The following is a 72,089-nucleotide window of genomic DNA, read 5'->3' on the forward strand; positions in this document are numbered from 1 at the left end:
CAGCACATTTAAAGCAAATGGGAAATCAGCAACGAATGTATTAATCCCCACCCTCTTCTATATACTCTAGACGTCATATGCGCCAAACATTTAGGTTTGTTCTGGACATTGGTTGATATGCGCTCAAATAAGACCTTTTTAAAGTCCGCTGCTAGAATTTTTGCACCTCGTATTCGATGAGGTATATAATAATCTACATTTCATGTGAGTTTCAGCACATTTAAAGCAAATGGGAAATCAGCAACGAATGAATTAACCCCCATCCCCTTTAAGTACTCTAGACGTTATATGCGCCAAACGTTTAGGTTTGCTCTGGACATTGGTTGATATGCGCTCAAATAAGACCTTTTTATTGTCAGCTGCTAGTATTTTTATACCCCGTATTGAGTGAGGTATATAATAATCGACATTTCATGTGAGTTTCAGCACATTTAAAGCAAATGGGAAATCAGCAACGAATGTATTAACCCCCATCCCCTTTATGTACTCTAGACGTTATATGCGCCAAACATTTAGGTTTGCTCTGGACATTGGTTGATATGCGCTCAAATAAGACCTTTTTATTGTCAGCTGCTAGTATTTTTATACCCCGTATTGGGTGAGGTATATAATAATCTACATTTCATGTGATTTTCAGCAAATTTAAGGCAAAAGGGAAATAGCGGCGACTGTATTAAAGCCCGAAACCCCCTTCACCGATATACTCTTCTTGTTATGCGCTATACGTTTAGGTTTGTTCTGCCACATTGGTTGATATGCGCTCAAATAAGACCTTCTTCATGTCGGTTGCTAGAATTTTTGCACCGCGTATTCGATGAGGTATATAATAATCTACATTTCATGTGATTTTCAGCAAATTTAAGGCAAAAGGGAAATCAGCAACGAATGTATTAATCCCCACCCTCTTCAATATATTCTAGACGTCATATGCGCCAAATATTTAAGTTTGTTCTGGACATTGGTTGATATGCGCTCAAATAAGACCTTTTTAATGTCGGTTGCTAGATTTTTTGCACCGCGTATTCGATGAGGTATATAATAATCTACATTTCATGTGATTTTCAGCAAATTTAAGGCAAAAGGGAAATCAGCAACGAATGTATTAATCCCCACCCTCTTCTATATATTCTAGACGTCATATGCGCCAAACATTTAAGTTTGTTCTGGACATTGGTTGATAAGCGCTCAAATTAGACCTTTTTTTAACAGCTGCTAGAATGTTTGCACCCCGTTTTGGATGAGGTATGTAATAATCTACATTTCATGTGATTTTCAGCAAATTTAAGGCAAATGGGAAATAGCGGCGACTGTATTAAAGCCCGAAACCCCCGTCACCGATATACTCTACATGTTATGCGCTATACATTAAGATTGTTCTGGACATATGGTTGATATGCGCTCAAATAAGACCTTTTTAATGTCCGCTGCTAGAAATTTTGCACCCTGTTTTCGATGAGGTTTATAATCATCTACAGTTCATGTGAGTTTCAGCACATTTAAAGCAAATGGGAAATCAGCAATGAATGTATTAACCCCCATCCCCTTTTATATACTCTGGATGTTATATGCGCCAAACGTTGAGGTTTGTTCTGGACATTGGTTGATATGCGCTCAAATAAAACCTTTTTATTGTCAGCTGCAAGAATTTTTGCACCCCGTATTGGGTGAGGTATATAATAATCTACATTTCAAGTGATTTCAGCAAAATTAAGGCAAATGGGAAATAGCGGCGACTGTATTAAAGCCCGAAATCCCCTTCACCGATATACTCTACATGTTATGCGCTTTACATTAAGGTTTGTTCTGCCACATTGGTTGATATGCGCTCAAATAAGACTTTTTTAATGTCGGCTGATATAATTTTCGCACCCCGTATTCGAGTGAGGTAAATAATCATCTACAGTTCATGTGAGTTTCAGCACATTTAAAGCAAATGGGAAATCAGCAACGAATGTATTAACCCCCATTCCCTTTTATGTACTCTAGACGTTATATGCGCCAAACGTTTAGGTTTGCACTGGACATTGGTTGATATGCGCTCAAATAAGACCTTTTTATTGACAGCTGCTAGTATTTTTGCACCCCGTATTGGGTGAGGTATATAATAATCTACATTTCATGTGATTTTCAGCAAATTTAAGGCAAAAGGGAAATAGCGGCGACTGTATTAAAGCCCTAAACCCCCTTCATCGATAAACACTTCTTGTTATGCGCTATACGTTTAGGTTTGTTCTGCCACATTGGTTGATATGCGCTCAAAAAAGACCTTTTTAAAGTCGGCTGCTAGAATTTTTGCACCCCGTATTCGATGAGGTATATAATAATCGACATTTCATGTGAGTTTCAGCACATTTAAAGCAAATGGGAAATCAGCAACGAATGTATTAACCCCCATCCCCTTTATGTACTCTAGACGTTATATGCGCCAAACGTTTAGGTTTGTTCTGGACATTGGTTGATATGCTCTCAAATAAAACCTTTTTAATGTCGGCTTCTAGAATTTTTGCACCTTGTATTGGGTGAGGTATATAATAATCTACATTTCATGTGATTTTCGGCAACATTAAGGCAAATGGGAAATAGCGGCGACTGTATTAAAGCCCGAAACCCCCTTCACCGATATACTCTTCTTGTTATGCGCTATACGTTTAGGTTTGTTCTGCCACATTGGTTGACATGCGCTCAAATAAGACCTTTTTAATGTCGGTTGCTAGAATTTTTGCACCCCGTATTCGATGAGGTATATAATAATCGATATTTCATGTGAGTTTCAGCACATTTAAAGCAAATGGGAAATCAGCAACGAATGTATTAATCCCCACCCTCTTCTATATACTCTAGACGTCATATGCGCCAAACATTTAGGTTTGTTCTGGACATTGGTTGATATGCGCTCAAATAAGACCTTTTTAAAGTCCGCTGCTAGAATTTTTGCACCTCGTATTCGATGAGGTATATAATAATCTACATTTCATGTGAGTTTCAGCACATTTAAAGCAAATGGGAAATCAGCAACGAATGAATTAACCCCCATCCCCTTTAAGTACTCTAGACGTTATATGCGCCAAACGTTTAGGTTTGCTCTGGACATTGGTTGATATGCGCTCAAATAAGACCTTTTTATTGTCAGCTGCTAGTATTTTTATACCCCGTATTGAGTGAGGTATATAATAATCGACATTTCATGTGAGTTTCAGCACATTTAAAGCAAATGGGAAATCAGCAACGAATGTATTAACCCCCATCCCCTTTATGTACTCTAGACGTTATATGCGCCAAACATTTAGGTTTGCTCTGGACATTGGTTGATATGCGCTCAAATAAGACCTTTTTATTGTCAGCTGCTAGTATTTTTATACCCCGTATTGGGTGAGGTATATAATAATCTACATTTCATGTGATTTTCAGCAAATTTAAGGCAAAAGGGAAATAGCGGCGACTGTATTAAAGCCCGAAACCCCCTTCACCGATATACTCTACATGTTATGCGCTATACATTAAGATTGTTCTGGACATATGGTTGATATGCGCTCAAATAAGACCTTTTTAATGTCCGCTGCTAGAAATTTTGCACCCTGTTTTCGATGAGGTTTATAATCATCTACAGTTCATGTGAGTTTCAGCACATTTAAAGCAAATGGGAAATCAGCAATGAATGTATTAACCCCCATCCCCTTTTATATACTCTGGATGTTATATGCGCCAAACGTTGAGGTTTGTTCTGGACATTGGTTGATATGCGCTCAAATAAAACCTTTTTATTGTCAGCTGCAAGAATTTTTGCACCCCGTATTGGGTGAGGTATATAATAATCTACATTTCAAGTGATTTCAGCAAAATTAAGGCAAATGGGAAATAGCGGCGACTGTATTAAAGCCCGAAATCCCCTTCACCGATATACTCTACATGTTATGCGCTTTACATTAAGGTTTGTTCTGCCACATTGGTTGATATGCGCTCAAATAAGACTTTTTTAATGTCGGCTGATATAATTTTCGCACCCCGTATTCGAGTGAGGTAAATAATCATCTACAGTTCATGTGAGTTTCAGCACATTTAAAGCAAATGGGAAATCAGCAACGAATGTATTAACCCCCATTCCCTTTTATGTACTCTAGACGTTATATGCGCCAAACGTTTAGGTTTGCACTGGACATTGGTTGATATGCGCTCAAATAAGACCTTTTTATTGACAGCTGCTAGTATTTTTGCACCCCGTATTGGGTGAGGTATATAATAATCTACATTTCATGTGATTTTCAGCAAATTTAAGGCAAAAGGGAAATAGCGGCGACTGTATTAAAGCCCTAAACCCCCTTCACCGATATACACTTCTTGTTATGCGCTATACGTTTAGGTTTGTTCTGCCACATTGGTTGATATGCGCTCAAAAAAGACCTTTTTAAAGTCGGCTGCTAGAATTTTTGCACCCCGTATTCGATGAGGTATATAATAATCTACATTTTATGTGAGTTTAAGCACATTTAAAGCAAATAGGAAATTAGCAACGAATGTATTAACCCCCACCCCCTTCTATATACTCTGGACGTTATATGTACCAAAAGTTTAAGTTTGTTCTGGACATTGGTTGATATGCTCTCAAATAAAACCTTTTTAATGTCGGTTTCTAGAATTTTTGCACCTTGTATTGGGTGAGGTATATAATAATCTACATTTCATGTGATTTTCAGCAACATTAAGGTAAATGGGAAATAGCGGCGACTGTATTAAAGCCCGAAACCCCCTTCACCGATATACTCTTCTTGTTATGCTCTAATGTTTAGGTTTGTTCTGCCACATTGGTTGACATGCGCTCAAATAAGACCTTTTTAATGTCGGTTGCTAGAATTTTTGCACGCCGTATTCGATGAGGTATACAATAATCTACATTTCATGTGAGTTTCAGCACATTTAAAGCAAATGGGAAATCAGCAACGAATGTATTAACCCCCATCCCCTTTTATGTACTCTAGACGTTATATGCGCCAAACGTTTAGGTTTGTTCTGGACATTGGTTGATATGCTCTCAAATAAAACCTTTTTAATGTCGGCTTCTAGAATTTTTGCACCTTGTATTGGGTGAGGTATATAATAATCTACATTTCATGTGATTTTCAGCAACCTTAAGGCAAATGGGAAATAGCGGCGACTGTATTAAAGCCCGAAACCCCCTTCACCGATATACTCTTCTTGTTATGCTCTAACGTTTAGGTTTGTTCTGCCACATTGGTTGACATGCGCTCAAATAAGACCTTTTTAATGTCGGTTGCTAGAATTTTTGCACCCCGTATTCGATGAGGTATACAATAATCTACATTTCATGTGAGTTTCAGCACATTTAAAGCAAATGGGAAATCAGCAACGAATGTATTAACCCCCATCCCCTTTTATGTACTCTAGACGTTATATGCGCCAAACGTTTAGGTTTGTTCTGGACATTGGTTGATATGCTCTCAAATAAAACCTTTTTAATGTCGGCTTCTAGAATTTTTGCACCTTGTATTGGGTGAGGTATATAATAATCTACATTTCATGTGATTTTCAGCAACATTAAGGCAAATGGGAAATAGCGGCGACTGTATTAAAGCCCGAAACCCCCTTCACCGATATACTCTTCTTGTTATGCGCTATACGTTTAGGTTTGTTCTGCCACATTGGTTGATATGCACTCAAATAAGACCTTTTTAAAGTCGGCTGCTAGAATTTTTGCACCCCGTATTCGATGAGGTATATAATAATCTACATTTAATGTGAGTTTCAGCACATTTAAAGCAAATGGGAAATCAGCAACAAATGTATTAATCCCCACCCTCTTCTATATACTCAAGACGTCATATGCGCCAAACATTTAGGTTTGTTCTGGACATTGGTTGATATGCGCTCAAAAAAGACCTTTTTAAAGTCGGCTGCTAGAATTTTTGCACCCCGTATTCGATGAGGTATATAATAATCTACATGTTATGTGAGTTTAAGCACATTTAAAGCAAATAGGAAATTAGCAACGAATGTATTTACCCCCACCCCCTTCTATATACTCTGGACGTTATATGTACCAAAAGTTTAAGTTTGTTCTGGACATTGGTTGATATACGCTCAAATAAGACCTTTTTAATGTCCGTGCTAGAATTTTTGCACCCCGTATTCGATGACGTATACAATAATCTACATTTCATGGGAGTTTCAGCACATTTAAAGCAAATGGGAAATCAGCAACGAATGTATTAACCCCCATCCCCTTTTATGTACTCTAGACGTTATATGCGCCAAACGTTTAGGTTTGTTCTGGACATTGGTTGATATGCGCTCAAATAAGACCTTTTTATTGACACTTGCTAGTATTTTTGCACCCCGTATTGGGTGAGGTATATAATAATCTACATTTCATGTGATTTCAGCAAATTTAAGGCAAAAGGGAAATAGCGGCGACTGTATTAAAGCCCTAAACCCCCTTCACCGATAAACACTTCTTGTTATGCGCTATACGTTTAGGTTTGTTCTGCCACATTGGTTGATATGCGCTCAAAAAAGACCTTTTTAAAGTCGGCTGCTAGAATTTTTGCACCCCGTATTCGATGAGGTATATAATAATCTACATGTTATGTGAGTTTAAGCACATTTAAAGCAAATAGGAAATTAGCAACGAATGTATTTACCCCCACCCCCTTCTATATACTCTGGACGTTATATGTACCAAAAGTTTAAGTTTGTTCTGGACATTGGTTGATATGCTCTCAAATAAAACCTTTTTAATGTCGGCTTCTAGAATTTTTGCACCTTGTATTGGGTGAGGTATATAATAATCTACATTTCATGTGATTTTCGGCAACATTAAGGCAAATGGGAAATAGCGGCGACTGTATTAAAGCCCGAAACCCCCTTCACCGATATACTCTTCTTGTTATGTGCTATACGTTTAGGTTTGTTCTGCCACATTGGTTGATATGCACTCAAATAAGACCTTTTTAAAGTCGGCTGCTAGAATTTTTGCACCCCGTATTCGATGAGGTATATAATAATCTACATTTAATGTGAGTTTCAGCACATTTAAAGCAAATGGGAAATCAGCAACAAATGTATTAATCCCCACCCTCTTCTATATACTCAAGACGTCATATGCGCCAAACATTTAGGTTTGTTCTGGACATTGGTTGATATGCGCTCAAAAAAGACCTTTTTAAAGTCGGCTGCTAGAATTTTCGCACCCCGTATTCGATGAGGTATATAATAATCTATATGTTATGTGAGTTTAAGCACATTTAAAGCAAATAGGAAATTAGCAACGAATGTATTTACCCCCACCCCCTTCTATATACTCTGGACGTTATATGTACCAAAAGCTTAAGTTTGTTCTGGACATTGGTTGATATACGCTCAAATAAGACCTTTTTAATGTCCGTGCTAGAATTTTTGCACCCCGTATTCGATGACGTATACAATAATCTACATTTCATGTGAGTTTCAGCACATTTAAAGCAAATGGGAAATCAGCAACGAATGTATTAACCCCCATCCCCTTTTATGTACTCTAGACGTTATATGCGCCAAACGTTTAGGTTTGTTCTGTACATTGGTTGATATGCGCTCAAATAAGACCTTTTTATTGACAGTTGCTAGTATTTTTGCACCCCGTATTGGGTGAGGTATATAATAATCTACATTTCATGTGATTTTCAGCAAATTTAAGGCAAAAGGGAAATAGCGGCGACTGTATTAAAGCCCTAAACCCCCTTCACCGATAAACACTTCTTGTTATGCGCTATACGTTTAGGTTTGTTCTGCCACATTGGTTGATATGCGCTCAAAAAAGACCTTTTTAAAGTCGGCTGCAAGAATTTTTGCACCCCGTATTCGATGAGGTATATAATAATCTACATGTTATGTGAGTTTAAGCACATTTAAAGCAAATAGGAAATTAGCAACGAATGTATTTACCCCCACCCCCTTCTATATACTCTGGACGTTATATGTACCAAAAGTTTAAGTTTGTTCTGGACATTGGTTGATATGCTCTCAAATAAAACCTTTTTAATGTCGGCTTCTAGAATTTTTGCACCTTGTATTGGGTGAGGTATATAATAATCTACATTTCATGTGATTTTCGGCAACATTAAGGCAAATGGGAAATAGCGGCGACTGTATTAAAGCCCGAAACCCCCTTCACCGATATACTCTTCTTGTTATGCGCTATACGTTTAGGTTTGTTCTGCCACATTGGTTGACATGCGCTCAAATAAGACCTTTTTAATGTCGGTTGCTAGAATTTTTGCACCCCGTATTCGATGAGGTATATAATAATCGACATTTCATGTGAGTTTCAGCACATTTAAAGCAAATGGGAAATCAGCAACGAATGTATTAATCCCCACCCTCTTCTATATACTCTAGACGTCATATGCGCCAAACATTTAGGTTTGTTCTGGACATTGGTTGATATGCGCTCAAATAAGACCTTTTTAAAGTCCGCTGCTAGAATTTTTGCACCCCGTATTCGATGAGGTATATAATAATCTACATTTCATGTGAGTTTCAGCACATTTAAAGCAAATGGGAAATCAGCAACGAATGAATTAACCCCCATCCCCTTTATGTACTCTAGACGTTATATGCGCCAAACGTTTAGGTTTGCTCTGCACATTGGTTGATATGCGCTCAAATAAGACCTTTTTATTGTCACCTGCTAGTATTTTTATACCCCGTATTGGGTGAGGTATAATTATAATAATCTACATTTCATGTGATTTTCAGCAAATTTAAGGCAAATGGGAAATAGCGGCGACTGTATTAAAGCCCGAAACCCCCTTCACCGATATACTCTTCTTGTTATGCTCTAACGCTTAGGTTTGTTCTGCCACATTGGTTGATATGCGCTCAAATAAGACCTTTTTAATGTCCGCTGCTAGAATTTTTGCACCCCGTATTCGATGACGTATACAATAATCTACATTTCATGTGAGTTTCAGCACATTTAAAGCAAAAGGGAAATCAGCAACGAATGTATTAACCCCCATCCACTTTTATGTACTCTAGACGTTATATGCGCCAAACGTTTAGGTTTGTTCTGCACATTGGTTGATATGCGCTCAAATAAGACCTTTTTATTGACAGTTGCTAGTATTTTTGCACCCCGTATTGGGTGAGGTATATAATAATCTACATTTCATGTGATTTTCAGCAAATTTAAGGCAAAAGGGAAATAGCGGCGACTGTATTAAAGCCCTAAACCCCCTTCATCGATAAACACTTCTTGTTATGCGCTATACGTTTAGGTTTGTTCTGCCACATTGGTTGATATGCGCTCAAAAAAGACCTTTTTAAAGTCGGCTGCTAGAATTTTTGCACCCCGTATTCGATGAGGTATATAATAATCTACATGTTATGTGAGTTTAAGCACATTTAAAGCAAATAGGAAATTAGCAACGAATGTATTTACCCCCACCCCCTTCTATATACTCTGGACGTTATATGTACCAAAAGTTTAAGTTTGTTCTGGACATTGGTTGATATGCTCTCAAATAAAACCTTTTTAATGTCGGCTTCTAGAATTTTTGCACCTTGTATTGGGTGAGGTATATAATAATCTACATTTCATGTGATTTTCGGCAACATTAAGGCAAATGGGAAATAGCGGCGACTGTATTAAAGCCCGAAACCCCCTTCACCGATATACTCTTCTTGTTATGCGCTATACGTTTAGGTTTGTTCTGCCACATTGGTTGACATGCGCTCAAATAAGACCTTTTTAATGTCGGTTGCTAGAATTTTTGCACCCCGTATTCGATGAGGTATATAATAATCGACATTTCATGTGAGTTTCAGCACATTTAAAGCAAATGGGAAATCAGCAACGAATGTATTAATCCCCACCCTCTTCTATATACTCTAGACGTCATAATGCGCCAAACATTTAGGTTTGTTCTGGACATTGGTTGATATGCGCTCAAATAAGACCTTTTTAAAGTCCGCTGCTAGAATTTTTGCACCCCGTATTCGATGAGGTATATAATAATCTACATTTCATGTGAGTTTCAGCACATTTAAAGCAAATGGGAAATCAGCAACGAATGAATTAACCCCCATCCCCTTTATGTACTCTAGACGTTATATGCGCCAAACGTTTAGGTTTGCTCTGGACATTGGTTGATATGCGCTCAAATAAGACCTTTTTATTGTCAGCTGCTAGTATTTTTATACCCCGTATTGGGTGAGGTATATCATAATCTACATTTCATGTGAGTTTCAGCACATTTAAAGCAAATGGGAAATCAGCAACGAATGTATTAACCCCCATCCCCTTTATGTACTCTAGACGTTATATGCGCCAAACATTTAGGTTTGCTCTGGACATTGGTTGATATGCGCTCAAATAAGACCTTTTTATTGTCACCTGCTAGTATTTTTATACCCCGTATTGGGTGAGGTATAATTATAATAATCTACATTTCATGTGATTTTCAGCAAATTTAAGGCAAATGGGAAATAGCGGCGACTGTATTAAAGCCCGAAACCCCCTTCACCGATATACTCTTCTTGTTATGCTCTAACGCTTAGGTTTGTTCTGCCACATTGGTTGATATGCGCTCAAATAAGACCTTTTTAATGTCCGCTGCTAGAATTTTTGCACCCCGTATTCGATGAGGTATACAATAATCTACATTTCATGTGAGTTTCAGCACATTTAAAGCAAAAGGGAAATCAGCAACGAATGTATTAACCCCCATCCCCTTTTATGTACTCTAGACGTTATATGCGCCAAACGTTTAGGTTTGTTCTGGACATTGGTTGATATGCTTTCAAATAAAACCTTTTTAATGTCGGCTTCGAGAATTTTTGCACCTTGTATTGGGTGAGGTATATAATAATCTACATTTCATATGATTTTCAGCAACATTAAGGCAAATGGGAAATAGCGGCGACTGTATTAAAGCCCGAAACCCCCTTCACCGATATACTCTTCTTGTTATGCGCTATACGTTTAGGTTTGTTCTGCCACATTGGTTGATATGCACTCAAATAAGACCTTTTTAAAGTCGGCTGCTAGAATTTTTGCACCCCGTATTCGATGAGGTATATAATAATCTACATTTCATGTGAGTTTCAGCACATTTAAAGCAAATGGGAAATCAGCAACGAATGTATTAACCCCCATCCCCTTTATGTACTCTAGACGTCATATGCGCCAAACATTTAGGTTTGTTCTGGACATTGGTTGATATGCGCTCAAATAAGACCTTTTTAAAGTCCGCTGCTAGAATTTTTGCACCCCGTATTCGATGAGGTATATAATAATCTACATTTCATGTGAGTTTCAGCACATTTAAAGCAAATGGGAAATCAGCATCGAATGAATTAACCCCCATCCCCTTTATGTACTCTAGACGTTATATGCGCCAAACGTTTAGGTTTGCTCTGGACATTGGTTGATATGCGCTCAAATAAGACCTTTTTATTGTCAGCTGCTAGTATTTTTATACCCCGTATTGGGTGAGGTATATAATAATCTACATTTCATGTGAGTTTCAGCACATTTAAAGCAAATGGGAAATCAGCAACGAATGTATTAACCCCCATCCCCTTTATGTACTCTAGACGTTATATGCGCCAAACATTTAGGTTTGCTCTGGACATTGGTTGATATGCGCTCAAATAAGACCTTTTTATTGTCACCTGCTAGTATTCTTATACCCCGTATTGGGTGAGGTATAATTATAATAATCTACATTTCATGTGATTTTCAGCAAATTTAAGGCAAATGGGAAATAGCGGCGACTGTATTAAAGCCCGAAACCCCCTTCACCGATATACTCTTCTTGTTATGCTCTAACGCTTAGGTTTGTTCTGCCACATTGGTTGATATGCGCTCAAATAAGACCTTTTTAATGTCCGCTGCTAGAATTTTTGCACCCCGTATTCGATGACGTATACAATAATCTACATTTCATGTGAGTTTCAGCACATTTAAAGCAAAAGGGAAATCAGCAACGAATGTATTAACCCCCATCCCCTTTTATGTACTCTAGACGTTATATGCGCCAAACGTTTAGGTTTGTTCTGGACATTGGTTGATATGCGCTCAAATAAGACCTTTTTATTGACAGTTGCTAGTATTTTTGCACCCCGTATTGGGTGAGGTATATAATAATCTACATTTCATGTGATTTTCAGCAAATTTAAGGCAAAAGGGAAATAGCGGCGACTGTATTAAAGCCCTAAACCCCCTTCACCGATAAACACTTCTTGTTATGCGCTATACGTTTAGGTTTGTTCTGCCACATTGGTTGATATGCGCTCAAAAAAGACCTTTTTAAAGTAGGCTGCTAGAATTTTTGCACCCCGTATTCGATGAGGTATATAATAATCTACATGTTATGTGAGTTTAAGCACATTTAAAGCAAATAGGAAATTAGCAACGAATGTATTTACCCCCACCCCCTTCTATATACTCTGGACGTTATATGTACCAAAAGTTTAAGTTTGTTCTGGACATTGGTTGATATGCTCTCAAATAAAACCTTTTTAATGTCGGCTTCGAGAATTTTTGCACCTTGTATTGGGTGAGGTATATAATAATCTACATTTCATATGATTTTCAGCAACATTAAGGCAAATGGGAAATAGCGGCGACTGTATTAAAGCCCGAAACCCCCTTCACCGATATACTCTTCTTGTTATGCGCTATACGTTTAGGTTTGTTCTGCCACATTGGTTGATATGCACTCAAATAAGACCTTTTTAAAGTCGGCTGCTAGAATTTTTGCACCCCGTATTCGATGAGGTATATAATAATCTACATTTCATGTGAGTTTCAGCACATTTAAAGCAAATGGGAAATCAGCAACGAATGTATTAACCCCCATCCCCTTTATGTACTCTAGACGTCATATGCGCCAAACATTTAGGTTTGTTCTGGACATTGGTTGATATGCGCTCAAATAAGACCTTTTTAAAGTCCGCTGCTAGAATTTTTGCACCCCGTATTCGATGAGGTATATAATAATCTACATTTCATGTGAGTTTCAGAACATTTAAAGCAAATGGGAAATCAGCAACGAATGAATTAACCCCCATCCCCTTTATGTACTCTAGACGTTATATGCGCCAAACGTTTAGGTTTGCTCTGGACATTGGTTGATATGCGCTCAAATAAGACCTTTTTATTGTCAGCTGCTAGTATTTTTATACCCCGTATTGGGTGAGGTATATAATAATCTACATTTCATGTGAGTTTCAGCACATTTAAAGCAAATGGGAAATCAGCAACGAATGTATTAACCCCCATCCCCTTTATGTACTCTAGACGTTATATGCGCCAAACATTTAGGTTTGCTCTGGACATTGGTTGATATGCGCTCAAATAAGACCTTTTTATTGTCACCTGCTAGTATTTTTATACCCCGTATTGGGTGAGGTATAATTATAATAATCTACATTTCATGTGATTTTCAGCAAATTTAAGGCAAATGGGAAATAGCGGCGACTGTATTAAAGCCCGAAACCCCCTTCACCGATATACTCTTCTTGTTATGCTCTAACGCTTAGGTTTGTTCTGCCACATTGGTTGATATGCGCTCAAATAAGACCTTTTTAATGTCCGCTGCTAGAATTTTTGCACCCCGTATTCGATGACGTATACAATAATCTACATTTCATGTGAGTTTCAGCACATTTAAAGCAAAAGGGAAATCAGCAACGAATGTATTAACCCCCATCCCCTTTTATGTACTCTAGACGTTATATGCGCCAAACGTTTAGGTTTGTTCTGGACATTGGTTGATATGCGCTCAAATAAGACCTTTTTATTGACAGTTGCTAGTATTTTTGCACCCCGTATTGGGTGAGGTATATAATAATCTACATTTCATGTGATTTTCAGCAAATTTAAGGCAAAAGGGAAATAGCGGCGACTGTATTAAAGCCCTAAACCCCCTTCACCGATAAACACTTCTTGTTATGCGCTATACGTTTAGGTTTGTTCTGCCACATTGGTTGATATGCGCTCAAAAAAGACCTTTTTAAAGTCGGCTGCTAGAATTTTTGCACCCCGTATTCGATGAGGTATATAATAATCTACATGTTATGTGAGTTTAAGCACATTTAAAGCAAATAGGAAATTAGCAACGAATGTATTTACCCCCACCCCCTTCTATATACTCTGGACGTTATATGTACCAAAAGTTTAAGTTTGTTCTGGACATTGGTTGATATGCTCTCAAATAAAACCTTTTTAATGTCGGCTTCTAGAATTTTTGCACCTTGTATTGGGTGAGGTATATAATAATCTACATTTCATGTGATTTTCGGCAACATTAAGGCAAATGGGAAATAGCGGCGACTGTATTAAAGCCCGAAACCCCCTTCACCGATATACTCTTCTTGTTATGCGCTATACGTTTAGGTTTGTTCTGCCACATTGGTTGACATGCGCTCAAATAAGACCTTTTTAATGTCGGTTGCTAGAATTTTTGCACCCCGTATTCGATGAGGTATATAATAATCGACATTGCATGTGAGTTTCAGCACATTTAAAGCAAATGGGAAATCAGCAACGAATGTATTAATCCCCACCCTCTTCTATATACTCTAGACGTCATATGCGCCAAACATTTAGGTTTGTTCTGGACATTGGTTAATATGCGCTCAAATAAGACCTTTTTAAAGTCCGCTGCTAGAATTTTTGCACCCCGTATTCGATGAGGTATATAATAATCTACATTTCATGTGAGTTTCAGCACATTTAAAGCAAATGGGAAATCAGCAACGAATGAATTAACCCCCATCCCCTTTATGTACTCTAGACGTTATATGCGCCAAACGTTTAGGTTTGCTCTGGACATTGGTTGATATGCGCTCAAATAAGACCTTTTTATTGTCAGCTGCTAGTATTTTTATACCCCGTATTGGGTGAGGTATATAATAATCTACATTTCATGTGAGTTTCAGCACATTTAAAGCAAATGGGAAATCAGCAACGAATGTATTAACCCCCATCCCCTTTATGTACTCTAGACGTTATATGCGCCAAACATTTAGGTTTGCTCTGGACATTGGTTGATATGCGCTCAAATAAGACCTTTTTATTGTCACCTGCTAGTATTTTTATACCCCGTATTGGGTGAGGTATAATTATAATAATCTACATTTCATGTGATTTTCAGCAAATTTAAGGCAAATGGGAAATAGCGGCGACTGTATTAAAGCCCGAAACCCCCTTCACCGATATACTCTTCTTGTTATGCTCTAACGCTTAGGTTTGTTCTGCCACATTGGTTGATATGCGCTCAAATAAGACCTTTTTAATGTCCGCTGCTAGAATTTTTGCACCCCGTATTCGATGACGTATACAATAATCTACATTTCATGTGAGTTTCAGCACATTTAAAGCAAAAGGGAAATCAGCAACGAATGTATTAACCCCCATCCCCTTTTATGTACTCTAGACGTTATATGCGCCAAACGTTTAGGTTTGTTCTGGACATTGGTTGATATGCTCTCAAATAAAACCTTTTTAATGTCGGCTTCGAGAATTTTTGCACCTTGTATTGGGTGAGGTATATAATAATCTACATTTCATATGATTTTCAGCAACATTAAGGCAAATGGGAAATAGCGGCGACTGTATTAAAGCCCGAAACCCCCTTCACCGATATACTCTTCTTGTTATGCGCTATACGTTTAGGTTTGTTCTGCCACATTGGTTGATATACACTCAAATAAGACCTTTTTAAAGTCGGCTGCTAGAATTTTTGCACCCCGTATTCGATGAGGTATATAATAATCTACATTTCATGTGAGTTTCAGCACATTTAAAGCAAATGGGAAATCAGCAACGAATGTATTAACCCCCATCCCCTTTATGTACTCTAGACGTTATATGCGCCAAACATTTAGGTTTGCTCTGGACATTGGTTGATATGCGCTCAAATAAGACCTTTTTATTGTCAGCTTCTAGTATTTGTATACCCTGTATTGGGTGAGGTATATAATAATCTACATTTCATGTGATTTTCAGCAAATTTAAGGCAAATGGGAATAGCGGCGACTGTATTAAAGCCCGAAACCCCCTTCACCGATATACTCTTCTTGTTATGCGCTATACGTTTAGGTTTGTTCTGCCACATTGGTAGATATGCACTCAAATAAAACCTTTTTAAAGTCGGCTGCTAGAATTTTTGCACCCCGTATTCGATGAGGTATATAATAATCTACATTTCATGTGAGTTTCAGCACATTTAAAGCAAATGGGAAATAGCGGCGACTGTATTAAAGCCCGAAACCCCTTCACCGATATTCTCTTCTTGTTATGCTCTAACGTTTAGGTTTGTTCTGCCACATTGGTTGATATACGCTCAAATAAGACCTTTTTAATGTCCGTGCTAGAATTTTTGCACCCCGTATTCGATGACGTATACAATAATCTACATTTCATGTGAGTTTAAGCACATTTAAAGCAAATGGGAAATCAGCAACGAATGTATTAACCCCCATCCCCTTTTATGTACTCTAGACGTTATATGCGCCAAACGTTTAGGTTTGTACTGGACATTGGTTGATATGCGCTGAAATAAGACCTTTTTATTGACAGCTGCTAGTATTTTTGCACCCCGTATTGGGTGAGGTATATAATAATCTACATTTCATGTGATTTTCAGCAAATTTATGGCAAAAGGGAAATAGCGGCGACTGTATTAAAGCCCTAAACCCCCTTCACCGATATACACTTCTTGTTATGCGCTATACGTTTAGGTTTGTTCTGCCACATTGGTTGATATGCGCTCAAAAAAGACCTTTTTAAAGTCGGCTGCTAGAATTTTTGCACCCCGTATTCGATGAGGTATACAATAATCGACATTTCATGTGAGTTTCAGCACATTTAAAGCAAATGGGAAATCAGCAACGAATGTATTAATCCCCACCCTCTTCTATATAAACTATGGGTCATATGCGCCAAACATTTAGGTTTGTTCTGGACATTGGTTGATATGCGCTCAAATAAGACCTTTTTAAAGTCCGCTGCTAGAATTTTCGCACCCCGTATTCGATGAGGTATATAATAATCTACATTTCAAGTGAGTTTCAGCACATTTAAAGCAAATGGGAAATCAGCAACGAATGAATTAACCCCCATCCCCTTTATGTACTCTAGACGTTATATGCGCCAAACGTTTAGGTTTGTTCTGGACATTGGTTAATATGCGCTCAAATAAGACCTTTTTATTGTCAGCTGCTAGTATTTTTATACCCCGTATTGGGTGAGGTATATAATAATCTACATTTCATGTGAGTTTCAGCACATTTAAAGCAAATGGGAAATCAGCAACGAATGTATTAACCCCCATCCCCTTTATGTACTCTAGACGTTATATGCGCCAAACATTTAGGTTTGCTCTGGACATTGGTTGATATGCGCTCAAATAAGACCTTTTTATTGTCACCTGCTAGTATTTTTATACCCCGTATTGGGTGAGGTATAATTATAATAATCTACATTTCATGTGATTTTCAGCAAATTTAAGGCAAATGGGAAATAGCGGCGACTGTATTAAAGCCCGAAACCCCCTTCACCGATATACTCTTCTTGTTATGCTCTAACGCTTAGGTTTGTTCTGCCACATTGGTTGATATGCGCTCAAATAAGACCTTTTTAATGTCCGCTGCTAGAATTTTTGCACCCCGTATTCGATGAGGTATACAATAATCTACATTTCATGTGAGTTTCAGCACATTTAAAGCAAAAGGGAAATCAGCAACGAATGTATTAACCCCCATCCCCTTTTATGTACTCTAGACGTTATATGCGCCAAACGTTTAGGTTTGTTCTGGACATTGGTTGATATGCTCTCAAATAAAACGTTTTTAATGTCGGCTTCGAGAATTTTTGCACCTTGTATTGGGTGAGGTATATAATAATCTACATTTCATATGATTTTCAGCAACATTAAGGCAAATGGGAAATAGCGGCGACTGTATTAAAGCCCGAAACCCCCTTCACCGATATACTCTTCTTGTTATGCGCTATACGTTTAGGTTTGTTCTGCCACATTGGTTGATATACACTCAAATAAGACCTTTTTAAAGTCGGCTGCTAGAATTTTTGCACCCCGTATTCGATGAGGTATATAATAATCTACATTTCATGTGAGTTTCAGCACATTTAAAGCAAATGGGAAATCAGCAACGAATGTATTAACCCCCATCCCCTTTATGTACTCTAGACGTTATATGCGCCAAACATTTAGGTTTGCTCTGGACATTGGTTGATATGCTCTCAAATAAAACCTTTTTAATGTCGGCTTCTAGAATTTTTGCACCTTGTATTGGGTGAGGTATATAATAATCTACATTTCATGTGATTTTCAGCAACATTAAGGCAAATGGGAATAGCGGCGACTGTATTAAAGCCCGAAACCCCCTTCACCGATATACTGTTCTTGTTATGCGCTATACGTTTAGGTTTGTTCTGCCACATTGGTAGATATGCACTCAAATAAGACCTTTTTAAAGTCGGCTGCTAGAATTTTTGCACCCCGTATTCGATGAGGTATATAATAATCTACATTTCATGTAAGTTTCAGCACATTTAAAGCAAATGGGAAATAGCGGCGACTGTATTAAAGCCCGAAACCCCCTTCACCGATATACTCTTCTTGTTATGCTCTAACGTTTAGGTTTGTTCTGCCACATTGGTTGATATACGCTCAAATAAGACCTTTTTAATGTCCGTGCTAGAATTTTTGCACCCCGTATTCGATGACGTATACAATAATCTACATTTCATGTGAGTTTAAGCACATTTAAAGCAAATGGGAAATCAGCAACGAATGTATTAACCCCCATCCCCTTTTATGTACTCTAGACGTTATATGCGCCAAACGTTTAGGTTTGTACTGGACATTGGTTGATATGCGCTGAAATAAGACCTTTTTATTGACAGCTGCTAGTATTTTTGCACCCCGTATTGGGTGAGGTATATAATAATCTACATTTCATGTGATTTTCAGCAAATTTATGGCAAAAGGGAAATAGCGGCGACTGTATTAAAGCCCTAAACCCCCTTCACCGATATACACTTCTTGTTATGCGCTATACGTTTAGGTTTGTTCTGCCACATTGGTTGATATGCGCTCAAAAAAGACCTTTTTAAAGTCGGCTGCTAGAATTTTTGCACCCCGTATTCGATGAGGTATACAATAATCGACATTTCATGTGAGTTTCAGCACATTTAAAGCAAATGGGAAATCAGCAACGAATGTATTAATCCCCACCCTCTTCTATATAAACTATGGGTCATATGCGCCAAACATTTAGGTTTGTTCTGGACATTGGTTGATATGCGCTCAAATAAGACCTTTTTATTGTCAGCTGCTAGTATTTTTATACCCTGTTTTGGGTGAGGTATATAATAATCTACATTTCATGTAAGTTTCAGCACATTTAAAGCAAATGGGAAATCAGCAACGAATGTATTAACCCCCATCCCCTTTTATGTACTCTAGACGTTATATGCGCCAAACGTTTAGGTTTGTTCTGGACATTGGTTGATATGCTCTCAAATAAAACCTTTTTAATGTCGGCTTCTAGAATTTTTGCACCTTGTATTGGGTGAGGTATATAATAATCTACATTTCATGTGATTTTCAGCAACATTAAGGCAAATGGGAATAGCGGCGACTGTATTAAAGCCCGAAACCCCCTTCACCGATATACTGTTCTTGTTATGCGCTATACGTTTAGGTTTGTTCTGCCACATTGGTAGATATGCACTCAAATAAGACCTTTTTAAAGTCGGCTGCTAGAATTTTTGCACCCCGTATTCGATGAGGTATATAATAATCTACATTTCATGTAAGTTTCAGCACATTTAAAGCAAATGGGAAATAGCGGCGACTGTATTAAAGCCCGAAACCCCCTTCACCGATATACTCTTCTTGTTATGCTCTAACGTTTAGGTTTGTTCTGCCACATTGGTTGATATACGCTCAAATAAGACCTTTTTAATGTCCGTGCTAGAATTTTTGCACCCCGTATTCGATGACGTATACAATAATCTACATTTCATGTGAGTTTCAGCACATTTAAAGCAAATGGGAAATCAGCAACGAATGTATTAACCCCCATCCCCTTTTATGTACTCTAGACGTTATATGCGCCAAACGTTTAGGTTTGTTCTGGACATTGGTTGATATGCGCTCAAATAAGACCTTTTTATTGACAGCTGCTAGTATTTTTGCACCCCGTATTGGGTGAGGTGTATAATAATCTACATTTCATGTGATTTTCAGCAAATTTAAGGCAAAAGGAAAATAGCGGCGACTGTATTAAAGCCCTAAACCCCCTTCACCGATATACACTTCTTGTTATGCGCTATACCTTTAGGTTTGTTCTGCCACATTGAACAAGATATTATTCCATTCTGGACTATTTCTTCGTTTATGGACTGTAAAAAATACAGAAAATGCTACTTAATCCTTGTTTTATTGAGCCCTTTATAAACCATAAAGTCAGAAATCTCTGTCATAAATTGGTAGGAACTATGGTATTTGTTCCTTTTTATTTCCCATCTTGTGCAAGAACAAAATGATATTTCTCTCAACCTCTCTTCATGATCATGCATTCACTCTCTTTCCATGACCATGCATTCACTCTCTTTCCATGACCATGCATTCACTCTCTTTCCATGACCATGCATTCACTCCCTTTCCATGTTACTCGTCTTAAAACACAAAGCAATTAATACAGACCAGAAAATTGTATTCATTATGCACATGTGGTACATTTTATTTTTCATTTTATTGTTTAAATCACCAATTGACAGTTAACATAATTACAAATGTCATATTTAATCCTTTGGACAATATTCAATAGTTATCAAATAATAAGAAATAAAAAAGATAGATAAAATACTTAAACCATACATACATTAGATTTTTATTTTATTGTTTAAATCACCAATTGACAGTTAACATAATTACAAATGTCATATTTAATCCCTTGGACAATATTCAATAATCGATAAAATACCTAAACCATACATAGTATACACATTAGAACCAAATGGTATAAGCGTTATACCAATCTACAGGGCACTAAATGGTATAAGCGTTATACCAATCTACAGAGCACTAAATGGTATAAGCGTTATACCAACCTACAGGGCACTAAATGGTATAAGCGTTATACCAACCTACAGGGCACTAAATGGTATAAGCGTTATACCAACCTACAGAGCACCAAATGGTATAAGCGTTATACCAATCTACAGGGCACTAAATGGTATAAGCGTTATACCAATCTACAGAGCACTAAAAAGTATAAGGGTTATACCAATCTACAGAGAACTTAATGGTAACTAAATGGTATAAGCGTTATACCAATCTACAGAGCACTAAATGGTATAAGCGTTATACCAATCTACACAGCACTACAAAGTATAAGCGTTATACCAATCTACACGGCACTAAATGGTATAAGCGTTATACCAATCTACAGAGCACTAAATGGTATAAGCGTTATACCAATCTACACAGCACTACAAAGTATAAGCGTTATACCAATCTACATAGCACTAAAGAGTATAAGCGTTATACCAATTTATCTCATGCATACACAATTTATTGGCTTTTGATTGGTTGAGAGCTCGTCACATGACCAGGAATATTTCATCTATTTTTAGGTTGCTTTGAAAAAGTATTATTTGGGAGTTGAAAAATCTTGTGATTTTTTTTTTTTCTTCAAATCTTATATTTTTAATTTTTTTGGATAAAAATTGTAATTTCTTTAAAATTCTTTCTGAAGAAATTAAAAAAGGATTTCAAAAAAAAAAAAAAAAATTAAATAAATTTTTGATGCGCCCCTCAGTGAATAGTACTATTGGAGTCACCTCTTGCGCATAATTTTAACCAGAACCTCTCTAGACAGTGTATATTTGTATACTACAGAGCACTAAATGGTATAAGCGTTATACCAATCTACAGACCACTAAATGGTATAAGCGTTATACCAATCTAGAGAGCACTAAATGGTATAAGCGTTATACCAATATAAAGAGCACTAAATGGTATAAGCGTTATACCAATCTACAGAGCACTAAAAAGTATAAGCGTTATACCAATTTATGTCATGCATCAAAAATGTATTGGCTTTTGATTGGTTAAGAACTCGTCACATGACCCGTCACATGACCAGGAATATTTCATCTATTTTTAGGTTGCTTTGAAAGAGTACTATTTGGGAGTTAAATTTTTTTTTTTTTTTTCAAATCTTAATTTAATTTTTTGATAAAAATTGACATTTTTTTAAAATGAAAAAAAAAATTAAAAAAAAAATTGATGCACCCCTTAGCAAATAGTACTATTGGAGTCACCTCTTGCGCATAGTTTTAACCAGAACCTCTCAAGACAGTGTATATTTGTATACTACAGAGCACTAAATGGTATAAGCGTTATACCAATCTAGAGAGCACTAAATGGTATAAGCGTTATACCAATCTACAGACCACTAAATGGTATAAGTGTTATACCAATCTAGAGAGCACTAAATGGTATAAGCGCTATACCAACCTACAGAGCCCTAAAAAGTATAAGCGTTATACCAACCTACAGAGCACTAAATGGTACAGCCAAACCTGTCTATAGCAACCGCCCAAGGTAAACACAAAAAGTGGTCTTTGTAGACAGGTTCCTTTAATACATGTTTCGATGAGAAACCATTTCCAAGGGAAATAAAAAATTTGGTCTTTCCAGACAGGTGGTCACTAAAGCAGGTTTGACTGTATAAACATTATACCAATCTACAGAGCACTAAATAATACAGTCTAACCTGTCTATAGCGACTGCCCGAGGTAAACACAAAAAGTGGTCTTTGTAGACAGGTTCCTTTAATACATGTTTCAATGAGAAACCATTTTCAAGGGAAACAAAAATGTGGTCTTTCCAGACAGGTGGTCACTAAAGCAGGTTTGACTGTATAAGCATTATACCAATCTACAGAGCACTAAACAAAAGCAAACCATTTAAGTATGAACGGAAGAAGATAGTTGACTGCATGATGATTGTTGACGTTAATGCAGCACAAACACCCTCACCCACCAACCGTCTCCTGCTAAATGCTGTGTTAGGATACCATGACGTTTAATGACGTGAAGTTTCAGGAAGTGTTGTTCAATCTGTAAATGAACAAATAAAACAAACAATAATAAATACCTTAATTGCTTATAAATCAACAATCTCAAGTGCATCTGCTTTATCTTGACTTCATCAATATTCTTGAACATACATGATTTACACCTCCTACTGACTGTCACTAGTGTTAAAGTTGAAGTTGAGTTCTGGCCGTCATGCGATTGCATTGTGAAAGAAACGGTGTGGAATCGACCAGAAAAGGTTGATTATCTACAGTAGCATATACAAATTTGTGTGTATATATATTGCAAGGTTCTGGAATCATCAAATTGATAAGAAATTTGGCCAAGTCTTGGTAAAGTTAAAACACTGTACACAGAAAGATGCATATGGGACTACACAAACACGTGGCGTAAAAATCCTACCCCAGATTTTTACGATGTTACATGACATACTGTATTTAGAATATGAAGGCATTTGAAGAGCCATGCTTTTCAGGGAACATGTCTTATCTGACGTTCTTCCATAGTTGCATAATTAAGAATGATAACGCTCACAAATTATTTTTCACCTCTTCCCAGAACTCAACCTTCTCTTTAATGTCATGCAGAGTCGAATTCTATACAACTCAATTAACCATGCCACTATTGCCAGTTTTTGTGGTTGAATCATACCCAAATCATCCTTCGCATTACAAAGTAATTTATATACGGCTTTCTTGCCTGATAACCTCATAACATGTATCCTTGACCTTACATGTCATTTACGTTTCAAAATGTGCCTAATTTATCAACTCAGCTCTAGAATACAAATACATCATAGCCACCTACATCAATTCATACAGGGTCTATAGTCTACTCTAGGCATGGCTACAATCAATCCCGCGCCCCTATAATGATATCACTTGGAGTCCGGCTATTTCGGGCCAAAGAAGATCGGCCCAGTTGCAAAAATGTTCATTTTTTTACAGGTTTAGGGTTAGGGTTATGGTTAGATTTTGCAGCTGGGCCGAGTTAGCCCTGATTCATATCCACTTGATTACATCATACATAACTTCATGCGGCCTGAGCTGCGGGCAGCCATTTTGAAATTTCGTAACCCTTTTCATCAAAATACAGTACTACTCTACACGATATATAGGTCTAGATCTATACCTTAAATGATCTCAAATTAACTACAGGATTTGACATAGTCTAAATTAACACTTACAGTATTGAACTTCGACAGGAATGACTTGAATCACTGGGTAAATCTTCCCAGCTCAGCTCAGCTCATCATGCAGCTCAGTACTCACAGAAGAATTTGAATTTGCCGCTGTCCGAAGTGATATAATAAACGCCCCTACCGGCCAAACTAATGTAATACAAAATGAAGACTAAATTCCAATTCTGTCCACAACGATGATACTTGAATGATAGGGATTAAGTCAGTAAGTTTGTAAAGATCTGATCTGAATAGAACTTTAATCCTCCCATAAACAAAGGCGCTGTACAACAAGTAACAATAGACCAGACCCCTAATGCGCATACAACCACTTAGCCTACTGTTCATTCAAGCGTTTTGTTGTCAAACAATATTCACATGTGCGTGCATGCACCGCATTTATACACACCGTACGTATGTATTATATGTGTACTTGACGTGTGTGTACGTGTGTAAAATTTTGTGCTATATTTTGATGGAGACCATAATGCACATGAAATATACGATCTCATCTAACATCATGAAATTTTACTTTGACCTTTGAAACTGGTATAGGAAGGGTCAAGAAGTTTCAAGAATCTCATGATGGAGAGATTTGACCAAATTGAGACGAAGCAATGATAAATTTAACAATATTAGAGATTGCTGCCCTTTCAAAATTAATTACCTAGACTAAAACTGAAACACACTAAATATGAAAATTACCCCTTTTAAAGAATAAGGAAAATAAATTTCATTATTATAAGTAGACCCAGAGTATGATGTGAGATTAATTATTGCGGGGTAGAGATAATGTAACATTACAAAAAAACGTTGTATGAGGGGTTAATCAATTATTGGGTCATCATATGGTTATCAAAACTGTTTAAGCTAGCACTATAGTAATTTAATTCCTACCGGTAAAAGTTTTCAGATCATTATTTCATCCTCATTTTTGTTTACATGAATAATAATATTCATTCATTAAAAGATGTATTCCTTTTTTTAGGCCTTCTTTCATAATTTGCATTAGTTAAGGTCGACAATTACCAGGCGCGTAACCACGGGGGGGGGGGGGGCACGTGCCCCCCTAAAATTTCCTAAAAAAGAAAAATAATATAAACGTTCAGTTTACGCATTCAGAAATGCCTCAGAATGTACCATAGAGCATCTTGGTCCAACATTTTCTTGGGCCCTTAAGTAGGCCCCTGACCCCACACCCCCAAAAAAACTTTGCTCTTTGCGCTCGCAATTACGTTCATTTCATGCCTCGACCCCTCCCCTCACCTTTGGAAATTTATGATCCACCCTTGAGACCCCCTCTTATATCCATTGGTGATGAGGGGCACGTAACAAAATAAAATAAAGGACCTTTCTAATTCTTTTGAGGCACAATGACATTTGTGCTGTTGACAATATGGAAAATAAAACGGGTCTGCTTGCAATAACGACCGCTATTCATAAGGGCCACTATTCATAAGAACCGGACCGCTGTTTGGAAGGACCGCTATTCATAATTTGCGAAAAGGGTCAGAATTTATTATTAATTGTTCATAATAAAGGACCGCTATACATAACCAAAGAAGAGGGTGTTGCTATTCATAATATGAGAAGAGGGTCGCCATTCAATAATACGAAATTGGGGTTGTTACTCATAAGGGTGTCTATAATTATAAAATGAGAAAAGGGTCATTATTCGTAAGGACCGCTATTCATAATCGTAGAAGAGGGTCGTTATTCACAAAACAAGAATTAAGAGGGTCGCTCAAGGGGGGGGGGGGTGTTGATTTTTAAAAAATTGCTTACTGTCCCCCACCTAGCTGTTGATAAACAAAAACAGTTTACCGGTAGTGCGCACTACCCCCACCCCCCCCCCCCCTCCTGCTTTTTCGCCGCTAAACATTTTCTCACGAATTGGGCCCCCATTCTCGCCGCCAGTTGGATCCACCCCTGTATGAATCTAAATGCATTTTGTGGAGGGGGGGGGGTATTGAGCACTATTTTATTTATTCAACATCCACCCGCCCCCCCCCCCCCCCCCTTTAGCAAAAAAAAATGGGTTGAATTCTAAATTGTGGTATACATCTTAATTTTCCTCTTTTTTTTTTTTGCCAGGGGTTGGGGCCCATTTTTTAAATGTAAAATGTGGTTACCCGGTACCATCTTTTTTATACTTTTTTTTTTGCCAGTGTGGGGGCTCGTGCCCCCATATGCCCCCAACCTGGATCCACCACTGCCTATATCCTATTGTAATCACATGCATAGCGTATAATATGGAATTTTAGAATTAGAGAACCCCATCAGCAGTGGAAGAAAAAAAATAAGCCAGTAAACTCCGTCCCCCATTTAATTTCGGAATGGACCATTAAATTGGTTCCAGTCAGCAAGTGTCCAAATTTTGTTTTGTGCCCGAGCTCTCTCAAGTCCCGAACCCATTTAGTTATAAAAACAATGACAGATTATGCTACCATAATTAGGGATCTACTAATATAGCTACTCCGTGCTTTAATTTATTGTGAATTTCTTACAGTAAACAGCTCTGGATGTGAACGAGTACGAGTCGACCACAGTTAATATTTTAACAAAAAAAAAACAAAGTAGATCTTAATTAATTGAGAAAGAACCACGCCGCCGTCCAGCTATATGGCTAACAATGTATAGAAGTATTTCCCAAATTATGTATCACTGCCAAAAGGAAGAAGAAGCAGCAGAAGAAGAAGAAGAAGATGTATTAGCTAATTAAGATACTGTACATGCGAATGGAGACAGGAGAACTGTGTCTGTAAATTAAAGAAGACAAATTTAAGAACGATGAATTAGAGAGAGAAGAATTATAAGAATTAGACAAAAGGAAAAGAAAAATAAATGAACAAACTTTGATGGAGGAAAACTGAGATTTATTGTTATATGCACCACGACAATTTTTAATATTTTGATGTTGTTGATATTTTGTCAAAGCTGTACCCCCTGCCCTGCCGCCCATGCATGCATAATATATTTATATTATATAGATCGAGATATTTAATAGTCTTTGCAGTAGATCGATCTCGTCCTATATTAAATTAATATTGATGTTTTACCTATCAATTATCATTTAATTAGTTTAAATTCAATTGGTAGCACTGTACCGAAAGTGTTTTATTTAATCATTCATAGGCTAATTTAATACCACTAATCCTTTTTCGGACACTCACACATTCTTTAAAACAACAACAACAGTTAACAACTATACTTTCTCACGATCCGCCCTGGCTAGCTGGTGAGAACAATGCAAACATGGAATGAATAGCCAACGATCGCGCCATAATGTATGTGTGTACGTACGTACGTGTTCGTGTGTGTACTGTAGTAATCTTGAAGTTGGTTCGTTCGTAATCACTCAAGCATCACGCGCTGAAGAAGAGGCTCATGTTTTGAAAACAAAAGCAGCTGACCCTTTTCCATTGTTTCTGGCTCTAGTTCTTTTGTGAGATTCATCGATTGGTATTAGCTACTACTGCAACTCTAACTTATTCAAGGCCTTCTTCTAGCAATCTAGAGCTGAAATCTACAGGCTTCCACTGCACTCAGCTTATCATAATCAGCTAGTACTAGTTGCAGGCAACTCAGTTCCAACCAACTTTAGTCAAGTACAGTCTACAGTAGAGTGGTGCAGATGTAGGCCAGGTACGTAGAAAATCTGTATTTTCTAAGAACTCTATGCCTAGCCTCCTAACTAAGATTAGTTAGGAGTAGGACTACTACTAGCCTAGAGCATGTTAAGTAGACCTCTACAGGCATATAGTATATATGCTAGAGTATGATTCCCTAGGTCTATACTACTAGACTCTCTAGATCTGGTAACTAATATCTAGACTAGGCTAAGGCCTAACACTAACACTACAGTAAGGGCAGGCTTAATTATAAATGAAAAGTGGCCCAGGGGCGGTATTATTTCTAATATTGTTGTATCTTTTAAGATAAGATAAAGTTGGTATTCTGAACATTGTTGTAACTTTTGTGTTATCTTTTGTTGTATCTTTTCTCTCATCTTATTGGCCGCGCCTGCGCTCATACTTTGGTGCGCTTGTAATGTGCATGTTATTAATAAAGTGGCATTTAAATCCTCATTTGCATATGCGCACGGGAGATAATATGTCGAGATAATTGGTATTCTGAAAGTTGTTGTATCTTTTATCTTAATTATCTTATCTTGCATGGTATTTACAACAATATTTACAACAGGTAGGGGGTTGTTGTATCTTTCGTGGTGATATAGATCTAATGGCGGCAATATTTTTTGCCCAGAACCAACTTCATGCCAATAGACGAGTTAGAAGAAGATTGTGTGTTGACCGTAAACATCACAGATGAGAACTTTCTAAGATATTACATGCTAGGATATGACGACTTTAATGCTCTCATCTTAACCAATATAGTAAAAGCGTGATTTGTCTTCATGATCCACATTCAACAGCGCAGCGCATAATGATGACGCGCGTAATAAGTGCTCGAATAACTAATTACGCCCAAGATTAGTATGCGCTAGGCGCATCTTCAGATATGGCATAAAGTATTCCTATTGGTTGACCTACTTATCATGCTTATTTAAAATAGATTTTGATTGGTAGGGTCCATAAAAATGGGCGTGTCATCAATGGTCAAAGATAAGATAGAGGCGGTCCTTCAAGAGATAACATAGGGATAAAACAATGTTCAGAATACCAACTTACAACTATATTAGCGCTGTGTTATCTCTTGAAGATACAACAAAAGATAACACAAAACTTACAACAATGTTCAGAATACTGCCCCAGGACTGCATCATGCATGGTTTTGAGAGGGTGCTCTGTGATGTATCTATACTAATATAGGCCTACACTCGTATAGATAGAACTAAGTTAAAGACTAAGTCTAAAGCCCCAGTCCCATATAAAGCCGGACCAGCACGGACGAGCACGAACCACTCCGGACCATCCCGGACCATGGTCTGGGGTGATCCGGGATGGTCCGGGATGTTTTGTTCAAACAAGTGTGATGCTTTAAAAGCTACAGTCCCATATACGTCCCGGACCACATCCGGGGTGATCCGGGATTCGGTCCGTGTTGACACCGTGTTGGCACCGGGGTGGTCCTGGATGGTCCTGGATGGTCCTGGGCGGTCAATACCTCACTCCCGGACTGCCACGGAACAACACGGACCGCCCCGGCGCCACTACGGATGACCCCGGACCCAGCACGGTGGCTACACGGATCACCCCGGATCAAACTATTGTCCCGGACCGTCCCGGACCACCCCGGCAGTTTTTGACCGTCAAAAACATCCTGGGTCGACTCCCGGACCGCCCAGGACCATCCAGGACCATCCAGGACCATCCAGGACGACCCCGGTGCCAACACGGACCGAATCCCGGATCACCCCGGATGGGGTCCGGGATGGTCCGGGACGGTCCGGGACGTATATGGGACTGTAGCTTAAGACACTGAGTCTTCTCCAAAAATAATTTTTACGTTTAATAGGCCTTGAGTCTAGATGCAGAAAAACAAGAGAAACCGAGCAAAACGAGGTCACTCTAGAAAACTGGAAAAGAAATATGCAAGGCTAGATCAATAGTCGATAAGAAAATACTTTTTTAGCAAGGAGCTGTGGATCGGTCTCCCAGAAAACGTGGCAGCTGGGTCGGTCAACTCATTTAAGAATAGACTTGATAGTCACTGGTCAAAGAATGCAAGCCTTCTGTATGAGCCGGTCTAGACTCTAGTCTAGGTGTTGTCTGTTGTCTTATGTTATTACACAGCCTCCTCCCTCCACAAATAGCAGTAACCATGGAAGAATCGTGGATCGATGAACAGGCTTAGACCTAATACCAGTTCACCACCGTGTATTAAAGTAAAGTAAAGTAAAGTTTTTAAAAAAATTGAGTAAAATCGGATATTAAACTAAAAAACCGATAAGGAATAGATTTCTAGTAAGTTATGATTTTTTTTTTAAAGTATGAAAAACTGTGGAACTAAAATCACTACACAAATTGCCAATTTGGGTATCAGTTTATGCCGTCAATGCCTCACTAATTGCTTTATATATTTGTATCCTATTAATTTCCCTTTTTATCCCCAAAAACTTGATTTCGCCATGCCTTTGCTCAGGTATATGATTTGTATACAGTGTAGGTCTAGTCTAGATCTAATAATATAGCGTGCATGACATTTCACAAAATCTTTTATGAACTTTTAAGATTTGGTACTATTTTCTGAATATTGTATATTCAAAATCAATGTTTTTGATATAGGGCCTAGGCCTATATCATGTACATGTAGTTTATCAAAATTCACATTTTTCATGATTTAACAGAATTAAAAAAAAAAAACCTCTATATTAATGCATCCAAGCGATACCATAGGGCCTATTACTATTATAACTAGAATGATGGTGTGAGAAAATATGATTTTTACTTTTAGGGAAAATTATGGAAATTAATATTATCAATATGAAGGAAACAATAAGTGGATAGTGAGGCAATGACGTCACAGACTCATGAGTGAGTTTCCAATTCGTCTAGTGATTTTCAAAGTTTTTCATGTCGTTTAAAAATAAAAATTCATTGCTTTATTATTAGTTATCCGATTTTGCTCAAACTTTTTTTTGACTGGTTTCTCTGTTTTTTCAGTTCTATTGAAATTAATTTATTTTTGGAGTGGACTTGCCCTTTAAGTTCTATACTAGCCTAGACTCTAATAGGTCTAAACTAGCTATATAGTAACTAAAGTAAACACTGAAGTAAAACTATGTAGATCTATTCTAGGCCTAGATCAAATTATCACCTATTTTTTATTCTGCCTCTTTTATTAACCCGAGTCCTGACTGAGGCTAAAGATTCTGACACTTTTCCAATTGCAATATGATCAATTGATTATCATTTATTGTTTGGAAAGAAAATGCTTGATCCATCACCAATCCAAAGGCAAATTAAGCCAAGGAAAACACTCTAGTCTCTAGCCTATTTGTATACCGGTAGACCCTATTGCCTTAAATTAATAAAAAAATAAAATTATACCAGTAGTTCTAGTAGGTCTAGTCCAGTACCAAATTGACAAAATAAAGAAGGGAAACCCGGTTAGTACTTATTATAGAAATACTTTGAGCTGGAAATGTTGATCTAGACTCTAGAGAGTAGTCGGGATTAACATTAGCACACACATTGACATGATATAATGTACATGAATTCTTCAGTAATAGCTACTCATGTATCATTTTTAAAATTATGAACAGTGCGCTACCACGTACCAGTTCACTTTGCACACTCTACCAAATATTGATGAGATTTCAAGGTTAATTTCTTTGGCATTGTAACCTTTCCTTTTCTTTTGTTTAGAGCAAATTAATGAATCTGTGTTTGAAGAAGTAAAAAAGTGAATAGATTCATTTATTTTCTTCAAATTGAAAAAGTTGTGTCGCAATATAGCCCCTCTCCACCTTAAGAGACCAACAGAAATTCATATTAGTTTGGTTGAAGGAATTACGGTAGCCCTGATTTTCAAATATTCCTCAATCTCTTGTAAAAATTTGAATTAAACAGACAAAAGTTATACGTGGCAATGAAAACTAAATATTTTTCTTTCAATTTAATTTTGGCTGAAGGGGCAATGCAAGTGTTACTCCCTTTAATGCCAATAATTGTAATGTCTTAAATCCAATTGTGATTTGTGAATGTTGTAACAGCCCTATTTACATTTCTTTTTTACTTTATTTTTTCTTGGGACAACTGTGAAGTTCCTTTTGCAGGAAGGGTATTAAATATTGAATGTGAAATATCAGAAATAATACAAGGGAGTTGAATATTTTAGAAACTTGTCAACTAACATTTAAGGCACTGAAAATGCTCTTCAGAATATTACATTGTAAACACTGTTTCATAGCTGTGTTGAGAAGTTCCTATATTTGAAAAGATGATAGGGTAGTGTCATCTTTAGGAATTTTATTACAATTTCATGACACCCATGCAGGGCCTTTAAAAGGAGATGGGTCCCTCTTGCAGGCTCAAAATATAAAGTTTTGTAAATTCAATGTTAAACAAGTAATAATATTAACTAAAAGCTCCTCTTAAGAGATTAGCACTGGAAATAACCTTTACCGGTATGTTTAATTATGTAATTGTTAGCAGTTTTCTACTCCAATAAATCATTCTGATGTTTCAGACCCTAGTACTGCATACTTGCATAGTCTTACATTTTGTGCTGAGCAAAGAAAAAAAAATCATTTTAATTTTGTTCTTTACATGAAGTGGGTCACTGTTGTGTTGTGTACAAATGATACCCTTCACAGATCATTTTATGTAAGCTTTTAACATAGAAAATTGAAAGTCAGTCAGTCACTCCAAAGTGTCTAAATGTTAAGTCTACAAAGTAAAGAGATTTCATTGCTTCATTTTAATTCTAGGTTACTGCTAACTTCTGCATTTCACAGACAGGACATTCATGTATGTGAAAATCAAATACTCATGAATAATTCCTGCAAAATTCTACAGCAGTTATAACCTGCAAAAGGGATACTCTACCATGGCATGGGTACAAGTAGAATCCAGATTGCTAGTTAATAAGGAAAATGCTATAGGACCAGATATAAATGTAGCTTACTGTATTTGATAATTTGAATTGAACTTAACAGGTCTACAGACCCCTGGAAATACTGTCACAGCTAGAGCTTGAAAGTGATGCTGATGAGGATGCCCAGCCTTTTTCTGCCAGTAACTCAGGTATGTGTTATTCCATGAATGGCTCTAAAAAGGAGAGTGAATGCACAATGTACCCCCCTCCCCATTTTGATTGTGTTGCATTAACATACACTAAATGACATCGAGGCCAAGCTGGAATTTTTTTGCAGAAAGTAAATTTGGTGATTTTAAAATAGCAGTAGTGTTATAGAAATTTATATGAAAACATGTTCTGTTAATTTTGAAAAGGAGAAATGAAAGAGTCTGATTGAAGAATATGAAATTTAGATATCTTTGATTACCGGTAGAATATATAAAGGTAAAGCCCCTCTGAAGTGTTGGGAGCCCCAAATATGCCAAAAATTTGATGGCCAAATTTCACTTAAATTGTAACATATTAATGTGAAAGGAGATATTATTATTATTATATCAGCCAAAATTATTCTGTGCACCTTTTATTTAGTCAAAACTGGTGGTGAGACTTTATTGTCTGTTTTCGGTGGAAGATGCTGCTCTTTCGATTGCCTGGTGATAGTGACACGAGCAGATGCAGCTGCAGCCCGCTCAGCCTTCAAGGAGAAATCTTTGTATGATCAGCGGATATAGCTTCTGAAGTACTTCAGGACTCATTCTTCTCAAGCTGAAGATGCGAGCTTTCAGTTCTCATTCAGCATTGGTCTAGAGCCGGTGTGTGCTACAGCCTGGTACCAGGTGATTGGAATTGTGAGATCAAGATTCTACTACTAGCAAAAACGGTTCATAGGTGAGTTTTATTATTACAGGTAGTGATTACAAATCGATAGTAGGATGCCATCCTACGAAAGTACTTTTTTGATATTTTTAATTGTTGACCTACAATTTAGCATCATGGAATTAAGTCTTTGATGTAAAAACATAAGATGTTGCGGTATTTCTATTCCGTTTCATTCCTTCATGCAAATTTTGTTTCCTTTTTTTTCAACACACAATTTTGCTACCGTACAAATGATCATGTAGATTGATTTCAGTTCCATCTCTTGTTCTTGTTGTCTCGATCAGTATTTTCTTCGCACCTGCAGACGTGAAGGATCAACCTAAGCAGAAAAATGTGGGTTGGGGAAGGCTAAAGTATTCAAAGGTAGAGCTTAGCGGAAATTGGCGTGGGGCCTACGGCAAAACCCAAAAATTGTCAAGGGGCAGGATCTCAGGGGTATGGGCATTTAATTATGGTCGATGAGCATATTTTGATACCTTATTCATGACTCTGGCAGGTCACTAATTGGCCTAGGGTCCAGGAGGCAGAGCCCCCAGAAACTGAGAGGGTTTTAGGCTTTAAATTACCACCAAATAGGGCCCCATCAAACTCAGGGATCTTGGGGCATTTTATAATGGTCAGATAAGTATTTACGGGCCCGCATTGGGGCCCCTGGTGGGGACAAGGGAGCAGAGCCCCCGGGCACTCAGGGATTTTAGGGATTTAATTCAGAAGAGCATATTTTGATACCTTATTTGTGACACTGTTAGGACACTAAATAACGTGGGGTCCAGGGGGCGATGCCCTCAGAAACTCAGGGGTTTTAGGCTTTAAATATGACCACCAGATGAGCATCCAGGGGCTCGCCTTAGGGCCCTAGGTGGGGCCAAGGGGGAGCTCATGGGTTTTAGGCATTTAATAACAGTAAGATGAGCTTATTTGATACCTTATTTGTGACACTGGCAGGACACTAATTGGCATGGGGTCAAGAGGGTTAAGCCCCCAGAAGCACGTAGGCCTCTATTCATGCTTTGTTGTGTACTAAGAAATAAAATCTAGGAATTCTGTGAAGGACCCTGATCTCTAAATATGTTATTATTTCCAGTTAAACCTGTTTTGAAGCTCAACTATTTAAAAAGATCACTAAAAATTTCAATTTTCAGAGCGGTTCGCATGTTACTGAACCTCTTTATGATGACCACCTGTCCACAAAGGCCACTTTTGCCAGCTTCCTCAGGAAGGTTGTTTGACAAGTTTGACTGTACTGTGAATCCTCAACAATATGTACTGAATATATCCTCAATAGTGCTTTTCTTTTCCCTAATTTATTGTTTCAGCAGCAGTGAGAGACAGAAATACTACAAGCACATTCAAAAAGCGAAGGCAAGCCCAGACAAATATATGAGCATCATCATCGATGGGATATGGATCAACACTGCACAGCAATACCGCAACTACACCCAGCACCCAAAGCCCTAAGCCACACGGACCAACTCAACACACACATCACTGGTGCAATTGTAGATGGAAGTGGTCAACACACTCATATCGACATCAAAGAATACCTTCATGACAGCAACCTCACCATCAACATCATCCTCAACATTCTCATCCACTGCACCGACTCCCTTCCACCAACTTTGTATCTCCGATTAGACAAGACAGCAAGGGAGAACAAGAATCGACACGTCTTTGCCTTTCTCTCTCTCTTAATGGAGCTCATTATCTTCAAAAAGGTGAATAAATCCCTTTAAATAATCTCTATATTCTATAAACCTAGGCTAATTGCAATTTCCTATTTCATGTTACCTATTGAAAAAAATCTTGGCAATAATGGCAATACTTTGACAATGTCATTAAATTAAAAGGAAACCAAAAGCTGGCTGCCTTCTCTTTGTTTTTAAAGCAATAGGGTACTTGAAAAAAGGGTGTTTTTCTTTTCCCGTTCTTTAAGATTTTTTTTTACCAACCTGTGTGTGTGTGTGTGTGTGAATCTCACACACAAAACCAAAATTGAATAATTATACTACTTATTAGCTGGACCTAAAAGATTTCACAAAAGAATCAATATTTTAATGCCTCTGCTACAAAAACTGATTGAGAGATTCCCGCCAAACCTGGGTCATGTTGTGGGGCTAATTATGTATGCCTATAATTAGCATGTGAACGCATTATCATAAGAACTGACAGATGGATTACTATCAAACTCAGGACATGTATTTGTCTTGCAGAGCCATGTATATGAAAAATAGCTTGTAATCACGATATTCTGAGAACCTGTTAATGGATTGCAAACAAACTTGAATTAAAAAAATTCTTCTGGTTTGGTTTGTAAAATCACTCTATGGCGGAGGCTTTGCGCAGTCTTTGTCCCTCCTTTGAACATAAGGAAGACACCAAAATCGCTGCCTCTGCCAGCGGATGTATTTCCATTGGGCGGCAACACAGATTGCGAAATCTCTAGTTGTTGTGTATTTTGTATAATACTCAATTTATTTGCTTAATTTTTATGGATTTATATCTGATATTTGTACACGCACTATATAGTGAACAGAAAACTATGTTATTAAGTTCCTTGAATACAAGATGAGTTCTGTGCACTTCTTTATTCATCTACAGAAGACGATGCAACAGTGAGGTGGCCCATTTGCGACTTAATGCTAGCAGGCACTCAAACAGTGAATGCTCACAGCAGCAAGTGTATGCTGACATCACAGAGGAAAAACCATACAGACAGGTATTTTCTATCATGCAGATATAAGCAAGGATATTATCACATCAATCATAGACTACCATTATACTATAGAAGTGCTCAACTTCATTATTACATTCTTTCTGATGCAACCTAAAACACATTTCACTTTTGCAACCTCAAATTTTGATTTGTCGCCCCCTGAACCCCTGAAAATGTAAGAAGGAACACATTAGGAACCATACTTATCTTAGTTCCATAAATTACAGTTCCCTAATGTAAATACAGTATGAAAACAAAAACCTCTATATTTGGCACTGTTGAAGGCTTTATGTCATTGTTAACGCAATAACTTCAGACCAGATTAGGAGAGCATACACAAATTTGGCATGTATGGCTATGTCAGGATGATATGATCAAGTTTTGGGGTAGAAAGATCATTGGTCAAAGTTCATGAAACAATTAGATGCTAATACAACCAGAACTGAAAGATATATTTCTATCAAATTGGGTATCTTTAAATGCGATTACTGTTTAAAGGGAACTGGTAGCATTATTGAAGTTTGATGACAAAAAATGCTTAATTTTAATATGAAATGTTACTTATTATATTCCTACTACTGTACAAACCCTCTAAAATGCAAATTTCCTGAAAAAAACCCACAAACCACAACTATAAGCTTTTCTTTGAAAGTGGTATGTGTAAAATCTCCCTGCCAATTTTTGAATTCTCCCAACTGTTTTTCCTTGTAAGTATGACATAAAACATTGCTTTCAAAATCATTAATGACTCAAATGTTTAAAATGGTATAAAGAGTCTATACATGTATACCTTGCTTTGTAACAATTTAAATTAACCTTGAATTCAATTTAATTAATATAATGTAGTAGGGAGAATTTATAAATGAATCAGATCAGTTTTTCCCCATTTTAATTGTTGGTAATGTTCTGTTTTCACTCGAACTTTCAGATTGTCTTTAATTGTACAGCTAGCATTGAAGTCCTATCTTAGCAGTATTTTTATTTATCTAAACAATTTACCAGGTCCCTTTAAAGTTAATAAGTCTGAGGCAATTGTGTCATATGGGAAGCCATATATCTCAACTGTATGCAGTTAATTTTTTCTACAACTTGTAATTAACTTCCAATTATTCAAAGATACATGTATGGATAGTTAATACATGCGCACATATTACACATTAATAATAATAATAATAATAATAATAATAATAATAAATTCATATAGTGCAGCTTTTATACATTTCATTTGTTCAATCACCTGGTTTATGCTTGTCTGTTTGCTCAGGTTCATCTTGGACCCAATGCGAGGAAGGCTCGAGAGGACAGAAATACTGGAGGGAGATATGGTGGCCACCTACCGCGAGGCGTATAGCACACAATGACCACAGATAGGACAAGGACAAGATGTGGACAAGGTCAGGGAGGATGTCCTTGTACTAGAATGGTTTACAGGGACATTGACAACAAAATGGAAGAAGATGATGGTTGCTGTCACAGGACAGCGGGACTGGAAGCAGGTTTGGGTTGAGACCATTCCAAGGGATAGTGTAATTCTCCTTCCTTTCACTCTGACAGCAAGAGACAAACTGCCACCTCAGTTAGTGATTCGATTGAAGGAGAAATATATGGATTATTTGAAGTAGGTATTCAGGCCTAGTTAAAGCCCTTCTATAGTGTTGGGACCCCCCCCCCCCCCAATTTGATGGCAATATTCCACATAGAGTGCGTACTGACATATGGTTTTCGATGAACACACAATTCTGCAAGGATTTTCATGACGCTAAGTGATTGAAGACAAATTTTGGTAATAGAAATAAAGGAATTTCAATTTTTCTCTTTTAAGCATACAACTCAATTTTTAAAAAGATTTGTTTTTAAATCATCACTAAGATAACAAATGAACTTTCGAACATTAAGTTTTAAGTAACATGTATATGTGATAAATTGTTCGCCCTGAAACTGCACTGAAATATTTTATTCGGCTCAAGTTCTTATCTAGAAAATATCAGAGGAGAGACAGACTAATTCCATGTCAACTGTAAATGTAAAACATTTTTTTCCCGTATGAGTATAAATTTATCTCAAAATTGTTTGCATATGGGATGTAGTCTTAACCCCCTCCCCCCCCCCCCCCCCCATCCCCCACCCCTGCTTATTCACAGGCTGGCTGAGTCGTTGCGAAATTTTCGGCGCGATTTTCAGATTTTAAAACCCCACCTTGGAAAAAGTCCTGCGTACGCCCCTGTAAGTTGGTATAAAGCTTATACCATTTAGTGCCCTGTTGGTTGGTATAATGCTTATACCATTTAGTGCTCTGTAGATTGGTATAACGCTTATACCATTTAGTGCTCCTTGGATTGGTATAACGCTTATACCATTTAGTGCTCTGTAGTATACAAATAATATGCTGCCTTTGGAAGTTCTGGTTAAACCTATGCGCAAGAGGTGACTCCAATAGTACTATTTGCTGAGGGGTATATTTGTTTTATATCATGCATTAAAAATCTATTTAATTTTTTTTTTTTTAATCGCATTTTTGTGAAAAAAAATAAAATTTAGAATTAAAAAAAAATGTCAATTTTTATCAAATTTTAAAAAAAATATTTTGAGTCGTTGCAAAATTTTTGGCGCGATTTTCAGAATTTAACCCCCCCCCCTTTGGATAAAATCCTGCGTACGCCTCTGTAGGTTGGTATAACACTTATACCATTTAGTGCTCTGTAGATTGGTATAACGCTTATACCAATTAGTGCTCTTTAGATTGGTATAACGCTTATACCATTTAGTGTCTGTAGATTGGTATAACGCTTATACCATTTAGTGCTCTGTAGTATACAAATATACACTGTCTAGAGAGGTTCTGGTTAAAACTATCACAAGAGGTGACTCCAATAGTACTATTTGCTGAGGGGTATATTTGTTTTATATCATGCATTAAAAATTAATTAATTTTTTTTTTTTTTTAATTTTTTGGAAAAAATTAAAATTTAGAATTAAAAAAAATGTCTAATTTTATCAAAAAAGATTTTTAATATTTTGAGTTGTTGCGAAATCTTTGGCGCGATTTTCAGATTTTAAAACCACCCTTTGAAAAAAATCCTGCGTACGCCTCTGTAGGTTGGTATAACGCTTATACCATTTAGTGCCCTGTAGGTTGGTATAACGCTTATACCATTTAGTGCTCTGTAGATTGGTATAACGCTTATACCATTTAGTGCTCTTTATATTGGTATAACGCTTATACCATTTAGTGCTCTCTAGATTGGTATAACGCTTATACCATTTAGTGCTCTGTAGATTGGTATAACGCTTATACCATTTAGTGCTCTGTAGTATACAAATATACACTGTCTTGAGAGGTTCTGGTTAAGACTATGCGCAAGAGGTGACTCCAATAGTGCTATTTGCTGAGGGATATATTTGTTTGATATCATGCATCAATTTTTTTTTTTTTTTTTTTTTTTTTAAATCCTATTTTTTGGAAAAAAATACAATTTAGAATTTTTAAAAAATGTCAATTTTTATCATAAAAGATTTAAAGTATTTTGAGTCGTTGCTAAATTTTCGCCCTGTAGGTTGGTTTAACGCTTATACCATTTAGTGCCCTATAGGTTGGTATAACGCTTTTACCATTTAGTGCTCTGTAGATTGGTATAACGCTTATACCATCTAGTGCTCTGTAGATTGGTATAACGCTTATACCATTTAGTGCTCTGTAGATTGGTATAACGCTTATACCATTTAGTGTCCTGTAGGTTGGTATAACGCTTATACCATTTAGTTCTCTGTTGTTTGGTATAACGCTTATACCATTTAGTGCTCAGTTAATAAATGTAGCATTTATCATATCCCATCAATGTTACTGTATTAATAAGTGTCATATATCTTGTAATTTTCTTTTTGTGTTTGTATTTCTGAAATTATCATGTTATTTGTACTAAGCATTTTTTTAAATACTGAATGTCTTGCCTTACAAATAAAAATAAAATTACCAAAACAAATGAATGAGTGGCTGTTTTATTATTTGTGGCTTCTGTAATGCATTAACAACTCATGTGTAATTTATTAATTGATGATTTTATAATTCATGAACTTATTTAAGATTAAGCAGAACCATCATTAAAAGGGTAACAATAATTTGATTCTGGCTACTGGTATCTTTCACATAGCCTTGAAGAAAAGTAAAAGAGAAACCCAGAACCTGAAAATTAAACAATTTCGGTGTAAATCTGGATTTCAGCTGTCCAGATTGAAATAATTTGTTGTTATTGGTTGATATGCGCTCAAAAAAGACCTTTTTAAAGTCGGCTGCTAGAATTTTTGCACCCCGTATTCGATGAGGTATATAATAATCTACATTTCATGTGAGTTTAAGCACATTTAAAGCAAATAGGAAATTAGCAACGAATGTATTTACCCCCAACCCCTTCTATATACTCTGGACGTTATATGTACCAAAAGTTTAAGTTTGTTCTGGACATTGGTTGATATGCTCTCAAATAAAACCTTTTTAATGTCGGCTTCTAGAATTTTTGCACCTTGTATTGGGTGAGGTATATAATAATCTACATTTCATGTGATTTTCGGCAACATTAAGGCAAATGGGAAATAGCGGCGACTGTATTAAAGCCCGAAACCCCCTTCACCGATATACTCTTCTTGTTATGCGCTATACGTTTAGGTTTGTTCTGCCACATTGGTTGACATGCGCTCAAATAAGACCTTTTTAATGTCGGTTGCTAGAATTTTTGCACCCCGTATTCGATGAGGTATATAATAATCGACATTTCATGTGAGTTTCAGCACATTTAAAGCAAATGGGAAATCAGCAACGAATGTATTAATCCCCACCCTCTTCTATATACTCTAGACGTCATATGCGCCAAACATTTAGGTTTGTTCTGGACATTGGTTGATATGCGCTCAAATAAGACCTTTTTAAAGTCCGCTGCTAGAATTTTTGCACCCCGTATTCGATGAGGTATATAATAATCTACATTTCATGTGAGTTTCAGCACATTTAAAGCAAATGGGAAATCAGCAACGAATGAATTAATCCCCATCCCCTTTATGTACTCTAGACGTTATATGCGCCAAACGTTTAGGTTTGCTCTGGACATTGGTTGATATGCGCTCAAAAAAGACCTTTTTATTGTCAGCTGCTAGTATTTTTATACCCCGTATTGGGTGAGGTATATAATAATCTACATTTCATGTGAGTTTCAGCACATTTAAAGCAAATGGGAAATCAGCAACGAATGTATTAACCCCCATCCCCTTTATGTACTCTAGACGTTATATGCGCCAAACATTTAGGTTTGCTCTGGACATTGGTTGATATGCGCTCAAATAAGACCTTTTTATTGTCACCTGCTAGTATTTTTATACCCCGTATTGGGTGAGGTATAATTATAATAATCTACATTTCATGTGATTTTCAGCAAATTTAAGGCAAATGGGAAATAGCGGCGACTGTATTAAAGCCCGAAACCCCCTTCACCGATATACTCTTCTTGTTATGCTCTAACGCTTAGGTTTGTTCTGCCACATTGGTTGATATGCGCTCAAATAAGACCTTTTTAATGTCCGCTGCTAGAATTTTTGCACCCCGTATTCGATGAGGTATATAATAATCTACATTTCATGTGAGTTTCAGCACATTTAAAGCAAAAGGGAAATCAGCAACGAATGTATTAACCCCCATCCCCTTTTATGTACTCTAGACGTTATATGCGCCAAACGTTTAGGTTTGTTCTGGACATTGGTTGATATGCTCTCAAATAAAACCTTTTTAATGTCGGCTTCTAGAATTTTTGCACCTTGTATTAGGTGAGGTATATAATAATCTACATTTCATGTGATTTTCACCAACATTAAGGTAAATGGGAATAGCGGCGACTGTATTAAAGCCCGAAACCCCTTCACCGATATACTCTTCTTGTTATGCGCTATACGTTTAGGTTTGTTCTGCCACATTGGTAGATATGCACTCAAATAAGACCTTTTTAAAGTCGGCTGCTAGAATTTTTGCACCCCGTATTCGATGAGGTATATAATAATCTACATTTCATGTGAGTTTCAGCACATTTAAAGCAAATGGGAAATAGCGGCGACTGTATTAAAGCCCGAAACCCCCTTCACCGATATACTCTTCTTGTTATGCTCTAACGTTTAGGTTTGTTCTGCCACATTGGTTGATATACGCTCAAATAAGACCTTTTTAATGTCCGTGCTAGAATTTTTGCACCCCGTATTCGATGACGTATACAATAATCTACATTTCATGTGAGTTTCAGCACATTTAAAGCAAATGGGAAATCAGCAACGAATGTATTAACCCCCATCCCCTTTTATGTACTCTAGACGTTATATGCGCCAAACGTTTAGGTTTGTTCTGGACATTGGTTGATATGCGCTCAAATAAGACCTTTTTATTGACAGCTGCTAGTATTTTTGCACCCCGTATTGGGTGAGGTATATAATAATCTACATTTCATGTGATTTTCAGCAAATTTAAGGCAAAATGGAAATAGCGGCGACTGTATTAAAGCCCTAAACCCCCTTCACCGATATACACTTCTTGTTATGCGCTGTACCTTTAGGTTTGTTCTGCCACATTGGTTGATATGCGCTCAAAAAAGACCTTTTTAAAGTCGGCTGCTAGAATTTTTGCACCACGTATTCGATGAGGTATATAATAATCTACATTTTATGTGAGTTTAAGCACATTTAAAGCAAATAGGAAATTAGCAACGAATGTATTTACCCCCAACCCCTTCTATATACTCTGGACGTTATATGTACCAAAAGTTTAAGTTTGTTCTGGACATTGGTTGATATGCTCTCAAATAAAACCTTTTTAATGTCGGCTTCTAGAATTTTTGCACCTTGTATTGGGTGAGGTATATAATAATCTACATTTCATGTGATTTTCGGCAACATTAAGGCAAATGGGAAATAGCGGCGACTGTATTAAAGCCCGAAGACCCCTTCACCGATATACTCTTCTTGTTATGCGCTATACGTTTAGGTTTGTTCTGCCACATTGGTTGACATGCGCTCAAATAAGACCTTTTTAATGTCGGTTGCTAGAATTTTTGCACCCCGTATTCGATGAGGTATATAATAATCGACATTTCATGTGAGTTTCAGCACATTTAAAGCAAATGGGAAATCAGCAACGAATGTATTAATCCCCACCCTCTTCTATATACTCTAGACGTCATATGCGCCAAACATTTAGGTTTGTTCTGGACATTGGTTGATAGGCGCTCAAATAAGACCTTTTTAAAGTCCGCTGCTAGAATTTTTGCACCCCGTATTCGATGAGGTATATAATAATCTACATTTCATGTGAGTTTCAGCACATTTAAAGCAAATGGGAAATCAGCAACGAATGTATTAACCCCCATCCCCTTTATGTACTCTAGACGTTATATGCGCCAAACGTTTAGGTTTGCTCTGGACATTGGTTGATATGCTCTCAAATAAAACCTTTTTAATGTCGGTTTCTAGAGTTTTTGCACCTTGTATTGGGTGAGGTATATAATAATCTACATTTCATGTGATTTTCGGCAACATTAAGGCAAATGGGAAATAGCGGCGACTGTATTAAAGCCCGAAACCCCCTTCACCGATATACTCTTCTTGTTATGCGCTATACGTTTAGGTTAGTTCTGCCACATTGGTTGACATGCGCTCAAATAAGACCTTTTTAATGTCGGTTGCTAGAATTTTTGCACCCCGTATTCGATGAGGTACATAATAATCTACATTTCATGTGAGTTTCAGCACATTTAAAGCAAATGGGAAATCAGCAACAAATGTATTAATCCCCACCCTCTTCTATATACTCTAGACGTCATATGCGCCAAACATTTAGGTTTGTTCTGGACATTGGTTGATATGCGTTCAAATAAGACCTTTTTAATATCCGCTGCTAGAAATTTTGCACCCCGTATTCGATGAGGTATATAATAATCTACATTTCATGTGAGTTTCAGCACATTTAAAGCAAATGGGAAATCAGCAACGAATGTATTAACCCCCCCCCCCCCCCATTTTATGTACTCTAGACGTTATATGCGCCAAAAGTTTAAGTTTGTTCTGGACATTGGTTGATATGCTCTCAAATAAAACCTTTTTAATGTCGGCTGCTAGAATTTTTGCACCTTGTATTGGGTGAGGTATATAATAATCTACATTTCATGTGATTTTCAGCAAAATTAAGGCAAATGGGAAATAGCAGCGACTTTATTAAAGCCCGAAACCCCCTTGACCGATATACTCTTCTTGTTATGCGCTATACGTTTAGGTTTGTTCTGCCACATTGGTTGATATGCGCTCAAATAAGACCTTTTTAATGTCGGTTTCTAGAATTTTTGCACCCCGTATTCGATGAGGTATATAATAATCGACATTTCATGTGAGTTTCAGCACGTTTAAAGCAAATGGGAAATCAGCAACGAATGTATTAATCCCCACCCTCTTCTATATACTCTATACGTCATATGCGCAAAACATTTAGGTTTGTTCTGGACATTGGTTGATATGCTCTCAAATAAAACCTTTTTAATGTCGGCTTCTAGAATTTTTGCACCTTGTATTGGGAGAGGTATATAATAATCTACATTTCATGTGATTTTCGGCAACATTAAGGCAAATGGGAAATAGCGGCGACTGTATTAAAGCCCGAAGCCCCCTTCACCGATATACTCTCCTCTTTATGCGCTATACGTTTAGGTTTGTTCTGCCACATTGGTTGACATGCGCTCAAATAAGACCTTTTTAATGTCGGTTGCTAGAATTTTTGCACCCCGTATTCGATGAGGTATATAATAATCGACATTTCATGTGAGTTTCAGCACATTTAAAGCAAATGGGAAATCAGCAACGAATGTATTAATCCCCACCCTCTTCTATATACTCTAGACGTCATATGCGCCAAACATTTAGGTTTGTTCTGGACATTGGTTGATAAGCGCTCAAATAAGACCTTTTTAAAGCCCGCTGCTAGAATTTTTGCACCCCGTATTCGATGAGGTATATAATAATCTACATTTCATGTGAGTTTCAGCACATTTAAAGCAAATGGGAAATCAGCAACGAATGTATTAACCCCCATCCCCTTTATGTACTCTAGACGTTATATGCGCCAAACGTTTAGGTTTGCTCTAGACATTGGTTGATATGCTCTCAAATTAAACCTTTTTAATGTCGGTTTCTAGAATTTTTGCACCTTGTATTGGGTGAGGTATATAATAATCTACATTTCATGTGATTTTCGGCAACATTAATGCAAATGGGAAATAGCGACGACTGTATTAAAGCCCGAAACCCCCTTCACCGATATACTCTTCTTGTTATGCGCTATACGTTTAGGTTTGTTCTGCCACATTGGTTGACATGCGCTCAAATAAGACCTTTTTAACTCTTTATGCGCCACTTAAAAAAACCCCCTGTGCCACATTCTTTTAGGGTCACACATTTCGAGGGAATCTTTATTGACTCTGCTGAATCAAGAGGCTATAACTCTTCACTGGATGATCATGATGAAAAATATTGTGCAGCAAAGTTGTAGACCGGAAAACGTGCTTTTCGATGAACCGTCATTTGTTATATTTTGAATTATCATTTTTATAATAATCATAATTATATAATGTTTAATTTTTCTTATTTACGGCAGTTTTTTATCCCTCTAGAATTTCTTATTTAGCAATGATAAGACATCTTCAAATCGAATCTATTAGAAAGGTGGACTTCTTACCTTTCTTTACATACCTTGCTCAAGTATTCTAACAATTCAGAAGGTTAGTATTTAGGTTGTTGAAGAAAAGAAGTTCAATAGGGAGAGACTTGAAAGTACCCCGCTCAGCCACCCTTGACAATGGGCTAATCTGCCCATTGAAATCCCTATTACCCCAGGTTATTGTCAATGTCCGGTTTAGCGGGGCATGAAAAGGGACGTCGTGGGGATGTTTTTCTTTGTTGTGCCATGATAAGTCAATAAGAAATAAGAGAATGTTATTGATTTTGCCCACTGGTATGAGCATGTAAAAATGGTATAGGCATAATATATTATATGTGATATACATGACATAATCAGCATCTTATTGAAATGTCTCATTATGAATGTTCACCGCATCTGTTCTCTCACCTTCTTTACCCCTCAATAAAATTGATTTCAAGTACATTTATCACAGCCATAGATATACAAAGAAAGAATGAATCAATCTTAAAATATAAACTATATTGCATTGTTTTCCATTTACTTTATTGTGAGAGAGCTTATTATCAGAAATGATTGACGAGTGGAGTATGCAATGAATAAAATATGGAGAACGGACGTGAGAGACATTATGAGAGAGAAATAGTGATATGAAATGAAAGGACTTTACTGTGAATAAAGATTATAAGAGAAAGAGATAAAGATGACGGCAAGACAGGATACATATTGATACGAAAATAACAATAATAATGAGATAGAGATGACGGAAAGAAAGAGAGTAAACACTGATAGCATAAGAATGAATAAAGATAATAAGAGAAAGATATAGAGATGACGGCAAGACATAGGGTACATATAGATAGGAAAATGATAATAATAATAAGATAGAGATGACGGAAAGAAAGAGAGTAAACACTGATAGCATAAGAATGAATAAAGATAATAAGAGAAAGATATAGAGATGACGGCAAGACATAGGGTACATATAGATAGGAAAATGATAATAATAAAAAGATAGAGATGACGGAAAGAAAGAGAGTAAACACTGATAGCACAAGAATGAATAAAGATAATAAGAGAAATATATAGAGATGACGGCAAGACATAGGATACATATTGATAGGAAAATAATAATAATAATAAGATAGAGATGACGGCAAGAAAGAGAGTAAACACTGATAGCATAAGAATGAATAAAGATAATAAGAGAAAGATATACAGATGACGGCAAGACATAGGGTACATATAGATAGGAAAATGATAATAATAATAAGATAGAGATGACGGCAAGAAAGAGAGTAAACACTGATAGCATAAGAATGAATAAAGATAATAAGAGAAAGATATAGAGATGACGGCAAGACATAGGGTACATAATTATAGATAGGAAAATGATAATAATAATAAGATAGAGATGACGGAAAGAAAGAGAGTAAACACTGATAGCATAAGAATGAATAAAGATAATAAGAGAAAGATATAGAGATGACGGCAAGACATAGGGTACATATAGATAGGAAAATGATAATAATAATGAGATAGAGATGACGGCAAGAAAGAGAGTATTACACTCATAGCATAATAATGAATAAAGATAATAAGAAAAAGATATACAGATGACGGCAAGACATAGGGTACATATAGATAGGAAAATGATAATAATAATAAGATAGAGATGACGGAAAGAAAGAGAGTAAACACTGATAGCATAAGAATGAATAAAGATAATAAAAGAAAGATATAAAGATGACGGCAAGACAGGATACATCTTTCTTTCATTAGTTTTATTCATTCTTATTCTATCACTGTCTACTCTCTTTCTTGCTGTCATCTCTAGCTCTTTCATTAATTTTTATTCATTCTTATTCTATCAGTCTACTCTCTTTCTTGCTGTCATCTCTATCTCTTTCTTTCATTATTTTTATTCATTCTTATTCTATCACTGTCTACTCTCTTTCTTGCTGTCATCTCTATCTCCTTCTTTCATTTTTTTTTATTCATTCTTATTCTATCAGTCTACTCTCTTTCTTGCTGTCATCTCTAGCTCTTTCATTAATTTTTATTCATTCTTATTCTATCAGTCTACTCTCAGGGAACACTTTTATCACTAGAGTCTTCGTCACTGCTCGATTCGTCGGAATCAGAGTCCATGCTCCATGCTTCCATAGTAACAAGATCTCGAGCCTCCTCTACACTAAACACACGTTGACGTTTTCCAGCAGGTGCCATCGTAACATCAGTAAAAAAAATCCAAAGAAAACCGCTAAATACACGGTAATTTCGAATGTAACACTATGAAGAAAAACAGTTTACCGGAAAGTGTGCGATGTATACAATGTAAACAATAGTAAACGCAACGCGTGGCTACACACTGCGAGCGGTATTATGAATGTCTAATTGACTCGTATACATCTGTGCAAAAATGCGAAGTTGGCACGCCTACGTCCGTGCAAATCGGCGAACAAAGCAAACAAAGAGTTAAAAGTAAAAAGGAAATTAGCAACGAATGTATTAACCCCCACCCCCTTCTATATACTCTGGACGTTATATGCGCCAAACGTTTAGGATTGTTCTGGACATTGGTTGATATGCGCTCAAATAAGACCTTTTTAATGTCCGCTGCTAGAATTTTTGCACCCCGTATTCGATGAGGTATATAATAATCTACATTTCATGTGAGTTTCAGCACATTTAAAGCAAATGGGAAATCAGCAACGAATGTATTAACCCCCATCCCCTTTTATATACTCTGGATGTTATATGATCCAAACGTTTAGGTTTGTTCTGTACATTGGTTGATATGCGCTCAAATAAAACCTTTTTATTGTCAGCTGCTAGAATTTTTGCACCCGGTATTCGATGAGGTTTGAAATAATCTACATTTCATGTGAGTTTCAGTAAATTTAAGGCAAATGGGAAAGAGTGGAGACTGTATTAAAGCCCGAAACCCCCTTCACCAATATACACTTCTTGTTATGCGCTTTACGTTTAGGTTTGTTCTGCCACATTGGTTGATATGCGCTCAAAAAAGACCTTTTTAAAGTCGGCTGCTAGAATTTTTGCACCCCGTATTCGATGAGGTATATAATAATCTACACTTCATGTGAGTTTAAGCACATTTAAAGCAAATAGGAAATTAGCAACGAATGTATTAACCCCCACCCCCTTCTATATACTCTATACGTCATATGCGCAAAACATTTAGGTTTGTTCTGGACATTGGTTGATATGCTCTCAAATAAAACCTTTTTAATGTCGGCTGCTAGAATTTTTGCACCTAGTAATGGGTGAGGTATATAATAATCTACATTTCATGTGATTTTCAGCAAAATTAAGGCAAATGGGAAATAGCAGCGACTGTATTAAAGCCCGAAACCCCCTTGACCGATATACTCTTCTTGTTATGCGCTATACGTTTAGGTTTGTTCTGCCACATTGGTTGATATGCGCTCAAATAAGACCTTTTTAATGTCGGTTTCTAGAATTTTTGCACCCCGTATTCGATGAGGTATATAATAATCGACATTTCATGTGAGTTTCAGCACATTTAAAGCAAATGGGAAATCAGCAACGATTGTATTAATCCCCACCCTCTTCTATATACTCTATACGTCATATGCGCAAAACATTTAGGTTTGTTCTGGACATTGGTTGATATGCTCTCAAATAAAACCTTTTTAATGTCGGCTTCTAGAATTTTTGCACCTTGTATTGGGTGAGGTATATAATAATCTACATTTCATGTGATTTTCGGCAACATTAAGGCAAATGTGAAATAGCGGCGACTGTATTAAAGCCCGAACCCCCCTTCACCGATATACTCTTCTTGTTATGCGCTATACGTTTAGGTTTGTTCTGCCACATTGGTTGACATGCGCTCAAATAAGACCTTTTTAATATCCGCTACTAGAAATTTTACACCCCGTATTCGATGAGGTATATAGTAATCTACATTTCATGTGAGTTTCAGCACATTTAAAGCAAATGGGAAATCAGCAACGAATGTATTAACCCCCACCCCATTTTATGTACTCTAGACGTTATATGCGCCAAAAGTTTAAGTTTGTTCTGGACATTGGTTGATATGCTCTCAAATAAAACCTTTTTAATGTCGGCTGCTAGAATTTTTGCACCTTGTATTGGGTGAGGTATATAATAATCTACATTTCATGTGATTTTCAGCAAAATTAAGGCAAATGGGAAATAGCAGCGACTTTATTAAAGCCCGAAACCCCCTTGACCGATATACTCTTCTTGTTATGCGCTATACGTTTAGGTTTGTTCTGCCACATTGGTTGATATGCGCTCAAATAAGACCTTTTTAATGTCGGTTTCTAGAATTTTTGCACCCCGTATTCGATGAGGTATATAATAATCGACATTTCATGTGAGTTTCAGCACGTTTAAAGCAAATGGGAAATCAGCAACGAATGTATTAATCCCCACCCTCTTCTATATACTCTATACGTCATATCCGCAAAACATTTAGGTTTGTTCTGGACATTGGTTGATATGCTCTCAAATAAAACCTTTTTAACGTCGGCTTCTAGAATTTTTGCACCTTGTATTGGGAGAGGTATATAATAATCTACATTTCATGTGATTTTCGGCAACATTAAGGCAAATGGGAAATAGCGGCGACTGTATTAAAGCCCGAAGCCCCCTTCACCGATATACTCTCCTTGTTATGCGCTATACGTTTAGGTTTGTTCTGCCACATCGGTTGACATGCGCTCAAATAAGACCTTTTTAATGTCGGTTGCTAGAATTTCTGCACCCCGTATTCGATGAGGTATACAATAATCGACATTTCATGTGAGTTTCAGCACATTTAAAGCAAATGGGAAATCAGCAACGAATGTATTAATCCCCACCCTCTTCTATATACTCTAGACGTCATATGCGCCAAACGTTTAGGTTTGCTCTAGACATTGGTTGATATGCTCTCAAATTAAACCTTTTTAATGTCGGTTTCTAGAATTTTTGCACCTTGTATTGGGTGAGGTATATAATAATCTACATTTCATGTGATTTTCGGCAACATTAATGCAAATGGGAAATAGCGACGACTGTATTAAAGCCCGAAACCCCCTTCACCGATATACTCTTCTTGTTATGCGCTATACGTTTAGGTTTGTTCTGCCACATTGGTTGACATGCGCTCAAATAAGACCTTTTTAATGTCATCTGCTAGTATTTTTGCACCCCGTATTGGGTGAGGTATATAATAATCTACATTTCATGTGATTTTCAGCAAATTTAAGGCAAAAGAGAAATAGCGGCGACTGTATTAAAGCCCTAAACCCCCTTCACCAATATACACTTCTTGTTATGCGCTTTACGTTTAGGTTTGTTCTGCCACATTGGTTGATATGCGCTCAAAAAAGACCTTTTTAAAGTCGGCTGCTAGAATTTTTGCACCCCGTATTCGATGAGGTATATAATAATCTACACTTCATGTGAGTTTAAGCACATTTAAAGCAAATAGGAAATTAGCAACGAATGTATTAACCCCCACCCCCTTCTATATACTCTATACGTCATATGCGCAAAACATTTAGGTTTGTTCTGGACATTGGTTGATATGCTCTCAAATAAAACCTTTTTAATGTCGGCTGCTAGAATTTTTGCACCTAGTAATGGGTGAGGTATATAATAATCTACATTTCATGTGATTTTCAGCAAAATTAAGGCAAATGGGAAATAGCAGCGACTGTATTAAAGCCCGAAACCCCCTTGACCGATATACTCTTCTTGTTATGCGCTATACGTTTAGGTTTGTTCTGCCACATTGGTTGATATGCGCTCAAATAAGACCTTTTTAATGTCGGTTTCTAGAATTTTTGCACCCCGTATTCGATGAGGTATATAATAATCGACATTTCATGTGAGTTTCAGCACATTTAAAGCAAATGGGAAATCAGCAACGATTGTATTAATCCCAACCCTCTTCTATATACTCTATACGTCATATGCGCAAAACATTTAGGTTTGTTCTGGACATTGGTTGATATGCTCTCAAATAAAACCTTTTTAATGTCGGCTTCTAGAATTTTTGCACCTTGTATTGGGTGAGGTATATAATAATCTACATTTCATGTGATTTTCGGCAACATTAAGGCAAATGTGAAATAGCGGCGACTGTATTAAAGCCCGAACCCCCCTTCACCGATATACTCTTCTTGTTATGCGCTATACGTTTAGGTTTGTTCTGCCACATTGGTTGACATGCGCTCAAATAAGACCTTTTTAATATCCGCTACTAGAAATTTTACACCCCGTATTCGATGAGGTATATAGTAATCTACATTTCATGTGAGTTTCAGCACATTTAAAGCAAATGGGAAATCAGCAACGAATGTATTAACCCCCACCCCATTTTATGTACTCTAGACGTTATATGCGCCAAAAGTTTAAGTTTGTTCTGGACATTGGTTGATATGCTCTCAAATAAAACCTTTTTAATGTCGGCTGCTAGAATTTTTGCACCTTGTATTGGGTGAGGTATATAATAATCTACATTTCATGTGATTTTCAGCAAAATTAAGGCAAATGGGAAATAGCAGCGACTTTATTAAAGCCCGAAACCCCCTTGACCGATATACTCTTCTTGTTATGCGCTATACGTTTAGGTTTGTTCTGCCACATTGGTTGATATGCGCTCAAATAAGACCTTGTTAATGTCGGTTTCTAGAATTTTTGCACCCCGTATTCGATGAGGTATATAATAATCGACATTTCATGTGAGTTTCAGCACGTTTAAAGCAAATGGGAAATCAGCAACGAATGTATTAATCCCCACCCTCTTCTATATACTCTATACGTCATATCCGCAAAACATTTAGGTTTGTTCTGGACATTGGTTGATATGCTCTCAAATAAAACCTTTTTAACGTCGGCTTCTAGAATTTTTGCACCTTGTATTGGGAGAGGTATATAATAATCTACATTTCATGTGATTTTCGGCAACATTAAGGCAAATGGGAAATAGCGGCGACTGTATTAAAGCCCGAAGCCCCCTTCACCGATATACTCTCCTTGTTATGCGCTATACGTTTAGGTTTGTTCTGCCACATTGGTTGACATGCGCTCAAATAAGACCTTTTTAATGTCGGTTGCTAGAATTTCTGCACCCCGTATTCGATGAGGTATACAATAATCGACATTTCATGTGAGTTTCAGCACATTTAAAGCAAATGGGAAATCAGCAACGAATGTATTAATCCCCACCCTCTTCTATATACTCTAGACGTCATATGCGCTATACATTAAGGTTTGTTCTGGACGTTGGTTGATATGCGCTCAAATAAGACCTTTTTAATGTCGGCTGATAGAATTTTTGCACCCCGTATTCGATGAGGTATATAATAATCTACATTTCATGTAAGTTTAAGCACATTTAAAGCAAATGGGAAATAAGCAACGAATGTATAACCCCCAACGCCTTCTATATACTCTGGACGTTATATGTACCAAAAGTTTAAGTTTGTTCTGGACATTGGTTGATATGCTCTCAAATAAAACCTTTTTAATGTCGGCTGCTAGAATTTTTGCCAAGCGTATTGGGTGAGGTATATAATAATCTACATTTCATGTGATTTTCAGCAAAATTAAGGCAAATGGGAAATAGCGGCGACTGTATTAAAGCCCGAAACCCCCTTCACCGATATACTCTTCTTGTTATGCGCTATACGTTTAGGTTAGTTCTGCCACATTGGTTGACATGCGCTCAAATAAGACCTTTTTAATGTCGGTTGCTAGAATTTTTGCACCCCGTATTCGATGAGGTACATAATAATCTACATTTCATGTGAGTTTCAGCACATTTAAAGCAAATGGGAAATCAGCAACAAATGTATTAATCCCCACCCTCTTCTATATACTCTAGACGTCATATGCGCCAAACATTTAGGTTTGTTCTGGACATTGGTTGATATGCGTTCAAATAAGACCTTTTTAATATCCGCTGCTAGAAATTTTGCACCCCGTATTCGATGAGGTATATAATAATCTACATTTCATGTGAGTTTCAGCACATTTAAAGCAAATGGGAAATCAGCAACGAATGTATTAACCCCCACCCCCCCCCCCCCCCCATTTTATGTACTCTAGACGTTATATGCGCCAAAAGTTTAAGTTTGTTCTGGACATTGGTTGATATGCTCTCAAATAAAACCTTTTTAATGTCGGCTGCTAGAATTTTTGCACCCCGTATTGGGTGAGGTATATAACAATCTACATTTCATGTGATTTTCAGGAAATTTAATGAAAATGGGAAATAGCGGCGACTGTATTAAAGCCCGAAACCCCCTTCACCGATATACTCTACATGTTATGCGCTATACATTAAGATTGTTCTGGACATTGCTTGATATGCGCTCAAATAAGACCTTTTTAAAGTCGGCTGCTAAAATTTTTGCACCCCGTATTCGATGAGGTATATAATAATCTACATTTCATGTGAGTTTCAGCACATTTAAAGCAAATGGGAAATAGCGGCGACTGTATTAAAGCCCGAAACCCCCTTCACCGATATACTCTACATGTTATGCGCTATACATTAAGATTGTTCTGGACATTGGTTGATATGCGCTCAAATAAGACCTTTTTAATGTCGGTTGCTAGAATTTTTGCACCCCGTATTCGATGAGGTACATAATAATCGACATTTCATGTGAGTTTCAGCACATTTAAAGCAAATGGGAAATCAGCAACGAATGTATTAATCCCCATCCCCTTTTAATACTCTGGACGTTATATGCGCCAAACGTTTAGGTTTGTTCTTGACATTGGTTGATATGCGCTCAAAGAAAACCTTTTTATTGTCAGCTGCTAGAATTTTTGCATCCCGTATTAGGTGAGGTATATAATAATCTACATTTCATGTGATTTTCAGCAAAATTAAGGCAAATGGGAAATAGCGGCGACTGTATTCAAGCCCGAAATCCCCTTCACCGATATACTCTACATGTTATGCGCTATACATTAAGGTTTGTTTTGCCACATTGGTTGATATGCGCTCAAATAAGACCTTTTTAATGTCGGCTGCTAGAATTTTTGCACCCCGTATTCGATGAGGTATACAGGGTGTATCATAATAAAGGATATTGAAGTTTAATGACGATTTATATGGAAACTACTGATTTCATAATCAAGCACTTATGTCTGTTGTAAAGGACAGAATGTCCTCTTTTTAATGACACCCCAATCATACTTCTACTGTCACAGTTGACTGAATAACAAAGCATTGCTGTCCACCATGTGAAAGGTGCACTGTGACAAGTTAGCATTCAAAGATTAGTGCTTGTGTCAGCCCAGACATATTGAAATGCTGAACAATGAGTGGATTATGTGTCTAAGAAGGAAATGTTATCAAACTTGGCACAGTGCACCTTTCACATGGTGGACAGCAATGCTTTGTTATTCAGTCAACTGTGACAGTAGAAGTATGATTGGGGTGTCATTAAAAAGAGGACATTCTGTCCTTTACAACAGACATAAGTGCTTGATTATGAAATCAGTAGTTTTCATATAAATCGTCATTAAACTTCAATATCCATTATTATGATACACCCTGTATAATAATCGACATTTCATGTGAGTTTCAGCACATTTAAAGCAAATGGGAAATCAGCAACGGATGTATTAATCCCCACCCTCTTCTATATACTCTAGACGCCATATGCGCCAAACATTTAGGTTTGTTCTGAACATTGGTTGATATGCGCTCAAATAAGACCTTTTTAATGTCAGCTGCTAGAATGTTTGCACCCCGTATTGGGTGAGGTATATAACAATCTACATTTCATGTGATTTTCAGGAAATTTAATGCAAATGGGAAATAGCGGCGACTGTATTAAAGCCCGAAACCCCCTTCACCGATATACTCTACATGGTATGCGCTATACATTAAGGTTTGTTTTGCCACATTGGTTGATATGCGCTCAAATAAGACCTTTTTATTGTCAGCTGCTAGAATTTTTGCACCCCGTATTCGATGAGGTATATAATAATCTACATTTCATGTGAGTTTCAGCACATTTAAAGCAAATGGGAAATCAGCAATGAATGTATTAACCCCCACCCCCTTCTATATTCTCTGGACATTATATGCACCAAAAGTTTAGGTTTGTTCTTGACATTGGTTGATATGCGCTCAAATAAAACCTTTTTATTGTCAGCTGCTAGAATTTTTGCACCCCGTATTAGGTGAGGTATATAATAATCTACATTTCATGTGATTTTCAGCAAAATTAAGGCAAATGGGAAATAGCGGCGACTGTATTCAAGCCCGAAATCCCCTTCACCGATATACTCTACATGTTATGCGCTATACATTAAGGTTTGTTTTGCCACATTGGTTGATATGCGCTCAAATAAGACCTTTTTAATGTCGGCTGCTAGAATTTTTGCACCCCGTATTCGATGAGGTATATAATAATCGACATTTCATGTGAGTTTCAGCACATTTAAAGCAAATGGGAAATCAGCAACGGATGTATTAATCCCCACCCTCTTCTATATACTCTAGACGCCATATGCGCCAAACATTTAGGTTTGTTCTGAACATTGGTTGATATGCGCTCAAATAAGACCTTTTTAATGTCAGCTGCTAGAATTTTTGCACCCCGTATTGGGTGAGGTATATAACAATCTACATTTCATGTGATTTTCAGGAAATTTAATGCAAATGGGAAATAGCGGCCACTGTATTAAAGCCCGAAACCCCCTTCACCGATATACTCTACATGGTATGCGCTATACATTAAGGTTTGTTTTGCCACATTGGTTGATATGCGCTCAAATAAGACCTTTTTATTGTCAGCTGCTAGAATTTTTGCACCCCGTATTCGATGAGGTATATAATAATCTACATTTCATGTGAGTTTCAGCACATTTAAAGCAAATGGGAAATCAGCAATGAATGTATTAACCCCCACCCCCTTCTATATTCTCTGGACATTATATGCACCAAAAGTTTAGGTTTGTTCTTGACATTGGTTGATATGCGCTCAAATAAAACCTTTTTATTGTCAGCTGCTAGAATTTTTGCACCCCGTATTAGGTGAGGTATATAATAATCTACATTTCATGTGATTTTCAGCAAAATTAAGGCAAATGGGAAATAGCGGCGACTGTATTAAAGCCCGAAATCCCCTTCACCGATATACTCTACATGTTATGTGCTATACATTAAGGTTTGTTTTGCCACATTGGTTGATATGCGCTCAAATAAGACCTTTTTAATGTCGGCTGCTAGAATTTTTGCACCCCGTATTCGATGAGGTACATAATAATCGACATTTCACGTGGGTTTCAGCACATTTAAAGCAAATGGGAAATCAGCAACAAATGTATTAATCCCCACCCTCTTCCATATACTCTAGACGTCATATGCGCCAAACATTTAGGTTTGTTCTGGACATTGGTTGATATGCTCTCAAATAAGACCTTTTTATTGTCAGCTGCTAGAATTTTTGCACCCCGTATTGGATGTGGTATATAATAATCTACATTTCATGTGATTTTCAGCAAATTTAAGGCAAATGGGAAATAGCGGCGACTGTATTAAAGCCCGAAACCCCTTTCACCGATATACTCTACATTTTATGCGTTATACATTAAGATTGTTCTGGACGTTGGTTGATATGCGCTCAAATAAGACCTTTTTAATGTCGGCTGATAGAATTTTTGCACCCCGTATTCGATGAGGTATATAATAATCTACATTTCATGTAAGTTTAAGCACATTTAAAGCAAATGGGAAATCAGCAACGAATGTATAACCCCCAACGCCTTCTATATACTCTGGACGTTATATGTACCAAAAGTTTAAGTTTGTTCTGGACAGTGGTTGATATGCTCTCAAATAAAACCTTTTTAATGTCGGCTGCTAGAATTTTTGCCACGCGTATTGGGTGAGGTATATAATAATCTACATTTCATGTGATTTTCAGCAAAATTAAGGCAAATGGGAAATAGCGGCGACTGTATTAAAGCCCGAAACCCTCTTCACCGATATACTCTACATGTTATGCGCTTTACATCTAAATTGTTCTGCCACATTGGTTGATATGCGCTCAAATAAGACCTTTTAATGTCGGCTGATAGAATTTTTGCACCCAGTATTCGATGAGGTATATAATAATCTACTTTTCATGTAAGTTTAAGCACATTTAAAGCAAATGGGAAATAAGCAACGAATGTATTAACCCCCAACCTCTTCTATATACTCTGAACCTAATATGTACCAAAAGTTTAAGTTTGTTCTGGACATTGGTTGATATTCTCTCAAATAAAACCTTTTTAATGTCGGCTGCTAGAATGTTTGCACCTCGTATTGGGTGAGGTATATAATAATCTACATTTCATGTGATTTTTGGCAAAATTAAGTCAAATGGGAAATAGCGGCGACTGTATTAAAGCCCGAAACCCCCTTCACCGATATACTCTTCTTGTTATGCGCTATACATTAAGATTGTTCTGCCACATTGGTTGATATGCGCTCAAATAAAACCTTTTTAATGTCGGTTGCTAGAATTTTTGCACCCCGTATTCGATGAGGTATATAATAATCTACATTTCATGTAAGTTTAAGCACATTTAAAGCAAATGGGAAATCAGCAACGAATGTATTAATCCCCACCCTCTTCTATATACTCTAGACGCCATATGCGCCAAACATTTAGGTTTGTTCTGGACATTGGTTGATTTGCGCTCAAATAAGACCTTTTTAATGTCAGCTGCTAGTATTTTAGCACCCCGTATTGGGTGAGGTAAATAATAATCTACATTTCACGTGATTTTCAGCAAATTTAAGGCAAAAGGGAAATAGCGGCGACTGTATTAAAGCCCGAAACCCCCTTCACCGATATACTCTACATGTTATGCGCTATACGTCATAGGTCCCAAAGTCAGGAATATCGTCAAGCTTAAGGGAGGTATGTAACTAGTTCACTCAACGAAAATCCTGCCCGTTGTAATTTCCCCATACAGTCACGTCTACCGAGTGACACGGACCCCGTAGGTCAGGGGCTACGGGCAGGCTAGTCCGCTACTGCGGACGCTAATTTTAACGAGTCTTTTCTCGGGTGTATACCGTAGTCGAAACTCCTCTTTTTCTTAGAAAATATTGCAGCTGCCTGAAAATCAGCTTGATGAATGGCAAGTTGGAAGACATTTCCGGCCAGAACAGAAATTCATATATGTACACGCAGTTTTGATAGAAAGATATGAATGCAATTTAACGGCAAGAACCGACAGTCTAATACACAATGCACAGATTCAAAATGGCGATTTGACAAAGCTTGTCGGGCTTGGTTACAGTAACCGCGCATTACGTAACCGCCAAAACTGGCCTATTGCTATATATGGTAGACAAAGGAACATCCCTTCACTGCTATTATGTAAAAATGTGTAGAACAAGATGCATGTGACACCCGTTCTACAGATTTTTACATACATGTAATAGCAGTGAAAGGATGTTCCTTTTTCTACCATAGCAATAGTTGAGGGTAGAATGAGAAAATGTATATTTTGTCCGCTTTCTTTGTCCGTCATATTCATTGTGATGTATGTATTTTAGAATCAACATTAATATTAAGAGTCATTATTTGTTTTGCAACATTGTCACTTACATGTATCATGTTTCCCATTCAGCAGTATACTGCACATATCAAAGTTACAAAATCCATATAATTTAGGCACCAATGTAAACAGAAATTCATTGGTTAAAGAATGTTATGCAATGCTATGCAAATGATGAATTAACAAACAACAAACTTTTAAAAGTACTCATACATGTACAATCATGTTGACAGAAAATTAAAATTGAAATTGCAGAATAGGCAAGGTCCTGAAGTTGGATGTCTTTTGATATTCTCGTCTACTGAAAACAAAGCTACATGTATTTAAATTCTGTAATACAGCTTTTTGACAAAGCTTTCACAATAAGAGATAACATCATTTCCTACACTGCAAGACATAAACAATAAGGTGTCTTCATTTTTGTTGCCATGCATTAACAAATTGTGTTATGTTTTGAGCCTGAACTCATATCACAGAATGTTTGTTGTATGATTGCTAAATGTTGGTATTTTTATGCACTCTACATGTAAAATGGATATTCATTATTCAACATTTGAAAAGTTCTTTAATACAATAATATCTCTAGGGTTGATAAAATGTTACACTTCTATTCAACATTAACCACAAAAACATTTTTAGCTTTTGGGTGAAATATTTGCTCACTGTGTTAAAAAAATTTATACTAAGAGTTGTTCAGTAATTGAAGTTATGAAAATAATACAGGTAATCACTATTCATTCCATATTGTTGTTAACCAATTGACCTAGCCAATGACTTTGACTCACTCCATATTTAAGAACATCATTACAATTTTTAAATATTGACTTTTGGATGATGAATGAAGTTTATAATGATGAATTTCATGGCTGTTTGATGAACAACACATCAGCAACAACATCAAAATATAGAGTTGTTATATTTAGTGTACAACTGCATGCTTCTGCTTCAAAGTATCAATAATGTTGTTGGATCATATAATATACCAACCTTTATAACAAGTTGAATTCGTAAATAAAGAAAGATCAGAGAAAAAATTGGTGATAGTTTAAAAAAAAGAAAAAAAAAGAGGAAAGTTCAAAGAAATTGATTTAAAACAAGAAGAACAAAATTTTTAGAAAGTTGTAATCACTTAACATTCACAACCAGCAATGTACAATACCCTGTAAGTCATTCTACTGGGACATAATTGTAAATCTCCATTCGTTTCACACTTTTAAAACAAAGTTTACAGTATACCAGTCCTTTTCTCTCAGAGCTGTACTAAAAATATATTCAGAGAGCTCAATAGGTCCTCCAAAAATGAAGAGGTTCTATCATACTCATATTACATGTGCAAGTGTTGAATGATATTGGTCCAACATTACATCACTATACATGCCCAATCATCAATTCAAAAATTTGAAATTCATATACAGACTACAAATTTCAAACATTAAAACCTTACTTATTACTTGTCTGAGTTTGTTCAAATTTTCACCAGCCTGCTTCTAAATTTTTTCTGTTTCCTTCAGAGCATCTTACTTTTAGGGTTACATTTCCAATAAAAAAAACTATTACTATCAATACTTGCTAATGGCTCTCATTACCTTTAATATCTTTACTAATTAGATAAAAAAGGGTCACAAAATAAGCATTAAAATTGTAACTTCAAATACTATTTTTGGTGTTGAATAACTTGAACATCAAGTGTCATGTGATGGTTTAAAGGCTTTAACCTTTTTACCAGGCAAGTCTTCAATAATATTCCAATTACCGGTATTTATACAATATCTTTTATTGTCATTAAATTGTTTCTGGAATTTAGTGCTGTGAGTTTAGTGTGTAATTTCCATTCAGTGCACACAGCCAGTTTATCTTTGCGTGTACACAGTTATGACATTTACCAAAAACAAAAGCAGTATTTCAGCTAGGTACATTTGTACATGTACAGTATGTTGTACAGTACATTTAAGACCAGCAATCCAGCGCACATTCACAACAACCATTTTCTCTGTAAAGTTGTTGAAGTAGTAACAGTACTGCACACAAAATCATCATGCTCATGGAATAGTCAGACCGCAATGATTGACATATTAGCGAGTTTTCGCTCAGCAACATACAGACCTTCGCGGACGCAGAGCACTCAGGTTTACGGTCGTCGCATACAGACTGCCCTCAATACAATATGTGGTTTTGCTTTTCGGTGAATGCGTACGTATTTCTACGGAGGTATTGCATTTGCAATGCCATTAGGCAATTTTCGTAATGTAACCAAATTTAAAGCTTATCTGCCGTAGTTTACAGGAGGGATTAGAGCGCCCTGCAAGGTTACTGGACAGGTGGTTATCTCATCAACTCAGCTCTCAGTTAACATAAGAAAAAGAGGATCATGGGGGACCAATGGTCACCGATTAGGCATTGTTTGTTATATAGAGGGCGCAAGTAGCTACAAGTAGTGCAGTGTGCCTTTAATGCAAACGTCTTTGTGAAGTGCCTCGATACAAAATATTTCTTTCACCTGATAAGGATAATAGTCTTTCAATGGGGGAATCCAAACTGCATACATTAGTTGTTGCCAGTTCGACAAACATTAGGGGTATTTCGTGAGCTAATTGCGGACAGAGAATCTGCGGTTCGTGTGCAAAATCAAGAAGCTACTATAGTAACAGCAGGGTGATCGCTGAGGTACTGAAATCCAGAACGGGTTTTGGCCAAATCTATGGGCGTTCTCAATGACGCCCCAAGTAAATGAACAGCCAATCAGCGAGCTTGTACCAAAGATGGTTATGAGAATTTTGTCGTCTAATATCGAAGGATGACGAATTTTAACGGGCGGATCTAGCTTCTTTTCTATGGCGTGGGCGGGCGGGGTTGGCATTTGAAAAATCGCGCCGACCAATATTTCGCTTAGTTGGGGGTAGGGAGCACTAAAATTTGTTTTCAATTTGAAAAAAGTGCCAACCAATATTTCGGGGGGGGGGGGAGGTAGAAAGCACCTTGGCCAGCCAAAGGGGGGATTTAAACCTCCTAACCCCCCTAGATCCGCCCCTGGCACAAAGGACTCTTCGGTGAGTTTTGTTTCTTCTAATTATCGTTTCTGAACAGTAACAACATGAATATGGATATAACATGAATTGTTTCAAAACTTGATGATAAATTATTGTTGAAATTTGATAAAAAGCCGTTTTGTGGCTTGGTTGAGACAAGTTGTGCTAGTCGTGTAGTCCCGTCTGTACTGTATTGCGTTGAAGGGAACAGGCCATTTTCGTAATGTAATCAAATTTAATACATACTGTACGTCTTTGTGAAGTTCCTCAATACAAATTATTTCATTCACCTGTCTAGGATTCGCAATAGTCAGAATGCAAACTGCATGTATTAAGTGTGGCAACAACTAATGTATGCAGATTGGATTCTGTCTATTTAAATACTATTATTATTATCAGGTGAATTAAATAGTTTGTATCGAGGCACTTGATTCACTAGGGGCGTCATTGAGAACGCCCGTAGATTTGGCCAAAACCCGTTCTAGATTTCAGGGCCTCAGCGGTCATCCAACTGTTACTATAGTATCTTCTCGATTTTGCACATGAACCGCAGATTCTAATTCCGCAATGAGTTTGCAAAAAATGCCTATTATTATTACCATGACGGCAAGAGAAAAGACTCAATGGCATTGGAAAAGTTGTAACTGTACAGGTGTAGTAACCATACTGCACACAAAACCATTGCGCTCGCTGGAAAGTTAGATCACAATGATTGGCATTGTTTGCATGATGACAAGAGAAGAGACTCAACGGCATTGAATCAAAATCGTACAGTGTATGGAAATGATTATTCAAGGAAGTAGCAGTGGAACTTAAACTTTATTTTTAGACTGATGACAGACATTTTTGTGAAATATTGACTTCAGACTCTTATAATGCTGAAAAACAGTTGATTTTTTGTTCTTCTTTTATCTGTTGTGTAGTGGTGGTTCGTGCCTATACACGGTCGCAGCACTATTCTGGATAATAAGTTAGTCTGGTTCTGCATAATAATTTATCAAATATCTTCTACACATTCTTACTTTTTTTAAATTATCTTCAGAAGCATTCATAGAATTCATTGCGTATCAACTATCAACCAAACTACATGTAACTCAAATGTCATCCAAGAATGGTGTTGTTGTATTTTACAGCTATTTTCAGTTCATTCCTTTTTCTTTTCAGGAGATTTTTGTACATTGTACAGTACATCAACCTTTACGGCCAATTAAGTGTCATCATTGATTTGACGGTATTGAAGGACTCAGATGGAGGAGTTATTATGTGGTTACTTAATTGGAAAATTGGAAGTGATCAGTTACATCACAATAAAGAATACCAGGAGTTATACTGGCACATACATGTACATCATTACATATTAGTAAAGATTTGTTCAATCAGCGTTGCAGTCTTGTTTAATAGTTACCCTGGTATAGAAAATGTGAGTAACTCATACCAACAAAATCATTACCACTATTTGGCATACATGTACATGTACAAATATAAATATGGTCAATGTTAACATTAATCCTTATATACCGGTAATCATCTAGTGTATAAGTAAATGTTTGCATGTTGGATTTGGGTTTCTGAATATTTAACTACTATCAGCTTGCCAATTTGATTATTTCAGTAAAAAGAGATTCAATATCATCTGACTTGAGGAGGCGCAATAGCTCAGTCGGTAGAGCAGTGGTCTCGTAATCCGGTGACCCGGGTTTGAAACCAAGGCGATGTGCTAGTTTGGTAAGGCATTAATCCTCACTACCAGGTTCCTCGGAGAGGACCTAAATCCGTTGGCCGTCTGGTTGCTTACTTACAAACATTTATGCATTCTTAGCAGTCAGATAAAATAACCATCACATTGACTGAGTCATGATGTCATCTCTAACAGTAATGTCAAGAGAATCTGAAATACCGTAAACATGGCATAGTGTAACCTTGTTTATTGAACAATAATGAAGTACTTTCATGAATCCATGTTTCAGAGAAAGCTAGAGAATGAAACCTCAAATACTACCAATATATTCATCAATCTCATTAATTTCTATGGAGGTTCCTTGAGTGAAATAAGGTTATACATGTACAGGGTTGTATGTTAATTTGTCATAATTAGGAATTAAAAACATCTAAATTAGTAATACAAAATGTACGTTTTCTGCATGCAACAGAAAAACAAAATTAAGTATTCTTTTTTTTATCAATATTTATCCTCAAACACAACTTTTTTGAAAATCCTTGCAGAAATGTGTTTTAAATGACATCCTTGTCTTTCACATTATGATACAATTTAAGTGAAATTTTGTCATCAAATTGTTGGCAAATTTGGGGCTCCCAACACTTTAGAGGGGCTTTAAACTGCAAGGGAAATGTTCACTATGGTTCATTGTACAAGATATGTACCAGCCAAATATGTAGTTGGGGGTATGTACAGGTGTATCTAAATTATCCATTGCAGGCAAATGATCAAGATCTTCTTTGCATGAGATTAGCTTTTTTACATGTTTGTTATAATTTATTGAGGGATGAGTTCAATAACTCATCCTAACTTGTCCTCCCAGTGGTATAGGATGGGATCTTGTTGCGGATAGCAGACCAACATTTTTCTTTTGATAGGGTCTTCTTGGATTTTTTACAGTAAGTTTTCTTCCACTCAAAGACCAATGCACTTTGTATACAAGTTGAATTTAGCTGTAATTGGGCAAGATTTTGTCTCTATACGTACGGGTTAGTGAGGGGAGGCTATGCAATGCAGTTTGTGTGTGATCACCCATCTTAACTCGCACAGAAGCTTCAAGAAAAGCATCAGATAAGCTGAAAGTACATGTAAGTCCTTCTATTTTGATGTTCTACAATTAATGTTATTTTCATAGTACCGGTATAAGAAAATTAGATTCATTTTGTTTTCAATCATTTTTTTTCTATATCATTTTGTCTATAGACAGTGAAAAAAAAGTAGGCAAAAATTCTGGAGTAAATCTCTAATTGACCCCCCCCCCCCCCCCCCCCAACCCCCTCCATTGTGCATATGCCAAGGATAACCGTAAATGTGTCGGTGTATGGGGAAGTTTGACAAATGTCAGTTTTATTTCAAAATTCCCCATACCAGACAGTTATTTCTGTCTATTGGCGAGAGAGATGCCAAGGCCAAAGGTCTCAATGACTGCTTTGAGGATGATTGCATCTGTGCCATATTGTTAGCACTTACAATTACATGTACACTGAATTCAGTTCCGTCGTGAGTAATTCTCCTGCTCGTTTGCTTGGAGTGACAAGATTTTGCGTGTATTTGTAGTATCACGTTCTTCAATGGCAGTTTGCATTCTTTCCATTTGTATTTTTTTCATTTGTAGAGGTGTAGATCTATGGACTTATTTTCAGCTTATCTGTCCAGCTCCAGTTTGTGAAGCTACTGAACTGTGCAGGATGGGTAGGGCGCTCATGCACACACAAACTGCATTGCATAACCCAGGGCTGCCAACCCTCCCGCATTTGGAGGGAGTCTTATGCCACCACACTCCTTCTCCCGCCGTCCCACCAGCTCGTAGCAGGAGACTCTCGCCATCACGCCCTTCCTCCTGCTCTCCCGCAAGCTCCTGGTTTATGAAAAAACCTCACGCCTGGCTATACATTAAGATTGTTCTGGACGTTGGTTGATATGCGCTCAAATAAAACCTTTTTAATGTCGGCTGCTAGATTTTTTGCCACGCGTATTGGGTGAGGTATATAATAATCTACATTTCATGTGATTGTCAGCAAAATTAAGGCAAATGGGAAATAGCGGCGACTGTATTAAAGCCCGAAACCCCCTTCACCGATATACTCTTCTTGTTATGCGCTATACATTAAGATTGTTATGCCACATTGGTTGATATGCGCTCAAATAAGACCTTTTTAATGTCGGTTGCTAGAATTTTTGCACCCCGTATTCGATGAGGTATATAATAATCTACATTTCATGTAAGTTTAAGCACATTTAAAGCAAATGGGAAATAAGCAACGAATGTATTAACCCCCAACCCCTTCTATATACTCTGGACGTTATATGTACCTAAAGTTTAAGTTTGTTCTGGACATTGGTTGATATGCTCTCAAATAAAACCTTTTTAATGTCGGCTGCTAGAATGTTTGCACCTCGTATTGGGTGAGGTATATAATAATCTACATTTCATGTGATTTTCAGCAAAATTAAGGCAAATGGGAAATAGCGGCGACTGTATTAAAACCCGAAACCCCCTTCACCGATATACTCTTCTTGTTATGCGCTATACGTTTAGGTTTGTTCTTCCACATTGGTTGATATGCGCTCAAATAAGACCTTTTTAATGTCGGTTGCTAGAATTTTTGCACCCTGTATTCGATGAGGTATATTATAATCGACATTTCATGTGAGTTTCAGCACATTTAAAGCAAATGGGAAATCAGCAACGAATGTATTAATCCCCACCCTCTTCTATATACTCTAGACGCCATATGCGCCAAACATTTAGGTTTGTTTTGGACATTGGTTGATTTGCGCACAAATAAGACCTTTTTAATGTCAGCTGCTAGTATTTTTGCACCCCGTATTGGGTGAGGTAAATAATAATCTACATTTCATGTGATTTTCAGCAAATTTAAGGCAAATGGGAAATAGCGTATTAAAGCCCGAAACCCCCTTCACCGATATACTCTACATGTTATGCGCTATACATTAAGATTGTTCTGGACGTTGGTTGATATGCGCTCAAATAAGACATTTTTAAAGTCGGCTGCTAGAATTTTTGCACCCCGTATTCGATGAGGTATATAATAATCTACATTTCATGTGAGTTTCAGCACATTTAAAGCAAATGGGAAATAGCGGCGACTGTATTAAAGCCCGAAACCCCCTTCACCGATATACTCTACATGTTATGCGCTTTACATTAAGATTGTTCTGGACATTGGTTGATATGCGCTCAAATAAGACCTTTTTAATGTCGGTTGATAGAATTTTTGCACCCCGTTTTCGATGAGGTACATAATAATCGAAATTTCATGTGAGTTTCAGCACATTTAAAGCAAATGGGAAATCAGCAACGAATGTATTAACCCCCACCCTCTTCTATATACTCTAGACGCCATATGCGCCAAACATTTAGGTTTGTTCTGGACATTGGTTGATTTGCGCTCAAATAAAACCTTTTTAATGTCGGCTGCTAGAACGTTTGCACCTCGTATTGGGTGAGGTATTAGCTACATTTCATGTGATTTTCGGCAAAATTAAGGCAAATGGGAAATAGCGGCGACTGTATTAAAGCCCGAAACCCCCTTCACCGATATACTCTTCTTGTTATGCGCTATACATTAAGATTGTTCTGCCACATTGGTTGATATGCGCTCAAATAACACCTTTTAATGTCGGCTGATAGAATTTTTGCACCCCGTATTCGATGAGGTATATAATAATCTACACTTCATGTAAGTTTAAGCACATTTAAAGCAAATGGGAAATAAGCAACGAATGTATTAACCCCCAACCCCTTCTATATACTCTGGACGTTATATGTACCAAAAGTTTAAGTTTGTTCTGGACATTGGTTGATATGCTCTCAAATAAAACCTTTTTAATGTCAGCTGCTAGAACGTTTGCACCTCGTATTGGATGAGGTATATAATAATCTACATTTCATGTGATTTTCAGCAAATTTAAGGCAAATGGGAAATAGCGGCGACTGTATTAAAGCCCGGAACCCCCTTCACCGATATACTCTTCTTGTTATGCGCTATACATTAAGATTGTTCTGCCACATTGGTTGATATGCGCTCAAATAAGACCTTTTTAATGTCGGCTGATAGAATTTTTGCACCCAGTATTCGATGAGGTATATAATAATCTACTTTTCATGTGAGTTTAAGCACATTTAAAGCAAATGGGAAATAAGCAACGAATGTATTAACCCCCAACCTCTTCTTAATACTCTGAACGTAATATGTACCAAAAGGTTAAGTTTGTTCTGGACATTGGTTGATATGCTCTCAAATAAAACCTTTTTAATGTCGGCTGCTAGAATGTTTGCACCTCGTATTGGGTGAGGTATATAATAATCTACATTTCATGTGATTTTCGGCAAAATTAAGGCAAATGGGAAATAGCGGCGACTGTATTAAAGCCCGGAACCCCCTTCACCGATATACTCTTCTTGTTATGCGCTATACATTAAGATTGTTCTGCCACATTGGTTGATATGCGCTCAAATAAGACCTTTTTAATGTCGGCTGATAGAATTTTTGCACCCAGTATTCGATGAGGTATATAATAATATACTTTTCATGTGAGTTTAAGCACATTTAAAGCAAATGGGAAATAAGCAACGAATGTATTAACCCCCAACCTCTTCTAAATACTCTGAACGTAATATGTACCAAAAGGTTAAGTTTGTTCTGGACATTGGTTGATATGCTCTCAAATAAAACCTTTTTAATGTCGGCTGCTAGAATGTTTGCTCCTCGTATTGGGTGAGGTATATAATAATCTACATTTCATGTGATTTTCGGCAAAATTAAGGCAAATGGGAAATAGCGGCGACTGTATTAAAGCCCGAAACCCCCTTCATCGATATACTCTTCTTGTTATGCGCTATACATTAAGATTGTTCTGCCACATTGGTTGATATGCGCTCAAATAAAACCTTTTTAATGTCGGTTGCTAGAATTTTTGCACCCCGTATTCGAAGAGGTATATAATAATCTACATTTCATGTAAGTTTAAGCACATTTAAAGCAAATGGGAAATAAGCAACGAATGTATTAACCCCCAACCCCTTCTATATACTCTGGACGTTATATGTATCAAAAGTTTAAGTTTATTCTGGACATTGGTTGATATGCTCTCAAATAAAACCTTTTTAAAGTCGGCTGCTAGAATTTTTGCCACGCGTATTGGGTGAGGTATATAATAATCTACATTTCATGTAATTTTCAGCAAAATTAAGGCAAATGGGAAATAGCGGCGACTGTATTAAAGACCGAAACCCTCTTCACCGATATACTCTACATGTTATGCGCTATACATCTAAATTGTTCTGCCACATCGGTTGATATGCGCTCAAATAACACCTTTTAATGTCGGCTGATAGAATTTTTGCACCCAGTATTCGATGAGGTATATAATAATCTACATTTCATGTGAGTTTCAGCACATTTAAAGCAAATGGGAAATCAGCAACTAATGTATTTACCCCCAACCTCTTCTATATACTCTGAACGTAATATGTACCAAAAGTTTAAGTTTGTTCTGGACATTGGTTGATATGCTCTCAAATAAAACCTTTTTAATATCGGCTGCTAGAATGTTTGCACCTCGTATTGGGTGAGGTATATAATAATCTACATTTCATGTGATTTTCGGCAAATTTAAGGCAAAAGGGAAATAGCGGCGACTGTATTAAAGCCCGAAACCCCCTTCACCGATATACTCTACATGTTATGCGCTATACATTAAGATTGTTCTGGACGTTGGTTGATATGCTCTCAAATAAGACCTTTTTAATGTCGGCTGCTAGAATTTTTGCCACTTGTATTGGGTGAGGTATATAATAATCTACATTTCATGTGATTTTCGGCAAAATTAAGGCAAATGGGAAATAGCGGCGACTGTATTAAAGCCCGAAACCCCCTTTACCGATATACTCTTCTTGTTATGCGCTATACATTAAGATTGTTCTGCCACATTGGTTGATATGCGCTCAAATAACACCTTTTAATGTCGGCTGATAGAATTTTTGCACCCCGTATTCGATGAGGTATATAATAATCTACATTTCATGTAACTTTAAGCACATTTAAAGCAAATGGGAAATAAGCAACGAATGTATTAACCCCCAACCCCTTCTATATACTCTGGACGTTATATGTATCAAAAGTTTAAGTTTATTCTGGACATTGGTTGATATGCTCTCAAATAAAACCTTTTTAATGTCGGCTGCTAGAATTTTTGCCACGCGTATTGGGTGAGGTATATAATAATCTACATTTCATGTAATTTTCAGCAAAATTAAGGCAAATGGGAAATAGCGGCGACTGTATTAAAGACCGAAACCCCCTTCACCGATATACTCTACATGTTATGCGCTATACATCTAAATTGTTCTGCCACATCGGTTGATATGCGCTCAAATAAGACCTTTTAATGTCGGCTGATAGAATTTTTGCACCCAGTATTCGATGAGGTATATAATAATCTACATTTCATGTGAGTTTCAGCACATTTAAAGCAAATGGGAAATCAGCAACTAATGTATTTACCCCCAACCTCTTCTATATACTCTGAACGTAATATGTACCAAAAGTTTAAGTTTGTTCTGGACATTGGTTGATATGCTCTCAAATAAAACCTTTTTAATATCGGCTGCTAGAATGTTTGCACCTCGTATTGGGTGAGGTATATAATAATCTACATTTCATGTGATTTTCGGCAAATTTAAGGCAAAAGGGAAATAGCGGCGACTGTATTAAAGCCCGAAACCCCCTTCACCGATATACTCTACATGTTATGCGCTATACATTAAGATTGTTCTGGACGTTGGTTGATATGCTCTCAAATAAAACCTTTTTAATGTCGGCTGCTAGAATTTTTGCCACTTGTATTGGGTGAGGTATATAATAATCTACATTTCATGTGATTTTCGGCAAAATTAAGGCAAATGGGAAATAGCGGCGACTGTATTAAAGCCCGAAACCCCCTTTACCGATATACTCTTCTTGTTATGCGCTATACATTAAGATTGTTCTGCCACATTGGTTGATATGCGCTCAAATAACACCTTTTAATGTCGGCTGATAGAATTTTTGCACCCCGTATTCGATGAGGTATATAATAATCTACATTTCATGTAACTTTAAGCACATTTAAAGCAAATGGGAAATAAGCAACGAATGTATTAACCCCCAACCCCTTCTATATACTCTGGACGTTATATGTACCAAAAGTTTAAGTTTTTTCTGGACATTGGTTGATATGCTCTCAAATAAAACCTTTTTAATGTCGGCTGCTAGAATGTTTGCACCTCGTATTGGGTGAGGTATATAATAATCTACATTTCATGTGATTTTCGGCAAAATTAAGGCAAATGGGAAATAGCGGCGACTGTATTAAAGCCGGAAACCCCCTTTACCGATATACTCTTCTTGTTATGCGCTATACGTTTAGGTTTGTTCTGCCACATTGGTTGATATGCGCTAAAATAAGACCTTTTTAATGTCGGTTGCTAGAATTTTTGCACCCTGTATTCGATGAGGTATATTATAATCGACATTTCATGTGAGTTTCAGCACATTTAAAGCAAATGGGAAATCAGTAACGAATGTATTAACCC

At 37.0% G+C, this 72,089-nt stretch overlaps 1 long non-coding RNA gene across 2 annotated transcripts; it reads left to right on the top strand.

The window, feature by feature from the left end:
- The first annotated feature begins 27,677 nt into the window (after positions 1-27,677).
- Positions 27,678-38,754, top strand: LOC105438042. Of its 2 annotated transcripts, none has more exons than XR_004065895.1 (6): positions 27,678-27,962; positions 32,941-33,028; positions 33,450-33,749; positions 35,057-35,455; positions 36,339-36,456; positions 37,718-38,754. It is a non-coding gene; the product is annotated as an uncharacterized LOC105438042 (long non-coding RNA). The 2 variants fall into 2 exon arrangements; XR_004065894.1 differs by having other exon boundaries at positions 35,060-35,455.
- Positions 38,755-72,089: the final 33,335 nt, after the last annotated feature.

The sequence above is a fragment of the Strongylocentrotus purpuratus genome, unplaced genomic scaffold (assembly GCF_000002235.5).
Source record: "Strongylocentrotus purpuratus isolate Spur 01 unplaced genomic scaffold, Spur_5.0 spur5_scaffold_21, whole genome shotgun sequence".
Taxonomy (NCBI): Eukaryota; Metazoa; Echinodermata; class Echinoidea; order Camarodonta; family Strongylocentrotidae; genus Strongylocentrotus; species Strongylocentrotus purpuratus.